Source organism: Podarcis raffonei, chromosome 2 (assembly GCF_027172205.1).
Source record: "Podarcis raffonei isolate rPodRaf1 chromosome 2, rPodRaf1.pri, whole genome shotgun sequence".
NCBI lineage: Eukaryota > Metazoa > Chordata > Lepidosauria > Squamata > Lacertidae > Podarcis > Podarcis raffonei.
Genome location: NC_070603.1, coordinates 56,796,782 through 56,868,870, shown reverse-complemented (window position 1 = coordinate 56,868,870; position 72,089 = coordinate 56,796,782). Strand labels below are relative to the sequence as shown.

The 72,089-nt window shown below is 43.2% G+C and overlaps 1 protein-coding gene across 2 annotated transcripts; it reads right to left on the bottom strand.

Annotated features, from left to right (window-relative positions):
• Positions 1–47,471: 47,471 nt before the first annotated feature.
• On the bottom strand, positions 47,472–60,697 carry IRF1 (interferon regulatory factor 1). 2 transcript variants are annotated; one of them, XM_053376762.1, is made up of 11 exons: positions 60,559–60,697; positions 58,765–58,888; positions 55,175–55,268; positions 54,339–54,438; positions 53,469–53,645; positions 52,848–52,888; positions 51,777–51,906; positions 51,179–51,298; positions 50,809–50,855; positions 49,767–49,902; positions 47,472–48,471 (listed from the first exon to the last, which is right to left on the bottom strand). In XM_053376762.1, the coding sequence occupies exons 3-11, from the start codon at positions 55,259–55,261 to the stop codon at positions 48,386–48,388; spliced, it is 924 nt and encodes a 307-aa protein (XP_053232737.1). In that variant the 5' UTR covers positions 55,262–55,268; positions 58,765–58,888; positions 60,559–60,697; the 3' UTR covers positions 47,472–48,385. The 2 variants fall into 2 exon arrangements, with proteins under 2 accessions (XP_053232737.1, XP_053232736.1); XM_053376761.1 differs by lacking the exon at positions 58,765–58,888.
• Between the last annotated feature and the right edge of the window lie 11,392 nt (positions 60,698–72,089).

Genomic DNA, 72,089 nt, shown 5'->3' with positions numbered 1-72,089 from the left:
CTCTCCACTTTTCTATATAAATATTGTTCCCTTGAGATGCTGCTTTGCTTTCCTCAAACGGCTGCCAGGGCTTTGTTTCCCTATCTGACATTGTATGTTAAAGGTTCTGCTTTGCTCCGTGACCTCTCTCTTGAAGCAAATAAATATTGCTTGAGTCTAAAGAGAAAGCCAAGGCAATCTGCAAACAAGTGAAAGTGGCAGTGGGCACAGTGGCAAGATTACTGGCTCTTTCTAGGGAAATGTCTGGAGTGTGAAGATTTGCTATGTTTTGCCTGAGGATGGATTTGGGACTCTTCCTCTCTTCATCTAATAAGTGTAGCTCTGCTGGCTGGAGTATTGTGTGTGATGTTAATTTGCCAGGTTGTGCTGCACACTAGCACAGCGCAGGGTGTTTTGTGCAGAAAATGTCCGAATAAATCACAATGCCGGCATTCTTTTCTAAACGAAATTACAGTGCTGAGAACTGTGCAGTGTGCTGTGTAAAATTACTACTGTACTGTGTTCTTTCAACTCAAAACACAAGGTGTCAGACATCACAGAGCCCTTCATCTGTTTCCAACAAGCTTTATGATTAGACGTATTTTAGGGGTAGGTTATTTGTTATCAATTTTAGCATTGTTGTTTTTTTTTTCATTTGCAAGGAAGCCTTCAATCCAGAGTAGGTTTCTCAAGCCTGAGTACAGTGCTACCTCGGCTTACAGACACTTCAGGTTACAGACACTTCAGGTTACAGACTCTGCTAACCCAGAAATAGTACCTTGGGTAAAGAACTTTGCTTCAGGATGAGAACAGAAATCGTGCCGCCACAGCGCAGCAGCAGCAGGAGGCTCCATTAGCTCAAGTGGTACCTCAGGTTAAGAACAGTTTCAGGTTAAGAACAGACCTCCGAAACGAATTTTCTTAACCTGAGGTACCACTGTAATGGCTTCATTCTCCATTGGCAATAACGTTTCCAACAGTCTGCTCTTCAGTAAACAGTAGCAAAACATAACAGCTTTAAGTAGTTAGAAAACAATTATTCTCCCTAACATAAACCAATTCTCTAACACACATTATCCAGTGCTTTTGTGCAATGCACTGTGAAACATGTAACAGTTTAGGAGTGACGCCCTTACTTCTTTCGTTATCTAACTCTTTTGAGAATGGAGCATTTGCTTTTTATCAGCACTCTTCTGTTTACTAGAACTAGAGAAAAATACTGGGATTATTTATTTTCTTTGTCTGGCATTCCAAATGGCTTTAGATGAGGGGCAGCCAACATGAGGCTCTCAAAATATCTTGGACTACAGCACCCATCATTCCTGACCATTTCCCATGCCGGCTGGGGCTGATGGGAGTTGTGGATCATTTCCAGACAACCTCCTTCTTGAACATGCATCCTGATTTATTTGCACAAAGTTCTCAAGGTGATGAACATTGGCTGTTTAATGAGCATTCAGTCTGATTTGTTTGCAAGGTGATTATATGCTGTTGCACCAAGAAAATCTTATCCCACACTTTCCAGTGCATTTTCCTGACACTTTCCTTATTGCAAAAAGTCTGTTTTGAATTTGCTGGTATGTGATTGAATCCCACCCTGGTCTGAAAGTGCCTATAGTCCAAAACAATGTTGACTCCCCCTGCTTTCAACCCATTAGCTCAAGTCAGTCATCGCATTACACCACGGTTTGTGCTAACTATACAGTGGTACCTTGGGTTGCAGACGCTTCAGGTTACAGACGCTTCAGGTTACAGACTCCGCTAACCCAGGAATAGTACCTCGGGTTAAGAACTTGGCTTCAGAATGAGAACAGAAATCGCACGGCAGCAGCAGGAGGCCCCATTAGCTAAAGTGGTACCTCAGGTTAAGAACAGACCTCCAGAATGAATGAAGTTCTTAACCCAAGGTACCACTGTAATGATTTGAGTTTGAGACCCATTACAGTGTGAGGGTTGGTTAGAGCATCAGACTAGGACCAGGCTTCAAATCCACAGTTAGCAATGAAGCTCACTGGGTGACCTTAGGCCAGCCACCACTTCTTAGCCTTACCTCCCTCATAGGATTGTTGTGGGGATTAAACGAGAAGGGGGAGACGTGTATATACCACCTTGATCTCCTTGGAGGAATAAACAAAGAAATAAACATGCAATGAGCAAACTGTGCTGTGTGAGTAGGTGTAATGATAAACATGCTTGTCTGCTTGCACCGAGTACCTGAAATCTGCAACGGCACTGCAGTCACCCAGTTTTCTGGGCTTTGTGAAGAACTGCCCACTATCCTCTTTCCATGGAGTGAAATGATAAGACCTCTGCATTCTGTATACAAAAGGAAAAAGTGTACCTGTACTGCACACCAAAGAAACTTCAAGTGAGCTTAAATCGAAGAGTGTGTGGGTTGTACTTGGCACAGGCCCTCCGACTGTTGTTAAACCATCATTCCCATCCTCCCCAAACACTGGCCGTGTTGGCTGGATCTGATCAGATCCACAGGATTCCTTACCCCTGACTTAGCACGATGCTTATTCTGCGCTCAGCAGATGGGCATTCTTCTGTGGGCATGCACTGTGGAACAGGGGCACAGTTTTGCCTCACCTAAAGAATGTTGTTTAGCTGAAGTGGCTAATCAGAGGCAGCTGCTGTTTTCTCCAAGGGTTTCATAACAGTCCTCCTTAGTGTAATCTAAAGTAAACAGGAAGGATCCTCTTGTTGCATTGTCATGCTGGCAGAGGCCACAGCCTGGAGAGGCTGAAGGCTGCTACACACAAACACGCATTTCCTCCACAGATACTGTCGCCTCCATGTAGCAGTAATGCTTTATATATACCATCATGTGTTTGGTTCTGTGGGTGTAGCAGGCACAGCAGGGGAGACGGATGGCTTTTCTGTGATAGTACGGCAAAAGAAGAGAGAGGTACATGGTGGTCTATGGGGAGGTTCTCCCACATGGCAAGGAACTTGGAATCAAAATGCATATGGTGAAAACAGGCCTAACTAGCAAATTGGCAGAATCCAGGCAGGAGTTACATAACCTTTCTGATTAAGAAAAGGTGCTTTACTGGGTGGTCCGGCTAAATCATTCTGCAGATATCAGGCAGCACATTACACAGCCCACAAAAACATAGAGCAGTGTGGGTTCGGAGGAGAATCCCAGTCTGCATAGGGTGGGCCTAAGGCTGGAGGACTTGGAGGTGGAGAAAAGATGCCTTGAAATGACATGTTCTCCCCTCCCCTATTCTGAAGGTAAAGGGAATCGTGGGGTTGGGAAAGAGGGGTTGCTAGATGTTGTGGTTAGACTTCTTTGAGAGAGGTGGAATAAAGACCCCTTAATGGCATTTTGGTGTCTTAAAATATATATATATCCACCAGGCATGCCTCCCTGGAGAGAGCATTCCACAGGCCTGGAACCACTAATGTGAAGGCCTCTCATTAATGGTTTTGCTTTACTGACCCTGTGAATTTTGTTGCAATAGAGCAGTAGACCAACACAGGAACCTGGCTTTTAGCTATGCGCTTGTAATGTATTTGAACCAGCAGGTGGCAGCATCCAACCAGAATTTGTATGTGGTTTGTGCATGTGTGTCAAACGTCTTCTGAATTATGGGTTATTTGAGTGAAACAACCCATAATCCCTTGTTTGGAAATAATGCCAAGGGTCAGTGTTTGCTGCATGCGGAGGACCAAAGCAAGCATTCATGATACTCTATTATTAAACACTGCTTACCTGTAATATGTGAATGAGGCCAGTGTGTGGTGCATGTATGTAACTGAACACAGCATGTCATGCATCTGGACTGCATTCCATGAGATCTTGTGGCCTAGTAAGCCTGTTAGTCTTCAAGGTGCCACAAGACTCATTTTTTTATTTTCCTTCAGTGTCTTGTTCTCGGAGTGATGAACCAGATGCTTGTGGGAAACCCACAAGCAGGACCTGAGTGAAAGAGTGCTCTCCCCTCTTGGGGTTTCCAGCAATTGGTATTGAGAAGCATTACTGCCTCCGACCAAGGAGACAGAGCTTAGCCATCATGTCTAGTAGCCACCGATAGCCTTATCCTCCATGAATTTGTCTAATCCAAATTGGTGGCCTTCACTGCCTCCTGTGGAAGCAACTGTGGAGTTCATACGGAGCCCCTGGTCGTCTCACGGACTGTTGACCCGTACACCACTAATCCACTGCCACCAACCAGGTCCTCCCTGGTAAAATCACTTCAGTCTCAGTCAAGTTCTCAATTAATAAAGAAGAGTGTATTTTATTTCAGACACAAACTTTTACAGCATTCCAAACGCTGTTGCTCTTTACTTTCTTAGTCTTATTTCCCTCTATCTCTTCTACCTCCCCACACTCAAGAACCCACTGCCCTAACTGTCTCTCTATTACCAACTGCCTTTCCCAACCAGCCAACCCACTAAAACCAACCAACAACTCCCAACCAACTCCTCCCAGAACTCCTCCCAGAACTGGTTTTATAGTCCCACTGACTCCACCCCTCCCCGGGGCCTGTCTGTGCAACCTATTTAACTATTTCCCCTCCAGCACTCTCTCATATATGTTAACGTCACAGCAACTTCTGCCGCTTATGTGCTGTGTGAAGAAGTCCTTTATTTTAGAGTTTGTAAGGGACCCTGAGGGTCATCTAGTCTGAGCCCCTGCAATGCAGGAAAATTTTTTGCCCAATCTGGGGCTTGAACCTGCGACCCTGAGATCCTCATGCTCTGCCAAATGAGCTGTCCCAGGTGACTTCCAGTCTCTTAGGTATCCTGGTCCTGAATTGTTTAGAGTTTGAAATGTCAGTAACGAAAGCTTGAATGTTGCTTGATGGCTGGTGCAGATCTTTCAGCCCTGGTGTAATATGTGCAAAGCTGGGTGTTCCACTGAGCACCCTCACAGCGACATTTTATACTAACATCACCTTCTAAACCAACAGGAGCACCCAGGAGCGCCCTGAGTGTGGATCACTGTGGAAATACTATATTGAGTTGTAGCACCAAAACCAAATTCCTAGGATCAGAATGTGATCGGCCTCAGAGGCACCTTGTTCCTTCATTCTCACTATGTATCCCCACTTGGTAGATCTTGCACTTTAAAAAATAACAAGAAGACTCCGCAAGCCTGAAATCTTCCCACCTTTGCTATGAAGGGAGAGGCACAGAAGAAAGGAACTTCCTGTGTGATTTGCACCTTCATCTGCTGATTTTGGTGATATGAGACAGACGTCTGTAAAGTCTGTTTTTATTTCTTAAAATGTCCCTTAAACGTATAGTAGTGTGCAATTTCTTTCCTGCACACCCCCCCACCTATCTTTTGTGCTGAACACAATACTTGGGGAAGCCTGAATTTCTCAACAACTTGTCATTTCTCTCCTTCTGCAAAATCTCCCAGGATGATAGCATTTCCTATTTATAGGCTTCTTTGAACTAAATATGTTGAAATATCCAGTAAGTGTTACATTTGAACAGCACTACTTTTGTGGAGAGGGGTTATAATAAAAACCAAAAACAACATCAGCGATTCATGGAGGGTCACGAAAGCTCTACAATGTGACCTATATTAGGAATATTCTACAGGCTGTGGAAATCAGCAGTAGATAATAAATTGGTCTTAAAGTACTTTATTTTAAAACACGACAGGCTTGGATTGCAAGAGAGTGGTAGGCTCATGGTGACCCAGTGGGTTTCAGGGTTGAGTGGGGATTTGAACCCAGAACTCGCATGTCCAAGTCTGTTGCTGTATTCACTGCAGCTCACTCACTCTTCCTTTGTGGTGTAGTACAGTGGTACCTCAGGTTAAGAACTTAATTCGTTCTGGAGGTCTGTTCTTAACCTGAAACTGTTCTTAACCTGAGGTACCACTTTAGCTAATGGGGCGTCCTGCTGCCGCCACCACGCGATTTCTGTTCTCATCCTGAAGCAAAGTTCTTAACCTGAGGTACTATTTCTGGGTTAGCAGAGTCTGTAACCTGAAGCATCTGTAACCCGAGGTACCACTGTACTTAGTGTTGGACTGGGACCTGGGCAACCAGAGTTCAAATTCAAGGAAGCTCACTGGGTGACCTTGAGCCAGTCACTGTTATGGTTGTTATGAGGGTAAAATTTAGATCCACGAATGCTGCTTTGCACTGGGGTGTGTGTGTAGATATAATATATTATATAAATAATATAATCCCTAAGTGAAGCAGTTTACTACTTAGACCCATCCCCATCTTCCTCAAAGAACTATAGTCCCCTTGCCCTGCCTTCAATGTCCTTCCCCATTTCCTATCCCCAGGATGTCCAAACCACGTAAGACACAGCTAACAAAATTAACCACTGTAGTTCAGTGGGTAGAGCACCTGCATTGCATGCAAAGGTTTCCAGGATCAGTCCCCAGGCAAGGCTTGGCAAGAGCGCTGCTGCCAGCCAGTTTAAACAGTGCTGAACTAGATGAGCCCAATGGTCTGGCTATAAGATATGGTGTAGAATGCACCTTCATGTGCTCAACCAACAATCAAGAGTGGACTTTTCCTGGTTTAAAATCTTGACCCTGTTACAGGAGGGCCATTCTCTGTTTGCCTGGGTAGGCAGGCATGAGCAGGAGTCACCTAGGTGTCTTCTATATTACTCCTTTGATGCTCTAAAAACTGTGCTGAGTTTGTCTTTGTTTATTTATATGTCCTTCTCTGGTCTGCATTGCACAGTGGTCCCTGATTAAGCAAATGGGCATAATGGATTCCCCCCTTCCTATGAATCTTGTGACAGTGGGTGCTTCCCATCTGACACCAGTCCAGTGGGTGACAGAATTGCCCCAAACCTGACAAGGGGAGCCCTGGTTGAGATGTGTATACTTGCCCCACCCCCCCAGAAAGTCTATAGTAAATGTTGTACAATGTGCGACACCAGCTGTGTGGAGAAATCACCACTATAAAAGCCAAGGCTAACTCTCTCTGCCTTCCTTAAACAGCTGCTGTGGTGTAGAGAGCCAGCGTGGAGCAGTGGTAAGTGTGTCAGACTAGGACCCGAGAGACCAGGGTTCAAATCCCCACTTGGCCATGTAGCTCATTGGGTGACTTTGGGCCAGTCACTTGCTCTCAGTCTAACCTGCCTCACACGGTGGTTGTTTTGGAGGGACTTAAATAAGGAGGGGGAGAAACATGTAAGAAGAAAAAGGTGGACTGTAAATGCAATAAATCAGGCATGTCCAAATTCAGGCCCAGGGGCCTAATCCGGCCTGCCGGTTGGGTTAATTCGGCCTCTGCAACAGTTAATTTCAATCCTTAAAGAAGCTCAACAATTTTAATCCTAAAAAAAGCTGAACAACTCTGAGGTAAAATCCTTAAAAAACAACTTTGGTCGACCCTCACGCATGTTCACTTCATCAAATCTAGCCCTCTTTGAAAAAAAGTTTGGACACCCCTACATGAATAAGCTATTTCACTCTTCACAAAGCGCCTTTTCAATAGCTCTGATAATTCAGTGACTTGAAGCTCTCAGCTCCTATGTTAACCATAGTTTGCTGTCCTCAAGAATAACTTCTCCACCCTTTCCTATAATCTGGAGATTATTTATCAGAAGGAACCAAAGCTGCCATGGGTGCTATTTATCGCTTCATACAGGAGGGTTCCTGGCTACAGATGAGGATTCTTTCATTTTTATTCATTAAATATGGTTAAGTATAGCAGGGGTCTTCTGGCCTTTAGCCCTTAGGCATTGTTGGTGTGAGTAAATTTGCTTATGCCAACATAGGTCAAATTCCAAACCTCTTGCTACAAATGGGACCAGGCAGTATCTTCTATATGTCTTCATGGGTGGCATAAGGTCAATTAACTGGAAAGATACAAAACCTGCCTTGCCACTTTATACGAGAAGAGGTAATATACCTTCTGCTTTATATGCCAGCCTTATCAGAGTGGACCTTCTTATCGGCACGAAAGCCTTTGCTCTGCTGCTTTGCGTGTTGTCTCGTTTTCCTTAAGACTGGCAAGCTTTATTATAACTTCATGACTGATTGTGTACACACTTGGAATGCCTGCTTGTTTCTGCATGCAGGTGAGGCTGAAAACAAGGCACCATTTCCCCCTTTGTGAGTTTGCAGATATTTGATTGTGACTAGTTTTGGGCCTTTGCCTAGGAGTCATCCATGCGGAGCTGACTGACCCAGGTCAAAAGCAGACGTTCTCCTCAGGGCAGTAGTAGAGCTGTACAAATATTGTGTTTACTCAGCTGGTTGGACACATACGAAGCAGGAAGGCAAGCAAATGGGCAGGAACTTGATAGAAGTATATACTAATTTTGTGTGGTGTGGAGAATTTAGAATTTGGGGCTACCTGGTGAGGATGAATTGGAAAATTCAGGTCGGAGAAAATAAAGCACTTCTTTGCACAGCACATAAGAGAACTGTGGAACTCACTCCCACAGGACATAGTGATAGGCACCAAATTGGATGGCTTTGAAAGAAAGCTGCTTATGCGAGCTGCACATGTGTAACGTAGCTCTGTTTAAAACAGTCAGAAGGTTTTGAAGATAGACATTAAGAGAAAAAGAAGATTCTTGAACCTTACCTGTGAAGCTGGAAAGAGAGAGGAGGAAAACACTGCAATTTGTGGTCAGAGTAGTGTGATGAGATAGAATTTGATAATTCAGAGTAGGGCTTTCAGTGTGGTTGCCCCCGTTTTGTGAAACAGGATTTCTGTTGAAATATGGCAGGCACTCACCATTTGCACTTCCCATAAACAATTGAATAATTTTTTGTTCTGACAAGCTCCCCCAGCTGAATGAATAGGTTACTTGCCCTCACTTTGTACTGCACTTTTTTTATTATGTTTTGAACGTCACCCTGAGACACATGTGCGGAAGGTGAAATAATAATGATAGAGATGGTGTAGAAGAGGAAATTTCAACTTTTCATTAATACTTCCTACTAAACGTTCTGTCTTCTAAACAACTGTTAATAGCTCACAAATGTTGTACCACAACCTTTTAATGCTATTTGTATATATGAGACAGGATTTTCTGCCTCTGGTTTGGTGACATCCCACAATTACCACACTTTGCCGTGTATAAGACGAGGTTTTTTTACTGTAAAATAATCATCAAAATCGGGGGTCGTCTTATACATGGAGAGTGCAGATGGGGGATTGGCAATTGGTTGCAGCTGCAAGCAGGAGTTTGTCAGTGGTGATTGTGTGTGTGATTGGTGGCTGCAGCAAGGGCTGCTTTGGATTGGACATGTGATTGCTGGCTGCTGGTGGCGAGTGGGCAAATGCTTGTCTGCTTCAGCGATGAGTGATTATCAGCATCTCCCCGCCCCCCCCACAAAGAAGATGAACAACGGGGGCGTGTTATACACGGAAAAATATGGTAATCCACATATTTCCAAACAGAACCTAAAATGTCAAGCATTTATTAAAGTGGCAATTGGTCCATTTGCATGGCACCTATTAGCTTGCATGGAACTCACAAGCACACCAATGATGTGAGATGTCCCTGATATTTGCAGCTTTGTTGTTGTTGTTGTTGTTTAGTTGTGTCCGACTATTCGTGACCCCATGGACCAGAGCACGCCAGGCACTCCTGTTTTCCACTGCCTCCCGCAGTTTGGTCAAACTCATGCTGGTAGATTTCCCAACATCAGAGTCTTTTCCAGGGAGTCTTCTCTTCTCATGAGGTGGCCAAAATATTGGAGCCTCAGCTTCAGGATCTGTCCTTCCAGTGAGCACTCAGGGCTGATTTCCTTCAGAATGGATAGGTTTGATCTTCTTGCAGTCCATGGGACTCTCAAGAGTCTCCTCCAACACCATAATTCAAAAGCATCAATTATTCGGCAATCAGCCTTCTTTATGGTCCAGCTCTCACTTCCATACATCACTACTGGGAAAACCATAGCTTTAACTATACGGACCTTTGTTGGCAAGGTGATGTCTCTGCTTTTTAAGATGCTGTCTAGGTTTGTCATTGCCCTTCTCCCAAGGAGCAGGCGTCTTTTAATTTTGTGGCTGCTGTCACCATCTGCAGTGATCATGGAGACCAAGAAAGTAAAATCTCTCACTGCCTCCATTTCTTCCCCTTCTATTTGCCAGGAGGTGATGGGACCAGTGGCCATGATCTTCGTTTTTTTGATGTTGAGGTTCAAACCATATTTTGCGCTCTCCTCTTTCACCCTCATTATAAGGTTCTTTAATTCCTCCTCACTTTCTGCCATCAGTGTTGTGTCATCTGCATATCTGAGGTTGTTGGTATTTCTTCCAGCATCATATAAACCTTAGGGTGCTATCATATCCCTTTGATATGCATTCCATCCATATGCATGGCAGTTGCTGTACCATTCCCTACCTTCCAGCTAACATTTTCTATCACAATTAGGCTTGTCAGGCCTTGTTTAATAGCACCAAACCTGTTTTTATGTGTAGATTAAAATGGATGTATTCTAAGTTAGGAATTCAAAAGGAAGAGGGCTTGATTGTTTTGACAATAGCATCCATTTGGTAGCAATTAAGGCTGGCAAATGCATCATTTTATATGTGGCACCCGCTAATCTGGGAGTGGGGAACCTGTGTCACCCTCCTGGTGTTGCAAAACAACACCTCCCATAATCCTGGATCAAAGGCCATGCTGGCTTGAGCTGATGGGAATTGTAGTCCAACAACACGGACACAACTATGACTCAAGTCCATATACGTGCAAAAATGCAGCAGGCATTTTGCACCTGAACCTCCTGAAATTTGAACCCTGGCTATTTAGGGATGGCAAGCAATAAAGTAAAATAATTAGCTCTGTGGCACATTAAAAATAGGAAATGTATTGTGGCATCAGCACTTTCATCGATTTGTTGCTATGAATGGTAATAGTTCTGTTAAGAAACATCTCTGATACTGTGGAATGGACTTTCATTTGCAAGTTAATGATTCCCCATACGCAATCAAGATAAAACAGAGACAGTCCCAGGTAAGGTGGTTGACTGCCACATTATCCTCTTTTACTACTGAAAAGCGCTAAGTTCATTCACCCATGTTGGAAAAAGAATTTGAATATACACTGTGAGGAGTTGGGAAGTGGGTCTGATCTGAGAGCATCTCCTCTCTGAGGCAGACAAAGGTACCATACAGACATTATAGCACTCCCTTAACTTTTCCATACATCTTTGCTGTAGATGTAACTGCTGGGAACACTCATGTCACTTGAAAGTAGTAGGAAAAGTGGTCTCAGTTGAAACAGAAACACTTACTATGTCTAATTGAATAGCCACTGAAGAGTATTTTTTTTGCTGCTGAATAACTGCCTAGTTTTGCATCTCTGTGAAAATAAATTGTGGGTTGATTTTAAATTTTGAGTTGCTATTATAGTTGTTGAATTTGCTGAATGTCTTCAATATGTATCTTTAGGATAAATATTGTATTGGCTGGGGTTGTAAACTGATCCTTTTAGGGTGGAGAAAGAATTGTGCATAGGGAAGACTGAAGAGGCCACTTTTGATTTTTCGGTTTCTCTTTCTTCCAGTCTCATGTTCAGTTTTCCAGATCCGTTCGCTTTTTTTTTTTTAATGTCCTCATGAAAATTAGGTAGCATTTTACTGCAAATTTCTCCTAACATACACATTTTGGCAAAGCAGCTATACCTGGCACTATACATTTTTGTTATTTCTAGTAATATATGGGGTTTTTTTAATGCACACTTTACCTTAGTATATGCATTTTGTATGCTTAGAGGGATAATTACAGTGCAAGACTTGGGCAATTGCAAATTTCCAAGGACGCCTGTGAATAAGTTTGCGTATTATTTCAGAAAGTGGAATTTAGGAATCTTTGCCTTCCAATGTGAACAGAATCAAATTCCTCTCTAGTCCCTAGTGTGCACTACACGAGCAGATGTAGCAGTCCTGTACTGAATGATGACACCTTTTAGGGCACAGAATTATGCTGAAGATCCATTGGCATGGTGGTTGTAGGATTTGGTGTTGAAATACCACCACCAAAAAATATGTCATAAAGTACACATCGCGTATCCTGTGATGCAGTGGGTTAGTATGTCTGGCTGTTAACCAGAAGATTGGTGGTTCGAGCCCACCCAGGGATAGCTGTGGGCAGGATTCCTGCATTGCAGGGGGTTGGACTAGATGACCCCTGGGGTCCCTTCCATCTCTCCAGTTCTATGAGTCTACAATTCTATATGCCTGATGGAAGAGCCACTCCATCAGCAAGGATATGTTGGCAGAACAGCTAAAATGGAACAGAACTGTGGGCAGGAGGTATTTGTTTTTCATTAAACATACAGACACCAACCAGAATTGCATGTCTCTTTCAACAGCCTCATTCACCCAAACACAATCCTTACTTTTGATTGAAGGTTTGCTTGCTGTGGTTATTTGGTACTCTCCCAGAGCTGGGATTGACCAATCGATTGGTATTTTCCCAGGGTAGACTTATTTCTTGCTGCATGCAAAGTAAACTATATGGTGCAATATTATGGTGGAAAAACCATCTAAACAGAACTCCACTGACTCATGTGGAGCATGCCTCATTCGCATTCATGCAGGGGGATTCTGACATCTAGCTTTGAATTTTGGTTCTGGCCATGTGGAAGAGCTCAACATCTTCGAGGATGGTTGCTCCAGACAAACCATGATAACCTCTGTTTGTCTTCCTAAATGTGTTATGGCTTCTGTAGCCACATGTTGTGTAGCTCTAGAAGTAAAAGGCTTCTTTAATTAAGGAAACATTCCCGTATCCTTGTCCAAATAGCCAATTCTTGTTTCATAACTACTCACTCCTGTGCTTACGGCGAAAATAAAGCAGTAACTGCAGTTGCATTTGTTTTGCCCCTTAAATTATATTGCTTAAACAAATTGTAATTTTAAAAAAAAACCCTTCTGTTAAGGGAAAGATGTCACAAAGGCTGCACTTGCATTTCATGGTGTTTCAGCTCCACAGTTTACAACCCCAGTTGCACGTCCATGTATATACCAGCAAACTAAGTATAACATTTCATGCATCCAATAAAATAGGACCTAGACCACAAAAACATTTGCCAGCACAATCCTAGAGTGTTTATGTAGAAGAAAGTACCACTGAATTCCGTGAGACTTACTCCCAGCGAAGTGGATACATATTGAAGCAGAGGAGTCCTGTGACGGCCAGGGAGTCTCTCATGGAGGAAATGCCACTTCATAAGAGACCTTTTTTATCTCTTTACTTGTGGGCTGCATTGTTGAAACATTTGGAAGCTGCCTTACTTTGCTGTGCAAAAACACCACAAACCCCTTTTATTGTGTTTGTGAGAGCTTTGTGAGCTTTAATATAGACTCTGCAGGGAAGAAGACAAAGATGAAGAAGAAGCCTTTTAAGAACATAAGACTTGCACTGGGCCAAGAGGTGATGGGGTGGCTTCTCCCCACTTTTATACTTAGTCTTCTTTTTGTTACAAATTTCCCTTCCCTTATTTTCCCTGTGTCTTTTATTTAGGGTGACACAGATTCTGCATTTGTGTGTGTCAGGAGGAGGAGACCGCTAAGCCTTGTGGAATAACTCACTGAGTTTTAAGCATTTTCCTGGAGCTAATGTGAGGTGTATTCTGTTACTTAGATGACAACTTAACTGATTTTTAAATGATCTTATTTACAAATAGTAGGGGGCATGCCAAATGATAAAAGAGAAGGCAGACCTCACCTTAGTTAAAAGTTAAAAGCAATGGGTTACTATCACAAGCAGATGGATATGGTAAGAGATAAGAAAGAAGAGAAGGCCCAATGCAGAAGAAGAAGAAATAAATGAATGTGAGCTTTGCAACTGACTCATTGCTGAGTTTTGAACCTGTGTTTCTCAGCACATATTGCTGTCTAACTGTGGCCACAAGGAGTGATGTAAGCCAGCTTGAGTTGTGAGCTGGCAGTTTGCCTCTGAAAGCAAATCACGTGATTTTGAGGAAAGCTCAGCAGCCTGCTGGGTGTGCTTGTTTGTTTTGCACTAAAGCGGGGGAGGGAAACCCGGTTAGTGTACAGTAGATGCAACAATCTTCTATCTTTCATTTAGTTTTTTGTGTTTCCAGGGTGCAGAGTGTGTAGGTTAAATAGAAATCATGTCCCACAAAGAACCTATGATGTTCACTTTGGATAATTAAAACTGCAAACACGCTTACTAAGCAGTCAACAACATATAACTCAGTGGGACTTATTCCTGGGTAACCTAGCTTAGAACTGGAACTGAGCTAACAATATACAGTGGTACCTCAGGTTACATACGCTTCAGGTTACAGACTCCACTAACCCAGAAATAGTGCTTCGGGTTAAGAACTTTGCTTCAGGGTGAGAACAGAAATCGTGCTCCGGTGGCGTGGCGGCAGCGGGAGGCCCCATTAGCTAAAGTGCTTCAGGTTAAGAACAGTTTCAGGTTAAGAATGGACCTCCGGAACGAATTAAGTACTTAACCTGAGGTACCACTGTATTGTTTCAAAAGTCAGGTGCTTGGCCCTCTCTCTGCCAAGTGGCAGCAAGAGCCCATCGGGACACAGGCAAACACACAGCGTCTGTGTCCCTTTGGAGAATACAGTCATACCTCGGGTTACAGACGCTTCAGGTTGCGGGTTTTTTTGGGTTACGGAACCGCCGAAACCTGGAAGTACCGGAACGGGTTACTTCCGGGTTTGGGGGGTCGCGCATGCGTAGAACACCATATTGCGCTTTGCGCATGTGCAGAACCACCGAATTGAAGCCTGCACGTGTGCAGATGTGCCGCTGCGGGTTGCGAACGCTGGAGGTTGTGAACACTGCAGGTTGCGAACATTCATCCTGCATGGATCACATTCGCAACCCGAGAGTCCGCTGTAGAAGACATATGGCTTATTCACCTATTTACACCTTCAGTCTGCATGGAGGGAGTCCAGATCTTACACCATGGCCCATGGCACTGGTGGCAATCTTCTCTCTGTCCTTCTTCCTCCTCCTTCCCAGGAATCCCTGCTTCAAAACTCCCTTTTCCTGTCTGCTCAAACATATACCCCATCACCATGGTAACATCTCTCACACACCCCAGGCTAAAGGATTCCTCTCCTCAGTGGCCCATCATTGTTCCCTTAATGGCTCTAGTTTGGTCAGGCTGGTTTACATAAGCCAGCCCAGAAATTTCCTGAATTCCCTGTCTGGCACAGTTCTGCACTTTAATCCATATCCCAATTAATCAGAACCCTGGCATTTATTAATTTCTAGGGTTTGCCATATCTATAACAATATCAACATCAAATGCAGTCCTTTCCCCCATGTGACTTAATCATGAGAAATAATCCAATGACTGACTGTAGTCCACCATGGTGAATTCTCTGCTTTAAAAAATGCAGGTTGTTTGGGTGTTATTTTGGGAACACATCGCGGATGCAACGCTGCACACGGTATTTCAAATTTTGTCACACATTGACAGCACTTACACATGGAATAGAAGGGAACCCACAAGGGGGGGGGAGGTTGTAGACCCCATGTTTTCGGAAGGAGGGTTCCTGTGTTAGTATCCTATGAGCTGTAATAAAAATTTTAAGGTCTTACATATATAATAAATGTTCATAAATGTACCAAGCAAACACGTACATAAATATATAAACCACATGTCTGAAGCAGCACAGGAAGACAGTCCTGAAACTATTTTGATTCCCAAAGTGACCAAATGTTTCTCTGAAAGGAGGGAGGGGGTGAGGGAACCTTCCCAATTGTCTCAGGAAGTGGGTAATCACCATCTCAAAGGAATGGCCAGACTACCAGAAAAGGCAATCAGATAAGGCATTATCAGATAACCTGGCAGACAGGAAAAACAACATTAAAATTTCTGCTGTAGACCGCTTTTTCTGTGATGCAGGTATGTTTGTGGGGGGTGGTCTTGGGCTACACCCCTTCTGTGATATACGTATGTATGATATATGGAGGGGTGGTCTTGAGCTCCAGGGCAGGGAAATTCAAAATGTCTATATAAGGGCAAGCACACATGGTTCGGGGTCCTCCTCCTCTCTGCTGCGTGTGGGGGGAGACCCTGTTGCAACAGTTTAATAAAGATCAGGCTTACTAGCTGTTTTGCTTCTCAATATTCTCTGGTTGGCCTCTGTTATTTTCTCCTACCAATGGAGAACCTACAAAGGACTCTATAAGGGCTCTTGTGTACCCCATAATGGAATAAGGGCAGATTTTGTTTACAACAGAGACAAGCTCCTCAAAAGTGATTATTTGCCTTGACCTATAACTAAACAACAACATGCCTTGCTTTGCTTTGCACCTGCAAAGTTCTGGTGTTACCGTAATTGCCCTCTAAGTAGCAAATGACTTAGCCTAGTGGGCCATTATCTGTAGCACTAGTTCCACCCCTCCCTCAGGCTGAATTGCAATTTCCACACAATTTCCACTGCTAAAGGCATTTCTAAGGATGGTCTTCCTCCTCCCTCCATTCTTCAGGCTTGGAACAGGCTTCATTTGAAGGAAAAATGCTACTTCTTTGGCAAGGACCCTAGTATTTTGAAACTGAGGGCTTTTCATTTTATTTCTGCATGTTTATGACTCTACCCTGTAACTTCCTTTTATTTCACTTGTGGGCTGCTTTATTATAAGCTGCTTTACTTTCCTGTGCAAAATAACTCAAACTCCTTTTACTCCCTCTCTGTATCTGTGTGTGTGTGTGTGTGTGTGTGTGTGTGTGTGTGTGAAAGAGAGAGAGAGAGAGAGAGAGAGAGAGAGAGCGCTTTGTGAGCTGTAATTTACTATCTGTAAAAACAAAAACAACGAAACAAATTTAACACCCAAAAGAACACAAGATGAGCCTGTTGGATCAGACCAATTACCCATTTAGTTCAGTGTATATGAAGAAGTGTGTGTGCACATGAAAGCTTATACAGTGGTACCTCAGGTTAAGTACTTAATTTGTTCTGGAGGTACGTTCTTAACCGGAAACTGTTCTTAACCTGAGGTACCACCTTAGCTAATGGGGCCTCCTGCTGCTGCTGCGCTGTGACAGCATGATTTCTGTTCTCATCTTGAAGCAAAGTTCTTTACCCGAGGTACTATTTCTAGGTTAGCGGAGTCTGTAACCTGAAGCGTATGTAACCCGAGGCACCACTGTACCAAGAACAAACTTCGTTGGTCTCTAAGGTGTGACTGGACGAGAGAGAGAGAGAGAGAGAGAGAGAGAGAGAGAGACCACCTTAGAGACTATATATATATATATTTACACACACACAGTGGTACCTCAGGATGCGAACGGGATCCGTTCTGGAGCCCCGTTCACATCCCGAAGTGAACGTAACCCATGTCTGCGTGTGCACGGGTCGTGTTTCGGTGCTTCCGTGCATGTGCATGACGTCATTTTGAGAGTCTGTGCATGCGTGTGCGGCGAAACCCAAAAATATTCATCCCGAAGCGTATTTATCCCGAGGTATGACTGTGTGTGTGTGTGTGTGTGTGTGTGTGTGTGTGTGTGTGTATACACAGTACAGTCCGTCTCTCTCTCTCTCTGTATATATATATATTATATATTGACTGCGTCAGGCCAACACGGCTACCTACTTGAATCTAGAACCATCTAGTCTAGCATCCTGTTCTCACAGTGGCCAACCCAAATCTCCATCTGCCATTGAAAGCTATTTTTTATTGCATAAATTTAGAAGATTGCATAATCTTAGAAGGGGACATGGCTGTGAGGGGGCATGGTGCAGCTACCAGGAAAGGATTCTGTACTTCTGAATTTCCCACTAATCTACTGCTTCAAGCAGAGGTGGAAACATCAGCATTATGTAGCTTGTTACCTGGAGCAACAGTAGCTGCAGGTGAAGAATTCACATTTGCATATGGGGGGTATTTGCCACTTCCAGATGAAAACAGCTTCAAAGTGCATTAGGGTTTTGTGTTTTGTTTATTGATATAGCAGGAAAATTGTGTGGAGCTTTTTATACTTAACATAGAGGTCAATCCTTCTACCAAAACAAAACAAAAATCCTTGTGATTTATTCAGGATGTACGCTTGCATGATATAATTTGGAAGTAAAATATCTGAGTTTTGTTTAGGGGCAAAGACCATTGCTTAGTGATAGAGCAACCTGTCCTTCATGCATAATGTTCTAGATTCAAGCATCTCCCTGTCTGAAACTCTGGAGAGCCACTGCCAGTCAGTGTGGACAATATGGAGGTAGATGGACCCAAGTGTTTGACTCGGTATAAAGCAGCTTCCCATTGTTTATATATCCCCCTGACAAACAACAACAACAACAACAACAACAACCAACCTACTTAGTTCTGTGGAAGAGGTCACTCAGGGTCCATATGTACAGCTAGGCATCCTGGTTTTCCATTTGAGAATCTGAGGTAGTGTTTTGAGGACTGATTTGGCTTGTGTTTCCCTGGAAAATTGTAGAAATTTCTCTCCCTCTAACCTGTTCTCTCTGATGCCAGTGACAAACTGCGGTACTTCCTCACGCTTTTGGAGTGGGCATCCTCATTTCTTTCAGGCAGGAAAGTTCTGAAGTGTGTTAAAGAGACTGAGCATCATCTGCCCTGGACTTTCCTTTTCAGGCTGGGCAGGAGTCAGTTCTTCCCCCAATATAGAAATTCTGTGGGAAGTTAAGTAAAAACTCTGTACCAGCATAGAGGTAACATGTTCTTGAGATGACTTGATGAGTTGAAGGAGGATGAGATGTCAAGATGGTGCTTTAAAAGAGAAAGAAGAGGTACCAGGGTGAAGGCTTAAATTGGAGAATTTGGAAGCCTGTCTTTAATTCTGTGGTAATCATTTGACAAAGGGAAGGAACACTGTGCAAGCACAGAGGCTACTTGCTCTCGATTAAAGAATTAGCTTTTTATTCTTAGAGAAACAGAAGGGACACGGTGGCAGTTAAGAGGGGCAGTGTAGTTAGGTGTGTGGCATAGTACGTTTCCAAGCACAATTCAAAGTTTTGGTGCTGACTTTTAAAGCCCTAAACGGCCTCGGTCCAGTATATCTGAAGGAGCATCTCCACCCCCATCGTTCTACCTGGACATTGAGGTCCAGCACCGAGGGCCTTCTGGCGGTTCCCTCACTGCGAGAAGCCAAGTTACAGAGAACCAGGCAGAGGGCCTTCTCGGTAGTGGCGCCCACCCTGTGGAATGCCCTCCCACCAGTTGTCAAAGAGAACAACACCTACCAGACTTTTAGAAGACATCTGAAGGCAGCCCTGTTTAGGGAAGCCTTTAATGTTTGATGCATTACTGTATTTTAATATTTTGTTGGAAGCCGCCCAGAGTGGCTGGGGAAGCCCAGCCAGATGGGCGGGGTATAAATAATAAATTATTATTATTATTATTATTATTATTATTATTATTATTATTGTGGCTTGAGTGTCAGACTAGGTCCTGCAAGACCAGGGTTCAAATCCCCACTCAGTTATGAAGCTCGCTGCATGACCTTGAGCCCGTCACTCACTCTCAGCCTGACCTACCTCACAGGACTGTTGTGGGGAGGAGGGGGAGAACCATGGACATCACCTGGACCTCCTTGGAGGAAAAGATGGGGTACAAATGCAAAGAATAATTAAAGGACGGTGATACACACCCACACATCTGGGATGGCTTGTATCAGAGATGTCAAATTGCAGCCAATGTTTAAGTAGTTCTCATATTCCAAACAAATGGTTTCAGATCTGCCAGCTTCCCCACAGCCTAGCTGAGTGCCTTTAAGGTTCGATTCTCCTATGTGTGACTATGAAATCCAATAAACCTTGTTTGCAATCTGCTTCATTATCTTTTTTTTTTTTAACATGAAGAGCTACAGGACATTACATTGTTTCTGCTGAGGTTCCAGAGATTATGCTATTGGTAATGAAAGCAATCCGTGCGCAGGGGACGCCTGCTCAAATCAAAACAAAATATGCTGCTGTCCTAGCAACCGTCTGAAGCAATCCACGCGATTCCATTTTATCTGTTAAGGGGGAAACAAAAGGACGACTGACAATGTGAACTGGCAAGATCCTGCATGCCGGGGAGAGAAAACCACACGCAACTGGGCAAAAATTGGGTATAGCAAGAGAAACTGAGATTCCCTAAACACCATTCAGATCCCTTGAGAAATGTTGGCCTTGAAGAAGAGAATAAAGCCGGTGATCCTCTTAAACGCCCTTCCTGCAAACACAGCCTGGCTGTCAGCCACCCTCATCCATTTACCAGCCTCCTTATTCCTATGACCAGTTGGGAAAATGAGTATAAGAGAGGTGTTTCAACAGGAGCTGCTGTCATGGCAAAGTACAGGCCACAGCTATTACATTAGATTGCTCTGTGTGTTGTGTCTGTGTGTTTTCTTTTCTTGCTGCCAGCCTTTCCTGACAGCACTAGAGAAAGTTATAGAAGTAAGGGTGGCTTTTGCCAAATGAGAAGGTTTTCATCGATGAAAAAATCAAGTAACCCGGTCCAAGTCCAGATTTGGCTTTATTTTGTATAAAGATGTTCTACAACTGTAAAAAACCTCTGATGAAGGAGAGCCTTCTGAGGGAGAATGTTCCAATGTCGAACAGCTCTTACTTTAAGAAAGTTCTTCCTGATGTTTAGTCGGAATCTCCTTTCTTATAACTTGAAGCCATTGGTTTGAGTCCTAACCTTCAGAGCATGATGGATGCTTACTTTGCAGGCCATGCTAAGATTAGGCATGTTCACAATAGTTTCAGAATTAAGTCATCTGCTGATTCACTACAGATCTTACTTTAAGCCACTGTGTGGCTTCCTTTGTAAACTTCAAGCCATAATTCATATTCTCTTTCCTAAATTTCTCAACCCCATTATATCTAACAGCAATTAAAACAGTTCACGCATGCCCTGTTGCTTTGTTAGGTAATATTCCTAGGAAATCGAAACCAAGTGTTGAGGAATGTTAAGATTTATCCCTACAGACATCTCCCATAACATGCATAAGCTTTTGGGTTGCGGGGTGCATGTGCTGTTTTTTTTGCCAAAGCCTAATGGTGTGTGGGAAGCTTTCCAAGAGGCTCTTCTTTCATTGGGCATCACATTTACCGTAACTTCTGCAAATAGTTCCTCTAGGTAGGCTTCTCCTGAAGTGATTACCTAATTTATCCTAAACATTTATATTCTGCCTTTCTTCCATCATCAAACTGAAGGTGCTCTGAAGTTTAGCTTCAGCAAAGTCACTGCATTAGATATGATAATGTTATTGTTATAGTTATTATTTATATGCCGCCCATCTGACAGGACTGCCCCACCTTAAGATGCCTTTAGATACCTTTTGTGCCTTGGGACCTTTTGCCACTCTGTATCAGGAGGAGGTCTCAGGTTCATTTGAACTTGGACTGAGCCTCCTGTGTGATGTCATGGAGACTAGGGGCCAAAGCATACATGCCACCATTCGCACAATTAGCAACTGTATGAATGTTTTTTAAAAAAGAAAGTAGCAGGTGCAAGAGGCCTGATCCAGACTGGAACCCTTGGAAGGGGACAGGAGGACTTTAACTCTGGTTTCCCACTGTGCTTGTGATCTGCCTTGGGTCCTCCCTGTGCTTGCTGTTTGATACAGGAAGGAAGCTCCTATTAGTTCTAATGAATCCTACATTGTTCCAACCTCCTGCAGCACTGCCAAAGGATATTTGGAGAGGTTATCTCAGCAGATTGGCTAGCGATTGTGAAATATACTCAGAGTCGAGTGTGGATTTCATGCTCTTTATTCAGCTCGTGGTAGTGAGGAGGAATGGAAGTTCCCCTGAAATGTCTGCTTTATATACATTATTTACACAATGGGCCCCACGTGATTGGCTAATTCCGGGATTTTCCTGTAGGCCAATCAGGTTGTGGATTCACTTCTACCTGGAGTTGGATTGGGTGGCTCCTGCGGATCAATCAGACTGCTGCATTCTGAATCCTATTGTTCTAGGACCAATCAGACTGCTGCATTCTGAATCCTATTCAACTCAGTACATAACAGATGGCTTCAGCTCTGTGTTCCTCATCATTTAGGAAAACGTTCCTTAATTTTGATTTCTGCCTGCCTATTATTGTGGTTGGCATTCAGCTGTCTCAAGAGACATCGGAGTGTGCCTCCAGGGGCAAAGCCGAACCGCTGCATCAGCAGAACTGAAGTGACCTCTCCAGGGCACAAGCCTGGGCAGTGTGTATGGAGGTCTTGGGCTGCCCAGATGACAAGACCAGCCCCTAGGCTGTGCTGATGTGGTCCAAAGGAAAGCAGAGTGATACATTGGCCCCAGGTGGGCAGCAGGAGTTACCGGAAGGAGGTGTACAAGATGTCACCCAACTCTCTTAGGGACTACACTCTGGATTTGTGTAGGGTTTACTCCTTAGCCTCTTCTTTTCCCAAAGATATCCCACAAGGCACTGGAGGTTTAGCATCAGAGTTTTCCTTCTCCGAGATGGGCTTCCTTCTTAGCTTGATGAGCCCCATCTACCCCTCACTTCCCTCTACAGCACAGGCAGAAACCACCTTCTTGACCTTTGGACCCACTGCATTATCACTTCCTTCTGGTAAGAAACTTTACACCAGTTTGGTCTGTCGGAATGGACCCTTATGCTACTTACTGCTCCAGACTTTTTAAAGAATTGGAGGCCATCCACTGGTGACCATGGTTAGTTTTAAAAGTCTTAGGGCACTTCCAGACTGTTGCTATTTTTAGGTGGGATTCAATCACATACCAGCAAATTCTGGTTGCACTATCATAGCTGGTTGGGAGGTTTTGCACAACAAACCCACTTCCTGGAAAGCTCATGCTTTTTGCTATAAGAAGTGTTGAGAAAATGCACTGGAAAGTGTTTCATAACACTTGCTTGACACAAATGGATCAGAATGAATACTCATTAAATAGCCATCTTCTACTAATTTCCTCGCAAACGAATCTGAATGAAGACTCCATAAATAGATCAGTGCCATTAAATACATTTGTCAGTACTTACATGGTTAGTGAAAGATTTAAAAAAGGAACCCTTGAATTTGCCAGGATTTCAAGAAGTGACTGATCCCCAAGACTGTATAAGATGCTTTGTCACTTGAGGATGACATCAGGCAATTAAGCACTTGTTTGTCTGCCCTGTTCATTGCAGAAATTGAAGATCATAGCTCACTGTAAGATTAAGAAAAGGAATCCACATGAAAAATGTATTTGTCTGTAAAACACATCTAATAAATCCTTCCTCATTTCTGGTTTCAATTACTGGCAGCTCTGTCTTCTGCTTGCCTTTCCTTTTTTTGTGCTGTTTCCTTCTGTCTATTACCCATTCACCACTTGTGAACAAACATGCAACCCCACCCATGTGTTCTTTGCAAGCAGGAGAGCTGGTTCAACAAAAATGCCAGCTACATCACTGAGTAGTCTCTCAGAACAGTAAAACCAGCAGGTCTTCTCTGGGGAAGGTGCAAATTATGGGTTGTGTCTGGCACTGCTGTTTCATTTGTGCAACAGACTTTCATCTGTGCAACAAAACTTTCCCCTTCCTCTCTCCTGCAACCCCCTGCACAGATCCAAAATCTGCTCCAGAGGGTTATTGTAGCTCACAGTGGTTTGGAGACAACTCATAGTCTGGGAAGTGAACAATACTGTATATTGTTAATCAAATTTTCACTGCCTATTGCTAAAACATTGGTCCCTCTGATTTCAGTAATGCTTCCATGGTATATTTCATGGTATAATGCTTATTATGGTATATTTCATGGTATAATGCTTCCATGTTATACCATGGTATGGTATAAGGCAAATAGGAAACTGACAACTGAGGGAGATGATACTTACCACATGAGTGTAAATATAAGATTGGTCTCCTCCATGGATGGTTGCCAAGTTCAGAGATCTTCCTAAAGTGTGGCTTATTCCATAGAGCAGGCATGGCCAAAATTGGCCTTCCAGCTATTTTGGGACTACAACTCCCATCATCCCTAGCTAACAGGACCAGTGGTCAGGGATGATGGGAATTGTAGTCCCAAAACAACTGGAGGGCCAAGTTTGGCCATGTTTGCCATAGAGCAAGACCAGATACTTATAGCATTGGAAAAGTATTAATGAAAGGATGGAGGGAGCGGGTGGTGCTGCAGTCTAAACAAAGGAGCCTCTTGGGCTTGCCGATCAGAAGGTTGCCAGTTCGAATCCACATGATGGAGTGAGCTCCCATTGCTCTGTCCCAGCTCCTGCCAACCTAGCAGTTCAAAAGCACACCAGTGCAAGTAGATAAATAGATGCATCTGTGGCGGGAAGGTAAATGGCGTTTCTGTGTGCTCTGGTTTCCGTCACGGTGTCCCGTTGCAGCAGAAGTGGTTTAGTCATGCTGGCCACATGACCCGGAAAGCTGTCTGTGGACAAACGCTGGCTCCCTCGGCCTGAAAGCGAGATGAGCACCACAATCCTATAGTCACCTTTGACTGGACTTAACCGTCCAGGGGTCCTTTACCTTTTTACCTTTACCTAGTGAAAGGATGTATCAGATTTGGAATTTTGCTTTAATATCTAAATGTTCCTGTTTGCGAATGTTCTTTGGAACCCGAATTTCTGACGTGGCTTGTGTGGCTTCCGATTGGCTGCAGGAGTTTCCTGCAGACAATTGGAAGCCGCATTTTGGTTTCTGAACATTTTGGAAGTCGAACGGACTTCTGGAATGGATTCCGTTTGACTTCCAAGGTACCACTGTATGGTAAAAAGAGCCTCTCTCCAAGGATGCATCAGCACCATTTGCCAGACTGCGCTTGGGGGAAACTCTGTTTCTCATTTCTGGTCTTATCAAATCTTTGACTCTGCAAACCACCATTGCAATATTTGTTAGTGGGTACAGAACTACATTAGCTGTATATACATTACAGTTGTACCTTGGTTCTCAAACAGAATTGTTTGAAAACCAAGGTGTGGCTTCCGATTGGCTGCAGGAACTGTGGAAGCCGTGTCAGATGTTCAGCTTCTGAAAATCGTTCGAAAACTGGAAAACTCACTCCTGGTTTTCGATCATTTGGGAGCTGAAATATACAAGTTCCAAGGCGTTCGGCAACCAGGGTATGACTGTACTGGCTTAAATCTCAGCTAGGTTGTTCTTTTACTCAATTTGGACTGCAGCTGACTTGGAGGTAAATGTATAAAAACACAGCATTTCATAAGAATTGGCAGGATGGATGGATGACAGGTGTGGATTGTGGCTAATATTGTGTGCACACCACTTCCCAAGCCATCAGTGGGAGCACACTGGATGCAAAGTAAATAGGAATGTGTACACAATCATCAAATCTCTCTGCTTTGCTTCGTTATAGAAATCTAGTTTCTAGCACTTCACACAGTAACGATGATACTGTGTGGGCACTGCCTTGGGAAATCAGATAACATGGGGCTTCTTTGGGGCTGGGAACAATTGGCACTGCTTTGTCTCCTCCAAATTATTTGGGTGATTTATGCTTTAATTCTGTGCCTGTTTTGTATAAAGGTTTTCTTTGTTAGGCCCTTTGCACCTGGTAACCCTTGTCTCCAATTAAAGATCAACATAACCCAGTTCCCTTGAAGCATTATCTGGTTGCTGCCCTCCCCCCCTTCCGACTCCCATGGCCTTGACATGGAGATGCCTTTCACACAGACCTTGAGTCTACAAGTCTGCCTAATTAAGTGATGAAAAATCAAAACTGCCTGAATATAGTAACAGTTTTACATGCGACGGGAAGAGCCCCCTTCCCGATAGCATAGTGATTTTAAAAAAAATAGTAATATACTAATAAATCATACCGCTCAACGGACCTTGATTCAGATATGACACATTATTAATATATTTTGTTTCAGAAAGACTTGGATTTGTCAAAAAGGACAGGAAACTAAGACAAAATTAATATTGTTGTGTTCTTATAAGAGAGCATTTATTATACGGCGCATAGTTAAACTTAGGAAGTTGCACCCGCAAGAAGTAGCAATAACTAGCAACTTGGAGATGGCTTTAAAAGAGGAGGACTGCTTCTGAATATCAGTTGCTGGAAACCACAGGAGGGACGAATGCTCTTATGCTTGAATCCTGCTTGCAGGTTTCCCACAGGCATTTGGTAGGCCAGTGTGAGAACAGGTTGCTGGAATAGATAGGCCTGTTCCAGCAGGCTCCAGCAGTCTGAGTGACCTTTCAGCTTATGTAGCATCTTCAGGTTGAGTTGTTTATATCTAGCGTACCACATGAAATTACCGTATTTTTCGCTCTATAACACACACCTGACCATAACACGCACGTAGTTTTTAGAGGAGGAAAATCCGTAGGCATGCCACCCGTAGGCATTTCCTCCATAACACGCACAGACATTTCCCCTTACTTTTTAGGAGGAAAAAAGTGAGTGTTATGGTGCAAAAAATACGGTAATTTCCAGCTTTTGCATCTGTAAAGGCTACCATGCTTCTCTTTACCTCCATTCTCTGCCTCACCCTTAAGAGTGTTATAAACTGCAGGTCTTGGGGAAACATTTGACACAATGCTCTTTTCCCCCCTTCTAACATCCAGGCTGATGAAGGAGTTCTAGGCAACTCAAAACTTCACAAAGTGTTGTGACATTTTGGTTGGTCCTAATAAAGGCACCACAATACTGTGGCTTCTGGCTCGACAGGAGGAATTAAAATCTGCAATTCCTATGCTCAAACCCAACATTAAAGCAGCTGCATCTTACCAGCTAGTAAACAGCATTCAGGTGAAGAGTTAGGAAAGCTGGCCTTCCAACTACTACCTCCTTTCCTGCATGGATAATCCAGCTCTTTCTTTTTATGGGAGAAAAACAACATGCCCTCCAGCTTCAATTTGGCTTATATCACAACTTTACCACCTAAAATTAATATCTAGATTTGCTAATATAAGGACTGGCCGCATTTTCTTGATGTTGGTGTGTTCAAACTAATACTAGATATCGATTCAAATAACTCTTATATTTTCCAAGGGAGAGCAACCATTTCTAATTTATTCTAACATGGTTTGTAGCAGCAAGTTGGTGTGTGTGTGTGTGTGTGTGTGTGTGTGTGTGTGTATTTTTCACCCAGCACAATTTAGCCTCCTGAACATTAGAAGCTCTTCCACAGTTGAAGGGAGAAACACTTGTATGTGGCATACTTAACATCCATCCTGAAAAAAACATCCTGAAAAAAAAACATTTGAAATTTGTGTCGTTACTCCTAATAAAGGTGTTGTGCTACTTTTAATGCTTAGAATAAAGGCCAATGGGTGTGGCTGCTTTTCTTTTTCTTTTTGCCCACTTTGTAACTCGTGTGTGCTTTAGTATCATCCTCTTGAGCTAGCTGGTGATTACGTGATTAAAACTGCTCCTCAGAGGAATTGGCAGCAAAAAAAATGGAGTTGAGCTGAACTTGGCATCACCTTTTGACTGAAAAGCTGTACAGGAGGAAGGTAGTTGCGCTAAATAGATAAACTAAATAAACATGTGGGTGGGGTTGCTCCCTCCTCAAAAAAACACAGCAGCACCCCCACCCTCAGACTATGTGACGTAAAGTTTTGTGATGTATGACTGCAGAAACCATGAAAGGCAACTGGTAGAATGCTTAATGCTAGCTCAGACAGGAAACTCTTTTCCTGTCACATTAAGTCATGTTTCCCTGCCGCATCTTGTTGCATTAGCTCCATCTGCTTAAAAGCAAACTTTTTGAGCAGCTGCCTTTGGCTCATTCACAGGAACAACTGTGTGAGCAAGTGCAGAGCTTGCAGGTGAAAAACTTGGGGTTATCCAAAGGTTGCTAAGTTTAACACACATTGAGTATGCATGCATTAGCAGCATAAACACAGTGAGATCATTTCCTACCAACCACTCACTGTGCTTCAAGTCATGTTTTAAGGTTGCTGAATACAGCAAAGATGGGGGGGGTGGAGATCGTCACCTGAAGCACATTACCTGTTTGGTTCCCCTGTTCCTGCAACCACCCAAAAAACCCCTCCTATTCAAGGAAGCTATTGTCTATGTGTGTGCTGTCGTCTGCACATATGCAATAGCTGCCTGAAGTGTACACACTTCAGCTGAATTGTGGCTTGCATTTTCTAATTGGATGGAAACTGGTTTGAGGGAAAACACATCAGACGGGAGTGTTTCTTGAGACGCTACAAGATATCTATGGATAGTGGCTAATGTCATGCATACTTGGCAGGGCTGTCTTAAGCATATGTGGCACCGGGGTGCAAAGATCCACCCGGCGCCCTCCCCGGTTGCCCAGTCCCAGGTGCATAGGAGGGTGGAGCCAGCCAGCTGCCTGAGCATCTCGCTGGCTCAGTCACCCCCGAATTTGCGGTGCAGAGCCACCCGCAGCAGAAGAGCCCATTGCGGCGCTCCAACTGACAGGTGGGCTCTTCCCCAGACTCAACTCTCGGCTCTGGACTCTCAGCCTGGCGCCCCTGAGAGCCCGGTGCCTGGGTGCCCCGCACCCCTAGCGCCTATGGGTAAGACGGCCCTGATACTTGGCTTCAAACACTAGCAATGGGAGCGCACTGAAGCTGGAGTAAATGGTAATGTGTACATAGCCTTAGTTTATTTTGTAATAACTGGTGTGGATACCTTGAGATAATCATCTTGGGAAGCATAGACCCCAGCAGAAGACTCAGAAGAGTATAAGGAAGCACTCCATTGGACCAAACCAAAGGTCTACCTAGACTAGCATACTGTGTGCCCCACAGTGGCCTTCTAGATGCCCATGAGAACCATATGACTGGACTGGGGAAGCAAACATTGAAATATCAGAGATTACAAAGAAGACTAGCCAGAGTCGTCTTCCAGCCAGTTTACAGCAGGGGTAGGAAACCTCAGGCCCTCCTGGTCTCCCTATCTGGACCTGGGACTCTCCCACACTGGCCCTGCCTGCTCCATGCCCTTCTTGAGCCCTTTTGCCTGGCTAGATAGAATGTGTCCTTGAAACGTGTGTGCTTGTGTGTAGAAACCTCTCGTTTTTCTGTGCCTGGAATGCAGCCTACTGTTCTGTTGCTCCTCCTACTTCCGCTTCTGGCTAATCTAGCACATATTTATTTTGAATGAGTAAGTAGATGGTCATCATTAAGTGACAGATTAAGTGGTTATTTGAACCAGCAGACATTTAAAATTAGTTGTTTAATACCAAGTGGCTGGTGCTGTGGTTTTGGCTAATGTCTCTTTGCTATGCACTTCTCATGTAGTTCCTCTAGTCATTTGCAGAAGTTGATTCTTTATCTACTTCTCCTCTAGGGATTTAACAAGTGCCTACAGGGCCCCAAGTCAAGGTTTTATGGGTGTTCTAGAAAGGATAGTTTCTTCAGTGGAGGAATGACTACAATCAGCTGCTGTTGCTTTGGCCGAAAGTGAGAGATCTCAATAAGAACACACATTTCTTTGTCTTGCGGAAGAATCACCCCTACTTTCTTGGATCAAAAGCCATAGGCATATGTTATAAATTGTAGCAGTTTGCATTCCTACCTTCATTCCATTCTGCCGTGTCATTGGTTCACCAACTATCACATCAGGCTATTAATTGTTTTAAAGCCGCAACAGAAGGAACTTGACAGGAGAGGCGAGAGGCACTGAAGTGTTTCTGATATGGTTGTGTGGCTTTAAAAACAGACACCCACACAAATTGGACTATGAGGAAATAGATATTTATGTTTCGTGTAATTATCCTTACTAAGTAGCACGAAGAAAACAGTTTTACTGCAAAAGGTTGGGAGGGATAGTTTGTTACAAGTGACTGACAGAGCAGCCCTGTACATACATATTACAGCTGGCTGAGTTCAGCCGGACTTAACTGCCCTCTGTACACACACAAACACACACACGTGGAGGGGGGTTGCTAACTTGGTAAGTGTATATACTAGGATTGCAGCCTGAGCTGCAAAACTCTCTAGATTTTGAATAGATATCAGTCTGAAGCAACACTCATTTTTATCCATAGTTTGCAGGGCTAAACAAATGGTTAAAAATGGGGAGGGGGAGAGAGAAATGGTGATATTGGTGGAAGGTGTCAGGGCACTAATAGTGGTACCTCAGGTTACATACGCTTCAGGTTACAGACTCCGCTAACCCAGAAATAGTACCTCGGGTTAAGTACTTTGCTTCAGGATGAGAACAGAAATCGCGCACTGGCGGCAGCGGGCGGCCCCATTAGCTAAAGTGGTACCTCAGGTTAAGAACAGTTTCAGGTCAAGAACGGACCTCCAGAACGAATTAAGTTCTTAACCTAAGGTAACACTTTATAAATATGGTGATGGATACACCCTTTCTCTCCCCCCCCAAACTTAGTAAATATTAGGCTAAACAGGATGCTTATACAGGGTGAGTCTTTTAAAAGAGGTGCCGTGGAACATGTGTACTCTGTATCAATGGGGCCTCTGTATCTGGCTATTTATAAGTGTATAGATTATACCACACTTTTCTCCACTGCCCATCTGTCATATTATTATTTTCCTTAGGCTAATCCCTGTGTTCATATTTAAAGATCTCTGGAACCAGTAGCTCCCTGCCCCACAAAGTCGTACAATGCTTGACAGTGAAGGGCCACACTGCTTTTTTTATGAAAAAAAAATCTCAGGGTCTCTCCAGATGAGGCTTTATTGCAGGCCACATGTACTCGACAAAATAATTGTGTGTTAGTGGTGCATTTATTCTACTTTCTTTGTTGTTCTGTGATGAGGTCTGTTTAGGGAAGTTTTTAATGTTTGAAGTTTTATTCTGTTTTTAATGCTCTGTTGAAAGCTGCCCAGAGTGGCTGGGGAAACCCAGCCAGATGGGCGGGGTAGAAATAAATTATTATTATTATTATTATTATTATTATTATTATTATTATTATTATTATTATTCCATAGTTTGCAGGGCTAAACAAATGGTTAAAAATGGGGGGGATGGTGGTATTGGTGGAAAGTGCAACAAAAGTGGGACCAACAAAAGTGGGACCCGCACACCCCAAACATTTGTGGTATGAATAGTTATGGGATTTCAGCAAGAGTTTACAAGATTTGCATGGACTGGAAGTGAAGCAACAGAATTGCCCCAAAACGTTTGCAGGTCCAGATAGCATTGAAATCTGGGATTGCATATGGCCATCCTGATAGCACCCAAGCACAAATCATCATGACTACACAATAAAAAGGATATCTGGAGGGGCCCACATTTCCTTTAAGTATTAACAGAATCATAGAGTTGGAAGAGACCGGTAAGAGTCCTTTAGTCCAACACCCTGCAATGCAGGAATCTCAACTAAGGCATCTGTGACAGATGGCCATCCAGCCTCTGCTTAAAAACCTTCAAGGAAGAAGAGTCCACCACCTTATGACTCGGGAGTTGCATAATTCACACATGGATTTTACCTAGAGGGCTCCCAGTCATATCATTGAGATTCCTGGTCTCATGAAGAGCAAGATCAACCTAAGGAGAGACCTGCTCAATCAGATTGAAGGTCCATCTAGTCCAGGCATAGGCAGACTTGGCCCTCCAGATGTTTTGGGACTACAATTCCCATCATCCCTGACCACTGGTCCTGTTTAGCTAGAGATGATGGGAGTTGTAGTCCCAAAACATCTGGAGGGCCAAGTTTGCCTATGCCTAATCTAGTCTAGCATCCCCAGCCAGATGCCTATGGGAAGCCCATGAGCAGGACCAGAGTGCAATAGCACTGTCTCGCTCATTTCCCTAAGCATCTGGTATTCAGAGAAACCACGTCTGATTCTAGCCCCCTCAAAGCACCCACTCAAAGTGTCAGGAGGAGACCACTGTAGCCCCCTTTGACTGCTTGCCCTGTGACCATTAGAGCTGAGCTGTTTTGTTTATTTGAATAAAGAGTTAAGCTCACTGACATCAACTGCTTAATAGTTTTATGGCTGACCTACGCCTGACTCCAGTTGCTCCATTTAATAAACATGCTAAAGAAATGTTAGGAAACTACTGAAAGATTTACAATAAAAATCAAGCAAAGCTTGAATTTCAAAAGCACAGTGGTGTTACATCTGTACTCGGCACCCTGCAGAAGATAACCTCAGTCCTGAGTCGAGGTTCCAGGATTCTAAATTTAAGGCTATAAAGCAGCTTGTTACATTGTTGTGACAGATTCCTCTCTACTACCTTAGCTGAACTTCTGATAATACCCAAACATAGCATGAGATCATGCTGCTTCCTTCCTGAAGCTGTGGGAAAGAGGCACTTAAGGCCCGAGTTGCAACAGACTTCCTAAGGCCCAAACACTTAGCATTTTGAAATCATCTGGGTTTCTTTTTATTTATATTTATACTAAGATATCTCAAGTCTTCTGTAAATGTTATAATCAGTGCAGAACTTTGTATGTCCAATTTTCTCTTTAAGGTTACATATTCCTCCCAATTATTTTACGCAATCAATTAGTTCAGTTGTGTGTGGCAGAAGTGAGTGGGGGCAATTTTCAGAATTCTCACTGAGGAAACCCCACAGTATTGCTGCCTCTGGTTCTTTTGGGAGGAAGAGTGAGATATACATTTAATCAATTAATAATTTGTTAATGTATTAATAAAGAGCTTGTATGAGTTTTAATGATTTAATTTATTCTACTGTGGTTTTAACTTTCTGGATGTTTTCATAGAATCGGTGTGTTGAAAGGAACCCTGAGGGTCATCTAGTCCAACCCCCAGAAATGCAAGAATTTCAACATGTGGTTCCCTCATCTAATTTGAAGCCCCACTGGACTCTGCTTAGCTTTGCAAATGTGCTAGCAGGTTTTTTTGGGGGGAGGATATTTTATTTTAAATTTGTAAACCGCTTTGAGGTTTTCTTCTACAACCAAGCGGTATATAAGTTTTAGTAAACAAACAAACAAATAATTGCAGGGCCTCACTTAGAGCTCACCTAGTTCAGACCAATGGCCATACTGAAAAGTAAAGTGTGGTTTGCCATGATGGGAATGAGCTGCAAACCTCAGGCTTGCATGCTCCGTCCCTATTCCGGCATCGCAGAAGTGTGGCGTTCAGAAAGTTTCACTTCTGTTTTGATTAACCACAGCTCATCATTTTGCCTGAACTTGAAGAACTGTGCTTGGTTTTAATTATGTTTCATGTGAAACAAGCCAGCATCAAACCATGGGTTAAGAAGCCGCCTTGTTTGCAGAAACCATCACTAAAATTAACCACAGTTTAGGATTCAGACATAATACAAAACTGCAATCAATCAAAAGGAGAATGGAAAGATCCTGGTCTCATAATGGCTCCATCAGAAGGGGGGTGGGGGCGAACATGCGACCCAGAAACTCTGCAACTTTTCCCCATTGTGATAAACTTTAGTTTATTACGACACCTGAATGCAGGAAATACGTTACACTGTCTCTGACATTTGTTCTCAGCATCTTAATAACTCATAAACATTATGTTCTTTGAGACCCATTTGAGACTGGCTGAAATGATGAATGTAAACCAGAAGCCAAGCCTTGTCCTGATACTCATCCTACTACTTTCTATTACTGAGGTTGAAAATGAAAAGATGCTTCTTGGCTTTTTGATGCTGTTCTGTTTCTAAGCATTCATTTGTGCATTTGTTTAACTTGTTACAAGCATCCTCTTTGCGGCAGGTCTCTTTTTAAATGGCCTACTTTGGATTAAGATGGTAGTGTGTGCTTTTCGATGCTATATGGACTTTCACAGTTCCATCTATTACCTCTGTCTAGCAGTGATAATTGTCTGAGGGCAAGTTCATGCATGCCTGTTTGTCACTGAGTGAGTCAGCGGAACAGATCAAGCTCTATTGAAAGCCACTGAGAGTCTAAGGTAGTATGAAAGTTCTCTCTACACTATTCGGTCTGTGGTAAGGTACAGCTGTGTGCATGAGGTCTCTTGACATTCTCCACCGTATTTGCGGACAGAGAAATGGTGGGGAGAACATTAAACTGAAATTATCCAGGGGGAGGAGAAATTATCCAACTTTTTCTTGAAGGTGGGCTCAGTAAGTGGCAGTAGCATGACTCCTTCCCTTCCAAGAATTTGGGGTGTAGGCAGGGCTGGATTTAGGTGTGGTGAGGCCCTAAGCTACTGAAGGTAATGGGGCCCTTTATATGTCCAGCTGTCCTTTGTCAACAACAAATTGCCACAGTTTTTTGTGTTGTATATATGCTATATGGTAATTTATGGACCTAATAGGTATCTAAAGCCATTTGCACCTGCAGAATGTAGGCATCCTATATATAGAAATGAGCAAACCAGTGACATTTTAGGGAGCAGGCTAGCAGGCAGGGCCCATTACTTACATCATAGGAGCCTACACAACACAAAACACTGTTGCTGTATGTAGGTTTTATTTTATTTGTTTTTTATCTTATATTTTGGAAATGTACATCCAGGTGTTTTTTTCTTGTAAATTTTTTGGTGGCCCCCAAGAGAGTGGGGCCCTAAGCTATAGCTTGTTGGGCTTATATGTAAATCTGGCACTGGGTGTAGGTTTGTGGTCTTCATCAGCAATTACATTGGCAGCATTTACATGCCTCACATTGCCTGCGATCTTTGACTATTCTGAAGCCTTTTTTGAGGGAAATGACAGCTGCCACACCCACATGAAATGGGGAGTATTCAGAGGAATGATCTCCCTCAAATTGAGAAGGAAAGATCTCAGAAATATTCTCAGAAGAAATGTTTTCTGGGAAATTTCAGTTCAGCTGAATGTGCCTATTCACACATTCACACATTCATGTCATCAAATGATGTGAACTATGTGAACAAGGCAAAATAGGTTTTCCAGGCTTCCCTAATATCTATTAATTCAATATAATTATTCACTACCATTCTATGGGAATTGACTAGTGTTAGTGCAAACTGATGTATGTCCGTTTGACCTGAATTAGAAATATCACTTAGAAGTGGTAAAAAATATCTATAGTAATCCATTCTCCTTGGGGCCCTAAATTTACTAAATTTTATTAATTAAAGCCTGATGGTGCTATGTTAGCTATGATCACTGGCATTTCCTCACAGGAGGAACAGCAATAAAATCAAATGCAACTTTAATCAAACTTTCAATAATGAATCTGAAGGGATTTTTCCCCCATTTTGTGGCTTGAAATGTGATAGCAGCATCTTGTGGTACGAATAAAGCATTAACATATCTATCAAAATGCCTTAGGTAAGCATGAAAATAGTTGACCGTCATGCTTTATTATTCTGGAAATGGTTGATGACTCACATTAACTACTGAAATATATCCAGATGTTTTGAAATCAAGTAAACCATATCATTAATCTGAAAGGAACGCAACAAAATTATGGGTCAGAAATGCTGGCAGCAAAGTGTCCAAGTTTACTCATAAGTAAAGTAATGACTTGAGGTTCTTGCTGATCACAAAAACACAGAACTGTGATCTTTTGACAATCTTAGTTACTGGGACGAAGGAGGGTATATATAAGACTGCAATCAGGAAGAGTAGAAAATATGGATGTTAACAAATCAGGTGCAAGAAAGAAAACCCAAGTGAGACCCTCACCCACTATGGGGCTTGGGACCACAATACACAGAGGACCACATTACTCCATGTGAAATTGCTTGGACCTACAATGGCCACCAGAGGCTTTCTGCATGCCACCTGCAAGGGAGGTCCAGAGGACAGTGACAAAAGAACAGGCCTTCTCTGTGGTAGCCCCACATTTGTGGGACACTGTTGCCAGGGAGGTCCGCCTGGTACCAGCCTTGCCGTCATTTCTGCACCAGTTGAAAATGCTTTTGTTTCCCAATGGGGCACCAATGATGTAATACTATATTGTTAAATCTACTTTGGTAGTTTTATTATTGCATTTTTATTTGCTTTTAAATCACTTCAGGACTTTTTAGTGGGAAGCAATTTACAAATTGAAATTAAGCTAACCCTGAGCCTAAGCCATAGGCATATATACAACAAGAGCCATCCTTGGGAAGGCACTGTTTACCATTCCTAAATGCTTGCCAGCTTGTGGTGTGTGTGTGGTTTTTTTAACCACTGGGTCAGTGGACAGAGGCTGTGTCGGTCAGCTATGTGGATACCTGGCAGATGGAGATTAGCCTGGCTTTTTATTTCTCTCACTTTCTGTGAAAGAAAGGAATGGGAGGTAAGCATCAGTAGCACATTTCAGCTGGCTTTGTACTGACTCTGGCTCTGCTTGCTTTTTTGTCTCAGGAAATTGTGGTTTCTCAGCAGAGGAGGCAAGGGCTGTTAATGTTCACCCTCCTTTATTTCCCTTGACTCATCTTGTACTTTGGTTGAATCTTCAAAAGCAGAGCTGTGCTTAAGAGACAAGAGAGCGAATTATATATTCTTCACACCAGCCTTTCCCAATCTGGTGGCCATCAAATGTTTTGGAGTAAAAACTACCATGTTGAGGAAGGCTTTTCTAAACAGAGAACATTTTAAGATTTGAGAACCAATAACATAGGGGAAAGTAAGAGGCATGCGGGCAGCCTAATAGCTGCCTTATGCCCAATTCAGGAATGATTATGAGGCTCATCATCCTTTATTTGATTAATCATTGATCATAATAAACCAGTGTAATATTACCCTTGGGAGTATAAACCTTGGCAGGAGCTGCTTGTGATGTGTGAGTCAGCTAGACCACAACAAATTCAATGTGAAACTATTTTGCAAATATAATTTGACTGCAAGTGTGACTAATATAAAAGGTGGAGCCCAAACAAACCTCTGAAGATAAACGAAACCCAAGGGACTGGATACAGCTTTCAGAGGTATTTTATACAACTGCTGGGCTCAATTTATAGGAAACAGGATCATGACTCAAGGAAATCTCATTGCAGTTGAATTTCTGGATAGTAAAACCTTGTGTCGTTTAGTAGCTTCTACAGTTAAAGGCAGATAAATGATCTACTTTGTATATTTTTAACACATAAAGAAACTTGCTGGTGGCTGAAATGGTTTACAAACTGAATTTGGATAAGCTATTCAGGGTATTCCTTTCCCACCTTAATTTTGATACTTGGGACATACACATATTGTTTTAGGTTTCAGATGTATATATTTCAGGAGAGAGGTATAGTCATGTTAGTTTATTGCAGAAACTTGTGGCACCTTAAAGATTAACTAATGTATTATGGCATAAGCTTTCATCTGTGTCCACTTCATCAAATACATGAAATGTTATCCTCAGTTGGAGGCGTGTGTGTGTGTACACACACACACACACACACACACACACACACACACACACGACTTGGTGGAAGGGTTGTAAACTGAGGTTAGAGGGAAATGAAATGCAGAAAGTACAGTGACAGTTGTGTTATCAGCAGTACTTAACAGCTGTCATTGATAAAACAGTTTTGATGGTACAAATATTCAGGCATTCCTAAGACAATTAACACATACAATGTGCTTTAATACAAAATCCTTTGTCTGGGTTCAGTTCACAACCAATGGCAATGGTACTCTTGATGGATTGTAATTCATGACTCCCTTTAAAGTTCCTTTGCTCCAGGATGCTCACTTCAAGGTCATTGACAGGGTGTCCTGGGAAGTTGAAATGACCCCCTACTTGTGTTTGAATATTGCCATTTCGGATTTATATATGCAATCCTAAAGGGCAGACTATACAGATACACACACACACACACAGAGAGAGAGAGAGAGAGAGAGAGAGAGAGAGAGAGAGAGTGCGCTCATAAAGGCCAGAAGTTCAGTTTATTATGGTAAATCCAAACATCCATTACAATAAAGTCAGAGAAAAATGGACTATATGGTGTTGCTCTGTGTGGGCTGCTGTTGAATTCCTCCCCACTTCCCTCTTTCTAAGGCATCATACATAGGATTACCAAACTGGTTGATCTATCTATCTATCTATCTATCTATCTATCTATCATCTATCTAGAGAGGGTGTGTGTGTGTGTTACAGTTAATCAGAAACATAGTAACATACAGTCATACCTTGGCTTGAATGTGCTTCAGGTTGAGCGCTTTCAGGTTGCGCACCGTGGCAACCCGGAAGTAACGGAGCATGTTACTTCCAGGTTTCGCTGCTCGCACATGCGCAGACGTTCAAAATGACATCACGCGCATGCGCAGAAGCGGCAATACACGACACGCACAGATATGCTGTCGCATCTTACGTTCCATTCAGGATGTGAACGGGGCTCCGGAACGGATCCCGTTCGCATCCCAAGGTACCACTGTACTGCCTTATACTAATTCAGACCATTGGGGTATGTGGCTCAGTACTGCCCCCACCGTCTGGCAGTGGCAGTCCAGGATTTCAGACTCCTTCCCAGGCCTTCTAGGAGATGCCAGGGGTTCAACCAGGCAAAGCAGATGCTCCACTGCTGCCCTATGGCCCCTCCCCAAATCACTTGATAAGTTTTGGGGTTTCTTAAAGTATTATTCTTCATCTTGGTGAAATCTTTAGCAGTGCTGTAAAAGCCAATTTTTATATCACAGTAGGGAATGTCTATGGCTGCCAAACGTTTTCAATAAAGCTGTGTGTCCTATAATATTCAGTGACGTCTTGAGCTTTGTTGCTGCTTTCTAAACAAACCCACAAAACTATCTCTGGAGCCTTGTGGTTTATCTTCTCAGATATTATCAGGCGGCGTGACCTCCTCCCCAAACCTTGGAATCCTTCTACATTCAGGGTCTCCTTCTTTCCTCCTTCTCTCAATGAGGTTATCACTTTGAGCCATTCAGAGCTGAGGGAGGAATCTTCACTCACTGAAACAGGCCCAGCTGAAACGGAGAAACTTGCCATTAGTCATCCTCCTCCTGACAGGGTCCACTTACTAAGAAGTAGGAATGGGAAGCGTCTTAGGGAAAAACTATGCAGCCTACAGAATAAGTAGAGGCAGAACATGCCCTGACCTTGTTCCAAACTGTGATTTATTGCAGCATGTGTCAAGTGCTCAGCAGCATTCTGTCTTCTTCTTCTTCTTTTCAATTCTGATGAATTGGTTAGCAGACACAAGCATTTGGGGTCCCATCCAACCAGCACTTTTAAGTCACATTGATTCCAATGGAAGAGTAAACCTGGTCCATGGGAGAGTAGACATATATAGGATTGCACTGTTAATCACTCCCACTGAAATCCACATGCCTTAGAAGGTTTAGATTTGGTTATGTTGTACTAAGGATCTGAATTTGCACCGGTCTCATCTTGTCCCACCCTCACTCCATGAAAATGTGAAATGCCTAAAATGTAAAAAAGAGGGCTTGGGAAATCAAAAACAGATTGGTTTCAAGCCTTCTGGATAGCATAGTGTTACAAAGGTGCCACACACACACACACACACACACGCCTGCCAAGTGACGCACAAGATTCCAAGGGGTTCCACGCACTTGCTGAGGGTCATGTTCCCATTGAGAAGCAAGACATGGTGGCAGAGGCTGTAGTGTCTTTGGGAAATAGTTTAATTACCCATATTTACACCGGAGTTTAGATGAAGAGAGTGTGGATCTTGCAGCACTGTCACCTCAAGAGCAGCTTGCTCTTCACAGCAGCCCAGCATTGCAGACAGAGTCATCCTAAGCACCACCCCTTTGTTGCTGTTTCCCAGCAAGCTCTAAAGGCACCTGCCTAGTGTTCTCCCTTTCTTTTCCTGCTTGCCAGAACCTCTCCAAGCGCAACACCTCCCATTCAGTCTGCTCGCCCCCCACCTTCTCTAAGCTTCAAGTAAAAGGGGCATCTTGTATGGCATCCTTCTTCTTCTTCTTCTTCTTCTTCTTCTTCTTCTTCTTCTTCTTCTTCTTCTTCTTCCTTGGCGATCACTCGTAGCCAAGTAAGATTGTCTTCCATAAACATGGTTTTAACAATGAGTCTGTAGGTGACTGTGGAGGCCAATTCTGGATCCACAGTGGGGACATTGGTTTCCGGGTGGGAGTTGATCACGGTGTGGATTTGCCAAGCGTGCCTTCCAATAATAATAATAATAATAATAATAATAATAATAAATTTATTATTTATACTCCGCCCATCTGGCTGGGTTTCACCAGCCACTCTGGGTGGCTTCCAACTGAATATTAAAAACAGTACAGCACGTTTCTCCCTTGCATCCTGAATTCGAGTGTCTTCAAAACCCATGACACCTTTGGTGAAGGCTGTTCTCCAACTGGAGCACTCGCAGACCAGTGTTTCCCGGTTGTCAGTATTTATACTACATTTTTAAAAATTTGCCTTGAGACAGTCTTTAAACCACTTTTGTTGACCACCAGCATTACGCTTTCTATTTTTAAGTTCGGAATAGAGTAGTTGCTTTGGAAGATGATCATCAGGCAACCCCAGCACAGACCGAAACACCTCCTCTGATGTGTAGATGCCTGGCCATTGTTTCATAACAGCCTACATTCAAGCAGCCCAGCCAGGCTACTTTGCATAGGCTAAACCAGGAATTTCCATGTTTGGCACAGTTCAGGGGAACTGCTCCAGCCTGTATCTTCCCTTCAATGTCCCAAATATTATCTAAATCTTACCATTTATTAATTCCTAACATCCACTAACAGACTCTGGTACCCTGGCTGTAACAATAGGTATTAGCATGAACTTCACATTTACTTCTTTCTTTTCTGTACATTTTCTTAAAGATAATTTATGTGATTCATCACAAGCTCAAAGGTCTACTACCATTTTTGCCAACCTGGTACCTTACAGAAGCTCTGGACCACAACTGCCATTAGTACCAGTCAGTTCAGATCTGATGGCTGTGAATGATGGGAGTTGTAGTTCAAAGTGTCTGAAGACCCTTAGTTTTAGTTTTACAACTAAGCTTTACTTAGAGAAAACTTCTTGAAATTAATGGGTCAAGCTCATGGCTTTTTTTCACAGGAGCTCAGCTCCAGCACCTCTCAGGTGGGCGCCACTGCCATTCTAAGAGAACAAGGGAGAAGTTCGTGGTGAGATCTGACACCTCCTTTTATAGAAAAATAGCACGGGTCATGCTCATTAATTTCAGTGGATCTACTTTGAGCAGAAGACACACACACACACCCCCGCCCAGGCTGGCAAAGGCTGATCTACTAGCAGTGCACTGTTAATAGGTAGCTTTTTGTGCAGGATGTTCTTGCTAGCAGTTCCACATTTGCAGAATTGCCGGCGCAAGTTTGGGCAAAAGCTCCATGACGTTTGCGTCCGGATTTTCACTTTTTGAAATATGGCATCCCCAATATGACACACAGTCTGAAAAAAGTCCCCACCCTGCAGTGTTTAGTGTATGTGCCAGCCAGCATGACTTCTGAATAAAGTGTAAATCAGATGTCTTAAAACATAAATGTAAGAAGCAAAAAATGCTTTTTCTAACTCTTAATAGACCACTTCATACACCAACGAAATAGGATCTCACTCCAGAGGTTTCCTTCTTGAATGTTGTGAAAATAAACGCTTGATGTGCAGAGCTACAACATGCATCAGCAAATGCACAAGGAATAGCAAAGCACAATAAAGATTGGATAGGTATGTGTCACTGTGCATTTACAAAAAGACAGAACAAGAAAACTCTAATTTTTTAAATGTATTTTTTATTAAAGATTTCTTGGTTTACAAAAGTATGTGCAATGTCTCTTTTTTCAAGTTACATTTTCTACAGGTCAGTTTCATTTGTTGAGACATTAGTGTTACATTAGGAAGAAGAGGGGGAGAGAGGTGGAGGGGACCATGGTGTGTGGGGGGGGAGTCAGGTGGCAATGTTTCAGTTTTACTTAATGTAAGGTTACTAGATTTTTTTCAATGAATCTGAGGACACTTGTTGTTTGCTATGTACATGTGAATGCTGAGAAAGCTGTAAATCTGGGGATGAACCCGGGAAACGGGGACAACTGGTAACCTTAACTTAATGTATGTGTGGGGTTTTGTGTCAGCGTCGCTTGTGCAGGTTATCTTTGTTTTTCGCTTGTGTTCCTTTATTGGTGAGAGAAGTTGGGGTTGGCCTAGGGTGTGGTTGCTTGTTTGTGATTGGCTGTGGTGGGGTGGGTGGGTGTTTTTAAATCAGGTTAGCCATATTGATTCGTATGTTGTTGGTGGATTCTTGTCGTTGCCTTGTTGGGCTGTGTATGTGATAAAGTGGAGCCATACCGGGGTGAAGGCATCTTCTTCTATTTGCCCCCATGTCAGTTTCAGTTTATTGGTTAATTTTTCTAGTAGGCCTGTTTCCCATACTATTTGGTACCATTGGTCCATGCTTACTCCTGACAGGTCTCTCCAGTGTCTGGTTATGATGTTTCTGGCTGCTGAAAGGTGGGTTATGAGTTCTTTGTGATGTAAATGGGCGTTATTGTCTTGGAAGGTAGCTCTCTATTCTGTGCAAACAGCAGCACACTGTCTATATTTTCAAAGTCTCTATTCATCTTGTTTATTAATTAATGAAGTACCTACTACCAAAATGGCATGGCTTAAACAATGAAAAAACGGAAGCAATACCCGAGAGATCATTATAGAAAAAACATTAAACATTTGAACAGAAAGCCTGGCACACTTTTCAAATGAAACCAATGGGTTTTGTTTCAGTGCACCAAACTCTGCACTCGACTGTCATCACATAATTCCATTAATTTTTGCCTTAAGGCATCTTGTAGCAGTGTAAGGAAAATCACTAACCTTCCCTGAATCACGGCCAGTGAGGCAACTTACTATCTTGGCATCTCTTTCAGATGACATCAAAACTCACCAAAATATCGTAAATTAATCTTGAACCTGATGGCTCCAGCCAGGTTGAGGTTTTTTCCAGACTGTCAGAGGTCCTACTGAATGTGGCGAGCTGTGTAATAGAGAGCTGCAGGGGAGGAATCCAGAATTGGATAGGGGAACCCCCCCAAAAAGAAACAAGTTCTACATTGTCAAAGTGCCATGGACAGATCAGGGATGGGGAACATGTAGTCCTCCAGATATTCCAACCCTGGCCATTGGGCAGGGATGATGAGAGCCATAGTCCAGCCACATCTGGAGGACCACAGGTTCCTCACCCCCCTGGCACAGATGACATCAGTCAACCAATCAACTTTTAAAAGGGTTGATTAATTCTGATTACTCATTATAACACAGTCATTTGATTCATTTAAAGCTATATTTCTAAAAATTTGATACAAAATAACTGTTGGCCTGTAGATAATGTTTTGGACTTATTGGCACTTCAAAATTAATTACCACATACTGAAGCAGGGGGAATAACTACTGTTACACAAACAATAAGGGTTACAAAACAGGCTGCCGATGGCTATTTCTCTACCATCAGTTGCATTTGGTCATTTTGGGAAAACTTTGTGCTGATGGCAAGGCTGAACTTGGTGGTTAACCATTTGACCCACAAGCTATTTCATGGGGCTACTGAGAATAAGGAAGTGTGCAACAACCTCAGCAACAGAAGGGGGGAAATTCCTCTAATAAAAGTTATGAAAATACACCTGGAGTTCCCCTATATCATGTTTCATTTACCAAGATCCAGGTGACCTCTACTTATGTCACATATGCCATTAATTGTATGGAGGACCTTATTTATTTGACATGACAGGGGTGGCCTTATGTTTTCAAAACAAGGGTTGGCAGGTGTTCAGCACCCCAAGCCTGATACTCAAGACACTAAATCTGTACGCACTGTGCATTTAAAGAATCCCGGGGCTGCCATTTGTTAGGAGTGCTGGAAATTATAGTTCAGGGAGGAGCAAACTATAGTTCCCAGGAGTGTTGGGTGTGCGGGTGCTTTAAATGTATGGTGTACACACAGCCACTGCAACCTGGTGGTGCCAGAAGCTGAAAGTGTTGATGTCACTCAGCTGCCAACTCTTGAAAGTCAAAAATCCAGTGCATGGGTAAGGCCTTTGAGGGTGGCCCAGTGGTAAAGGGATGGACCTGGAGCTGTGAACATCAAGGAAAACCAGTTGTCCTGGTGGGGAGGAGGGGAGCTAATGAGTAGCACAGTAGTGTTGGTTCATTCATTCAGCCTTTATTGACTGAATCAGAGGCTTACCAGAGCTTCTGGGCCTTTAGCCAGTGCCTGACCAGGATCATTACCAGGTTTGGAGGGCTCCCTGTTCCAGCTTTTTCTCTGGACTTCCACTGCCCTTCTTTCCCCACCTTGAGGGGCATGTTATGCCCTCCCCAGTTTCCCTACCCTTCATTCTGGCTGGGGCCCTGTAGCTGTCCTCCTTCCCTCCCTTCAGAAAGGTGAATGAGGAGGCTCCACCCTGCTCCTTCCAGCAGAAGGGGAGTCTCCAGGCCACGTCCAAACATGGTCTCCTCTGGAATCCTACAGTTGCTACTTGGTGGTAGGCATGGGGACCTCCTTAAAGGGTAAGGTGCTGGCAAAGGAAGGGCAAACAAACACAGGTGCATAAGGGTTTCTGCTGAACTCTGGTTTTAACAGGCAATCATAGTGTGAAATAATCTTGGCAAAAGGCGTTAGCACAAAGCAAAAGTGTTTTCACTGATCCTGCTGTGTTAAGGGAAATTGCCCTTCCCTTTGACAAGATAGTCTCTGACCCTTTCAACATCTGGAACTTTCTCCAGATGCAGATTAGTCTGGCATGCAAATCTGAATATTGAAATGGTCCTGACTTGACTGTTATTGTTGTTGTTAATGTGAGTTAACTGCAGATGGTTCCACATGTCTTGATTAGGCACAACTTAAACAGGAATACTGCAAATCATCACAGCATGTACTGTGCCAGTTTGGAGAACCATATCTTGGCTTATGAACAGGCCACCCCTCTCCCTCCACATGAAACCCCTTTGTCCCTTCCTTATTGCAGTTAAACCAGGAAGCTTCTGGGTAACCCAAGGGCACCCTTCCATTCGCCCCATTGCTTTTCCCCAGTAAAATGGCAGTCAGATTTTCTGTGGATTGCCATTTGTTCTGATTTAGCTCTAAAGAGAAGGGTTTCCTGTGGGAAAAGTGGTAGGGCAAAGGCAAAACTGCTCAGACTCCTTCCTAGGGAATCTAGAGCCACCCAGACCCATGCTTTCTAGGCAAGGATAAGCAGAAGCATGGACGAGCCCATAGTGCCCTCATCTGAACTAGGAAACGATGGTTGCTAGCTTCAGAAGGAGGCAGGGTATTAAAACAAGTTCAATGCTTTAATAGGCTGCCTTGTTATTTTATATTCCTTACTGTGTGTGTGTTAGGAGTGCCTCTCATGTTAGGAAGCACAGAAATGTCAAAAAGCGATATAAAAGTTTGGCGAAAAGCAAATTCTTATTCTCACAATCTACCCAAGACGACTTCATAGCGAAATGTTGCTGAATAAAAGGCTCATCACATCAGGGCAATCTGCCTTCTGATGCCAAATCTCTTGTAAAACATGGACAAACATTCAGTCTGGTGCAGCCTTTGTTGCCCGCCAAGTCTAGTAGCTATCAAAATATCATGAAGAAATGTCTGCTTGTTACTTTGAGGTCACAAGAATAAACAAAAGTGGGTGGAAAGACAAAGTAGAAAAACATTGTTCCATACTTTTTAAAGAGAAAAAACTCCACTCTTGCTAACTCTTCATTTTTCTTAACACTGGTTTTAAAATTGGACAACTGGACATTCTAAAACAGAAATGACTTTAGTTGCCAATAGTTCACAAAGGAAGCTTGATTCCAATATTAAGAAGAGCAGTTTAAGCGTTCTGGCTTGCTGCCATCAGTGCAATAGGTCGCAAAACATGTAGATGTTACAGCTGGTTGGAAGAGATACAGTGATCAGTAGACACTGCATCACATTCGGAAAATTTATTGGGGAGCCAGATGATCCTACTCTGGGCATATGCTCAATGTATGGGGAGAGGATTGGACATAGCACGCAGATATTCACCCCACATGATCAGGAATGCTCCTCGGGGGATCTCGGTTAGGCAGGGGGTCTGCTCAGCACAGCTAAGCTGTATGTGCAGAGTCCCTTTTCGAAAGCCACACTGACAAATTTGCAAAGGCAGACCAAGGAGGTGTGCAAACCTCGTGTGGGGCAGCAAGAATAGTCCAAATTTCCCCACCAGCATGTTTGCTGTATGTGGGAGATTTTCATTCCAACACCCCTTCTGTACTAATTGTTTTTGGCAGTAACTAAAGTCTAGGGAACAGTGGGATTCCTCACAAGCTGCACAGGAAATTTATCAGTTTGAAATTTGTTGAGTCATGGCATATAAACCTCCCTGAAAAGTAGCTGTTTCTACATTCACAATCTCCCCCTGCAATGTGGAGCCACAGGAGAATGTGAGGTTGTAGGCACATGAGTTGGCAGCCAATCATACATGCCAATAGCTCCCTGCACGCAGATACTTCAAAAACCACTGGGTTATATTTCCAAATGAGAGGCAGCGTCATGGACTGGTTGGATGCAGAAGAATGCTGGGGAGGAACCAGCTGGGGAACCCACAAGGGAAGAAGGCTCAGAGCCCAGGGATTGGTGGTGGGACAATGATGAGCAGTCAGAGGGAGAAGACTGGGAAGAGGACATGTCGGAAGCTGAAGAAGTCACAGGGTTTAGTGATCAGGGAGAGTCCATGGCAGAGAGAGAAGCAGGGGAGGGAGGCCAAGTGGCAGAGATGAGTCCAGCTGGTGAAGAAGCCAGGATGTCTCCCAGAACCAGAAGAGGCATGAAGTGGGAAGGGGCAAAGGCTGACACTTAGGTACACTCTCAGGCTGCTTGGGAAAAACCCAGGAGGGATAAACATTGAGAAGGGGGAAAGTGGTTATTACAGTGGTACCTCAGGTTAAGTACTTAGTTCGTTCCGGAGGTCTGTTCTTAACCTGAAACTGTACTTAACCTGAAGCACCACTTTAGCTAATGGGGTCTCCTGCTGCGCCGCCGGAGCCTGATTTCTGTTCTTATCCTGAAGCAAAGTTCTTAACCTGAAGCACTATTTCTGGGTTAGTGGAGTCTGTAACCTGAAGCGTATGTAACCTGAGGTACCACTGTATAAACAATGACAGAGGTTTGAGTAAGCAGGGAGGTTACACGAAGGGGGGCAGTGGCAGTTTAAAACAAGGTTTGACTACAGCAAGAAGATAATTTGGAAAGGCTGTGTTAGCTTTTTGGTGTTAAGTGTCTGCGTTGTACGCATCTCTGCTATTTCTCCTGGTTAAAGGTGGCTTGTTAGTTGGTGTTTTTTAAACACTTAGTGTCCATCCAAGCTTTACTCGAACCTCTGCTGTTGTTTAAAACTGCCATTAAAACCACACGATGGGGACAGATCTGGGGTGGGGAATTAAGCTGGATCCTAAACCTGTTCAGTTCAGCCACGTACTTTGGCAATCTGGCATGAATTAAGCTGGCAAAAGGGGTGGTGTAACTCCAATGCTATTTTAGAGGCTTGTTTTCCTTCTGCCAGGCTTACTTGAACATGTTTAACTGAAAGGAAGTCACAGTGAAATAAAAGAGGCTTATGGTACTTTCTTGCAAGACTGCATGCCTCCCTCTCCTCCCCTGCACCCTGACCACCCTGTATTTTAGATAGCCTTGGGTCACTTTTGGGTGGTCCAACCCAACCCAGAACGGTCTCGGCCCAATTAAGCCAAAGCCAAGATCCATGCAAATTTACCCAATTTAGTTTCACATTCAGTTGAATCTGGTGTACAGCCCTAATCAAGGCAAACCAAAAAATATGTTTGTTTGTGTTGTAATATGTTGTAATAATTCAATAAAAATAATAAATATATTTTTAAAAACTGTTCCCCATTTGGGCACCTCCAACATGAAATAAAACAAGAAACAATATATACATTTTTTTAATTAAAATAATTGTAAACCTTTTATATACAAAAACTATGTACAGGGACAAAGCTACTAAGGCTGCAACTTAGTGATTTGATGATTTGTGGAGACCAACACTTTATCTTGTAGCTCCATAAGTATACACTTTACTGAAACTTCTGTTGACTCTTAACAATAGCCATTCAGATGATTCTTGATAATGGCACCATATAAATAAACAGAATATTAGATATTTCAGAGTGGAACATAGTGCCCATCTGAAAAACTGATGACAATAAACTGAAATATGTTGTCAGGAAACCACTAAAATGTCCTATGAGTAAAATTCAGAAATGCCTAGTACACAGAACTACATGTGTATCTGATTTTCACATATTATTGAGTGAAACATATTTACAAAACTGCGGCCCAGATCTGAGACTTCAGATCACAAAAAAGGACATCCCCATGGAAATGTTTGGTTGAATGCAAAAGCACAAACTTGTACTAAACGTCTTCGGTCAGTAATTGCCTCACCAGTCTTCCAGATGTATGCAGTGATGACAAGTATAAGCTATGGGTGCGATGAAAATACCTGCCATTTTGTTAAAGGTGCAAAGCACCTTTTCATGTATATTGCATGTTAAAATACTTTGAGCCCTGATCATATTAAACGTAGGAACAAATTAAGGTGGGAAAGCAGCAATAATGACTTAATTGGCTCATGATACAGTCAAGCAACGGAGTAGGACGCAGTTCTACCACAAAGATATTTTTGCTCATTCGCAGATGCTGTAATCTTGAATATGACTTTCGGGTCTAAACATTGAAAAGAGTATTAGCAACGCTTCCCATTAGGTTCAGTTTCACAGATGACAAAAGAAATAAAACTGCGCAGCCTTAGTGGTTAAAAAACAAAAACAAAAAACAGCTTTACATGCTACAAGGTATGGTGGGCAAACTTGGTCTAATGGACTCAAATGTGAAATCCAAGCTGGTTTTCATGTCCAATGTAATTTCTGCAGAAACAAGGAAAAATTGTACACAATTTAATTGGGGAGAGTGAGTGCAAAGCATTATTATTATTATTTCATTAATTTTATCCCAAGAGCTATAGTCTCCACCTCCCCACCCTCACAAACCTAACATAGGTCTATAATTAATCACTGCTCACTAATAAACCCAGAGGTCATATCAAGGGAGGTCATATCAAGGGAGCTAGTGCAGCGCAAGCTCTCTATGCTAGTTCAAGAGATTTACTACAAGGACTGCAGTATAGGACTGCAGCATGATTTTAGGCAAAGCCATCATTAAAATAAATCAACAGAATAGCTCAATTGAATGTGCTTATGCATCTTAGGTCCAGAACATGATATGATAATGTGAAGATGGGCAATTTATATGACCCATATGTACTCTGAAAAAGCAGATTTTTGCAGAGCTCTGGTGGTTTTGAAAATTAGAGGTTCCAATTAGGAACCTCCAGAATCAATGGTGTGGTATCCCCACATTCTTTCATTACCCTGAGCATCACTTAACAGCACCAAGATGCCATATCTTGAGTATACAAAGGCTGCCCCGGATAGCCCTTGAGAGAAGAGAACAGCCCGCGGATTGAAGGCTTCTGTACTGTATAGGTTCACACACACATATTCATCACTGGGCGACTGGATCACATGCATACACAAATGCTCAAAAAGCACAAACCGAGCATAGTGCCATTAATGTCTAGAGACCTGCGCATGTGGACTGAACTCACTGCTTAGCCTCAAAACTGCTGACTAATCACTCTCTTTCCTGAAGGTTGTTTGGAGGATTAAAGTCATAGAGGTGCTTGTGGTGGGGTGGAGTTGCACCCTCCCGACACCGGCACCATGGCTGCGCTTCCTTGAACGGGGTTGGGGCAGGGCAGCCAGCAACCTAGTCAGGGCTGTGCAGCTGTGCCAGAGGTTCCACTGACTTGGCAGCCGTGGTCCCGCTGCTGAAACTACATGGCCTGACCCTGCTGCCACCTTGCCTCAGCCCTGTCTAGTATGCAGCAGTGATGCCCCAGTGTCTGGATGGCAGCTTCACAATTCTGCGCCACCATCCATGCCTAACATAAAACAGCATACATGGCTGTATGTGCCACCTGTCCTTAGGACAAGATAGGAAAGAAATGTATATGAATAAATGTCACAGTTTGGACCTAGCATCCTCACTGTTGAAGCATAAGGGCATTCACTGGGTGCACACTTGGTGAGTTGAGCTGTTAACTAGATTATTTTTCCTGCCTTTGGCTGTATTCTGAATGTAAAACGGAAAGCATTTATACCTGCATTTGTTGTATCAATGGCAGCATCTTGTTCCTGAAAGCTGAAGTCAAAGAATAAACTTGACATGCCAGTCTCATTGATCAGGAAACCTTTCCCACCAACACTGGTTGGCTGCCAAGTGGATGACAGTAGCTCCTAGGAGACAAATGGGGGGAATACTTTAAATCACCTGTCCATATCGGTATTCGGTCAAGTTCAACAGCCACTGTCGTCCGTTTTTCAAATCTATTAAGTTATACAGTAACTAGTAATTCAGCAAATTTTTGTTGGCGTGAACGTTTATGACCTCCGTTTGGTCAGGCCAAATGGAAAAGGGCAATGGACGCAAACGCATTTCTTATCCTGCATCTCTAATTCAATGAATGGAATGATGCACTGACGGCTTGTGCCAAGTTCAGACACGTTACATTACAAAAACCCCAGGAAGCATGCTCTCTTTTTACTCATCTGTAATGCCAGCTCATTCCCCCTAACAGAGAAGCAGCTTCAGAGCCTCTCTTGGGATATGGGAATGTTCCTGCTCATGCAGCCTCTCTTTCATCCCACAAAGGACTTTCAGCTCCCTGGTCTGCAGGAGCAGCAATGGGATGCTCACCTATGGCAGCTGAACTCCCCACAAGCATGCTTGACTCAGGGCTCAGAGAGTAGGTCCAAGCTTTCTGTGGTCACAGCTTAATGATGGTTTAGCCCAATCAAGAGTAAAGCCCTTAGAAGCATAGGAAGCTGCCTTATACTGGGTCACACCATTGATCCATCTAGTTCCTTATTGTTTGCCCTGACTGAACGCAGCTCTCTGGGATTTCAAGCAGGGCTTTCTTCCAGCCTTACCTGGAGATGCTAGGGATTAAGCCTGAGACCTTCTGCATGCAAAGCTATGGCTCTTCACCTCAGGGCCTTCATATGACCCTCTGAAGGTGCCTTATGTCAACTCAGCTACTCTGACAAGCAACACCTCCTCTGGGGGCTTCAGCAGGAAGGGGTCCTGACTGCAAAACACCTTACTCCAGTGTGCGCCTTTCAGAAAAGGAAAGATCGTCTTACCTGATACAAGTTACCCGATGCAAATTTATCTTCATCCTCATCGGTTCCTGTAGGAAGAAGAGGGAGGAAAAAAGGGCACTCAATGAAACTCAATAGTTTTTGCAGACTAATTTTTTATTACAAGTGTTTTCCTATCTTCTACCGCCAACCATAACTTCTAGTTGCATGACCCAAACAATATAAAACTGACCATTTATTTACACAAGCAACTTTACTGGCTTCTGTAGGGTTTACACTATTGTAGCTAGCACAAGAATCATTCCCTTTCCAGGTTACATAAATCCTGCCATCCTGTTATTTTGGGTTCTTTCTGTTAGCACAGTTCTGATCAATCTGCTGCCCCAACACTTATGAACAATGAAACACCAACCATCAGAGGAGGATGTGATGGGCGACACTTGAAATGTATACAAGTCGTTTGTGCTGTCCGGCAGCTGATGCTCCAGCGAACATCCCCAGTCAGCAGGGTTTAAGTTACATGAGGAGAGATCTGAAAAAAAATCATACAAACTATGTCAGAATCCTTATGAAGGAGGTTCTTTCCTAAGATTGCACCAAATAGTTGAAAACAGTTTCATTCCAAGCAAACTGGGGGGGGGGGGGGGAGAGGATATAAATAAATAAATAATCCCACTTTATCCATGTCCTTTTCTTTTGAGACACTTTGGTAAGTCACAATGAGAACCTCTCTTGGGGATATTAAAGCAGGATATAGGCACTCTAAATAAATAAATAGATGATAGATAGATAGATAGATAGATAGATAGATAGATAGATAGATAGATGATAGATGATAGATAGATAGATAGATAGCAGGAAACTTGACCACCCATGACCCATCCTCTCTGGCAAATAGCAACCATTTGGGAGTATGTTGGGTGTGTTTTAAGGCTTCATCTTGTTTCATTTGGGGTAATAGGAACACCATGTGCAAACCACAGAAACAGATGACTCAAGTTGTAGCTCACCTCCTAATGTGCTCCCCACTTCCATTTTCTCTGGTTGGCAGTTGGGAAGCACATAGCTACTGTGGTCATCCGGCAGCTGAATGCTGTTTGTTGCACTGACTGTCTCTTCTGTCTTGAAATCGTCCACTGACTGCAGAAAACAAAGACCTCTTTTATCAAGATGTGTGTGTGTGTATTTATATATGTGTGTGTGTGTATGTGTGTGTGTGCTGAAAGCATCACTTAAACCAATCTGGGGTATCCATATCTCAAGTACAGATGACCCATGAATTTTTTAAAATCTAATTTTAGCCATAAGCATCCCTTTAAAATGGTTCTTCCATGCAGAAGACTTTGGCACAAGCAACCTGCCAGTGCTTCACTTCTGAGACTAGTTTTGGCTGGTTTCATGGAATTATCCATCTCATTTTGTGGAAGCTTCTAGGTCAAAAGGCTCTTCCTCCATTCCCAGGCTTCTCTTACACCTACCAGGCTCCTAAATTGGAAATTACTTGATAGCCTCCTGTGCCTTTTTACAACCCAATCCACACTCAGGCCCCCAGCTGTGCCAGAGTCTGTAAATCAGATAACATCTCATCCTGCATAGAGTCAAGATGTAATTGACTCACACTTCTAGAGACAGGGAGTTTTACATTTAAAGAGACCAAATACCCACTCCCCTGAAGGCCACAATTTTATCTCTCCCACAATGCCTCACATCTGTGTGAACCAGCGTTTAACATACCAAGATTTCCCAACTTCACTACGCATGCAAAAGCAACCTGTCAGTGCTTCTCTTCTAAGACTAGTTTTGGTTGGTTTCATGGAATTATCCATTTCATTTTGTGGAAGCTTCTAGGTTTTGGTTCATGGAATTATCTGTTTTATTTTGTGGAAGCTCCAGGGTTGCAATCCTAGAAAGCCAAAGCTTGAGTGGTGATGGCAGAAGGAAGGTGTGAACTCTGTCAGAAGTATTTTGGAAGTTCCCTGAATATGAACTCTGTCCCATTCTAGGTTAGGATCAAGTCACCCACAGGCTTTGAGTTCCATGTGAATGTTTCACTTGCTTGACGATAAAGGGTAAATACATACCTTTCTTGCATTCTTGATTTTCAGGGACTTTGATTTCTTCTCTGTCAACGAAAAACAAAAGTGTACAGATTTAATACAATGAAATGCATTTATGAGAAAGAAAGAGAAGCTGCAGAGAACATGGACAGTACCAACAAATTCAGGTGTCATCAATTTTATGGTACAAAGTAACTTAAAATACTTGAATCATTTGTGGTATTCTCATGTATGCTTTGTAGGCTCTATCCCTAACAAAGATTCCCCATTATTTTTGTAGAATTTCACAGACCATAAAAGCAAACATGTAATGACCTTGTCATGGAGGCCACAAGACTTTGCCTGGTAAACACCTTCTGTACTGAGTTCCCTTCTTTTGCCAAGAGTGAGTTTTTATGGCATTCGGAAAACCAACTTTAAGAACATAGGAAGTGCCTTGATAAATCAGATCAAATTATCTTCTAGTTCAGCATCTTTTGTCTACAGTGGTCAATCAGATACCTGTGGGGAAACCCACAAGCCCTTTCCCATGGTGGGTATTCAGAGCCAAGCAGTCTGTGATACTAAAGACAAGACATAGCCTTATTCTCAGTGAATATGTATTCCGTTTTGGAAATGGTCCCTCTCAATGACTTGCAAACATACCTTTCTTTGGTGACTTTGCTGAGGGTTCCAACATCCTGTAGACCCGGACAGCACTGGAACCTTTGCTGATGCTTTTGTCCTTCACCTCTTCAATATCAGGCAATGAATTCATGGCGCAACGGAAATTTGCCTTCCAGGTTTTAGGGTCAGGTTCTTTATCGCCTGGTTTGTACCTCCCTATATAATGACAACATAAATCTGCATTGAGTAACCTAATCCAGATATAGCCACTAAGGCCCCAATCCAGGCACTCACAGCCTAAAAACTCAACCATCATATGCAGGTGCTCAATACTGACTCATCTAAAAAATAAGTAAATACGGATACATTTCAGCCTGTGTGACTCAAAGTAACTCAAACACAAGCAAATGTTATTGTACATACTTCTTTTTGTTTGTGGATAGCTGGAGAGTCTGCCCATATCTTTACAACTGTGATTTTTACTTTGTTTTTACATTGTCCTTTGCCCAAAGAGCTCTTGTTTATCGGGCAGCTGATAAAACTTTAATAAAAATATTGTTTGTCGCTTTCTACCAAAAAAAGCCTCAAGGCCATTTGCAACAGTGAAATATACATGAATGCGGTTGGTAACGATAATCATAACTACATCCTAAAAAGAAACAAACCAAACAACAATGTCAGGCACACTTGGCTAATGTGTCTGGCGCTTGTCCCTCTTTTAGGAGGCTTCTAGCCTACCAAGGGGCTGCAAGCATTCATGTGACCCGGTGGGAAAGAGGCAGGGTTTAAAGTAGTTACCTCTTTTGCTGATGTAAATACACTCTCCCCAGAAATGTAATGGTACTGGCCTCACTTGTGCCTACGCGAATGACACTGTAGAAAACAAATTGCCCTGACAATGGCCCATACCAGTATGAATGGCCCAGTTTCTGAAAAGGCAGGCATCCTTTTCCAGCTCCCAGCCATGCTTGGCCGCGTGTTTCCATGGGATCTGGAACAACTTTTCATCCTACAATTCAACAGTACAGATTTTAGTGGGCGTGCCTGAATTACATATGGAAAACAGTATCAAGAACAACCCAAGAAGTCAAAGGAACTGAAAGTATTGCAATTTGATTGGTATTTCTCTGTCTGCCTGTGCAGTTTCTCTACAATACGACATAACAGCAACCTGTACAACAGACTCTGACATATGATTTTGTTCCATACAGTATTCTGGGGATGCTAACCACAGAGAACCCTATCAGCTTCGTGATCTTACACATCTCAGAGGGTTTAGCATTTATTTTCTTTTATTAATAAGTATGAAAGTAAGAAGCAGCATTAAATCTCAGCTACAGCAACTCATTCACTGAGGTGAGGTTTATACAGTATCACTTTTAATTAGGTTTGCATGCCACGTTCCTCCCAACTTTTTAGCCTTGATACCATTAAATTGTTAGGGTTGTATCTGACTTAGACTCACTGTAGAGCTATAGAAGTCTATGGACTTACATTAGTCTACTCTAAGTATAACTTAGTGGGATAGAACTCTTAGGATAACTTGTGTCATTTGAACATTGGATAATTTCATTTTCCTAGATATGGAATTGTCAGCAACATTTACTACTGTCAAAGACAATCAGCTGCTGAGATCTCTATTTTTCTGAAATTTGCTTCTGGACTTAAAAGCAAAAAAAGAAAAAAGGGAAAAAAAGAGCCTAATATTTTTAAAGTTAGAGGAAAAATGAAAAAGAAACCCATACCTTATTGATCCATTGGAGCCCAGGAATTTTATTGGAATTAATCTGCAATTCCATCCAAGGCCTCATGCGCATTCTTGTTTGTGGCATATTGGATCTGAAGGAAAAATAATTTGAGCTTAGAAGAGGAAGAAGACTCAAAATTCTGAAGGGCCAAATGCCTGCTATTCATAGAATTTTACTAGAATTGATATGTTTTCACAGAATTCAGAACAGACTTATAAGAGATCTGTGTTTTATACAGATTGGTCTTTTATAGAATGCAAGAAGACATGATATAGACCCCTGCCCCTGGGAACCTCTAAAGAGTTACTTAAAAAATAAGTGGTGCAATCTGAATTCAGTAGCAACTTTTGAATAAGCTCTGCAAATAAAGGTTATATATATATATACATATATATATATATATATATATATATATATATATATACACACACATACACAGAGAGAGAGAGAGATGCATATTAATATTTTATCATGATTTTGCTGATAAGTTTAGGTAATAGGTTTATTAGAGTGAAAAGATGTTGAGAAGAACGGGAAGTTAAATTTATGAAGATATATACTTCTTTGTTGGAATTTTTATTTTGATGAGTTTGATCTACAGACTATATATAGTCTTTGATGTACAGATGTAACAACGGTTAATTAAGAAGAAGAAGAAGAAGAAGAAGAAGAAGAAGAAGAAGAAGAAGAAGATAGACCCCCTGCCCCTAGGAATTTACAATTTAAAACATAGGGCTAACAACAGAGGAAAAGCAAAGTGGAATCAGGAATAATAATGCTTTAAATGTATTCTTAGTTATAGCATAGGAACTAGGGGTTATATTATTTTATTCCCCTTAATGAATAGGTTCAGTGACTGGTCAAAGGCAACCCAGACATCTTCATGGCTGAGAGGAGGGATTTCAACCTGAATTTTCTCTTTCTAAACCCAACACCCCTGTCATTAAAACCACATGGGTTTTCAGTTCCCCAGTGTTCCAGAATCATTCCTCCAACCCCCAACCCCCATCTTGTAAGACACTAACTAAAATGCTCATCTTGACTTTGCTAGCTGAACCCATGCAGAATGCCAGTTGCATATTGACCGAAGGTGGTATGTAAGGACATACCAGAGTAATTTAGAAATAGGTAGAGAGGCTGCCTTCAGGTAGTATTGCCATCTCAGAGGCAGTAAAGCTTTCACTTCAGGGTTGGATTTGTCCAAAATGCTGTTGTTAAATGATTGGAAACCGCTGGAATTAACGGAGCTCGCTTGTTATCTGCAATGGCTCCACTCTGAGCAAAACTCTGTTGAATACCACCCACTTTGCTGCCTGTGTCAAATTAAGTGAAGGTCATAACGTGCTGCATATTATCTGCTGGCGTCTGGCAACTCTGAAGGAATGGTTTTCAAACTTCTCTCCTATCAACATCTCTGCTATAGAATTCCCAAGCCGCTGTCTGCAGCAGATCCCCAATGCACTGCCAAGGATGTTAGGGCATGTCTAGGCTGCACACTTTGTTCACAGAAGGCACCAGTCAGGCCTGTTGCCGGGGTTATCATTTCCCGGCTAGAACTGAAAGGGTGGCCTCCATCTCCGTAAGGAAGATTGGAAGCAGTGGACAATCTCCCATTACTGCTCTTCTCACTGTGGGACCCTGGATAAGACCCAGGTTCCTTGGAACCATGGCCCTAATAAATTTAAGTATGCTTTTATTCAACACAACTTCTTACAATCATATGGGTGTTCTATCCTGTGGTCACAACCACCTCAAATATTCATTGCGGAACTGTAGCCACTGTAGCCTTCCAAGAATTGTTTCCCTGTTCAGGCAAATTGGTTTTGTTAACTGTGCCATGCTTCAGACAAATTAGCAAGAGATTATTATTTTTCTGCAGTTAAAACTGAATGCTGGCAGCTAATGTGTAATGTGACTTAAGATGACCATATTGCTTGCTGTTTCTTGGTCCTTTCAAACCAAGTAATCATTGCACACTCAAGGAATCATTACTCTATTTTGAGCAAACATTTGTTACTGTAAGAAAATCCTTTTGTGCTCTGAAGGACGGAAAATTTATCCATGGCACTGTTAACTGAAAGGACTGGATATGCTCATTAGCACATCTGATCGATAGATTCTACATACATTGGGCAAAGAAGAAATTCTGGAGAACCTGAAGCCTTTTTGTGCAGAAAAAGCTGACTAAGGAAGGTGGGGTACATGGAGAAGACTAACCCGTTCCATGTACAGAAAGAAATTTCCCCTCATTCTTTCCCTACCTCTCAAAACACTGAAACCATTAAAACTTGTATTTCTTCACTATCTACACAACCAACTTTCACATGTCACTGCCACTGCTGCAGATGGCTGTGTGTGTGTGTGTGTGTGTGTGTGTGTGTGTGCGTGCATGTGCAAAGGCTAGACAAATTGTGAAGGTTGGCTCTGTCGATATTAATAAGCTACAAAAGCTAGGAATGCAACCTTCGTGGTCGCAGGCAACATGCCTCCAATTCCTAGATGCTGTGGACAAACAGCGGAAAATAGCTTTAACCACATACCCTTCCAAGAGTTTTCAAGCTTTCTAACTTCAGAGAATGCTTTTCCACATCACGTTTCCGCCACAAGACTCCTGTGCGCAGCAGAGAATTGTGGAGTATGTTCTTGTACATACACATGCAGTTCAGTCATGAAATACACGGATCAGGCCTCTTGGGCCTCATTGCTGCTCTGCGTAAATGCAGCTGTGACTACACAAGAACCTTACAAAGAGCAAAGGAAGACTGGTAGTTGTGGGCAAACTGAGTCACATGGAGGCTTCTCCGCCATTACTGATCTTTTCTTTGAAGAATCCCATGGTAGGTTTCCTAGGGGGATCTAGTATCCCCTGCAATACAATTTAAAAACACTGTCGTCTGTTCATCGCCACTGGTGCATCTGACAGCACGCCGTACACTCTCTAGTTTGTGAACTGCCCTGTCCATTCCACAGTTGTGAAAATTGGCAGTGTGGGTTACTTTAACCAAACTGCGTCCGTATTGTGTAGACTGCGTGATTCTATGAGTCAGTGTTGTCTTTTGGTTAAAAGCTGTTTAAGAAAATCAGCAGAAACCACCTCCAGAGGCGACAGCCACCAGTTACCTCAACATAATCCTAACACAGTAGTACTAGAAAGGGCAAGACATATTTGGAAACAACCAAAGGGCTAAGGCACTGCATATAATGGGCGTTCCACCATAATAAAGTAAAATAAGCTGCAGCAACCTTCCCCATAGACGTACTGTGGGAAAGGGATGAAGAACTGTAAAGCATTTTGCACACAAACAGATTTGGAATCAAATCCCATTCAATTCAATGGAGCTTACGTTCAGATTAAAGATTCAGAAAGATGGGATGAGCACAATTAACTGCTTTAGTTCCATTGATGGGACTTAACTGCAGCTATTAAGGAGAAGGAAAGGCTGTTTCACATATTATAAACTCAGGGGAATGTTTATAAGGCAGCAGGAGATACATTGGGGAGAGTTGCCACTTGGCACCAGTCAACACAAGCCTTGCCAATTTCCTACATGTACTCCTCTGGATTGGGGCCAGAGGGACCAACAGACCTTGTAACAATGTAGAGTTTCTAAGGAAGTTCCAGATTTCACTGTTTCCGTCCTTCATCGGAAAGGTCTATAAAGAGTCCCAGAATGTCTCCTGCTCCCTAGAGATGGCCTGCTGCTCCAATAGCTAGTTCAAGAGGAACAAGCTTCTGTATTCAACATAGCGATTACAGCCCTTCAAAATTAAGACAAAAGGCCCAAGAAGAGCTGCCCTGTGCTCCACAGAGCTAAGTGCCAATTCCACATATCCTACAAGCGGATATCATTCTTATTCAGAGGAATTTTGTTCTGGCTGCCTTCCTGATTGCTCACTGCCAAGTATAATACATGTGTTACACTAACCTCCATGGCTCCTGTATTCCACCAAGTGAAGTAAGGACACACACACACATATATATATTTATGAAGGAAGCAAAAAATGTATCCTCACTGCATTGGGTTTGTTTTGCCATTCATTTGTTGTTGTTTTAGAGTTTCCGGAACACATTTGGGCTGTAAATCTTACATAAGCTTTCTTGTACAAGGAACTCCCCTGAGTTTACCAGCAAACATGCCTAGGAGTGAGCAGTGCGTTTCTTCTTTTAAAGTTTGGGATATGATGTTGCCCTTCCTTTGCTCCGAACTTGATAATAATTAATATTTAGAGGAGAATTTCAAACTTTTTTTTGTTAAAATCAGAAAAATTAAGTTCCACTTCCTTCAGCAGATTTTCTTCAGAGACGGAGAAAATTTTCTGTACCTGTTGCTTCCTAGTCCTGAAGACCTGCAGCCCGTCCCAAAATTCCTTCTAAGGCTCGGGTTATCTTTTCTGCCGATCCCTCTTCACATTGAGGGAGGGTGTCAAAGCAGCTAAATACTGTTTTGTTCTTTCCCCTCCCTTCTCTCTCTCTTTTTTACAAACTTTACTTCCTGGTATAACAACAAAATAACTAACACCACCCAGTACTATCCCTCATGTTGCTAGCAAATTTCCCCTGGGAAACACTACATAAAAAAAAAAGCTGGCCTATTAACTTTTTGCACCCTAGCTAAAGAAACGATTATTGATGCAGTTAAAAACAACATTTCACTACAGCCAGAATCATCCTAGTCAGGAAGGAGCCACGCCCACGTGGCCTGGATCTTGCGGGCACTGGACTAGATTCCGTGCGCGCTCTGCATCCGGATTTTCTCTCCTGCCTTCCGTTGATTGCCTTGTTTCACCATGAGATCTGGCTGACCTCAAGGCGCCTCCAGATGCGTTGCTGGTTTTGCAGGTAGAAGCCTAGCGGGCGCCCCGCTGTTACCCCACCCCGCGTTTACCCCATCAGCCTGCAAAGGCAGCTAAACTACTGGCTCTGAATGAAAACAGCAGCACTTGACTTTTGCAGGATCATTCACACAGGATGGTAAAAAAAAAAAAAGTTACTCATTAAACTCCCCGCTTGCTCTGCTAAACTTAGCCCGGCTGCTGCCTGCAGCCTTCCGCCTTTGATCTCCAGGAAACTGAGGACACGCTTGTCTGAGAAAGCGGCTTGCAGCGATCTCAGCGGTACTAGAGGCGCCCCATCCGCCCGCTTCCTCGATCCCCACGCGGCGCGCCCGCTCCCCGATAGAAGACGAGAAAGTTTTTCCCGTGCAGCCGACCGATCTCGTGCGGAGAGCGGGGAAGCACGGTCGGTGCAGAAGTCCTGCCTCTGGGCTTCCCAAGCTAGTGTGCAGCCGTAGGACTGCAACCTGGAGCGCGGTCCTGTGCACCCTTAACTAAGCGAGCCAGTCCCCTGAGGTCTCTCTGATAGGAGCTGAGCTGCAACCCACCTTCCTGCTCTTGTCCCGGGAGGATCTGGCGAGCGCTCCTCTGCTGCGCGAACGAGCTCCTTCCTTGGCGAGAGAACCGCGGCTTCTGCAGCCGCTGGACCAGGAGCGCCTGTATGTATGCGTCCAGCCCTCGGGAATCCCCGGGCAAGGGACAGGAGCGCGCACCGCGCCGCGCCCAATCAGCGGCGGGGAGCCCGCGCCGCGCCCAATCAGAGCGCGGAAGGGAGTATGCTGCCGGCGGAGCATCATTTCGGGGAAATCAGCCGCTTGTAATGCTAGAGCGAGGGGAAGTCCTGGTTCCATTCCTCCCCCCACGCCCCGTTCCCCGGCCGGCAGCCGCCAGCTATTTTGCTGGGACGGACACGCGCACACATCACACACACACACACACACACACACGCTGCTTAAGAATCTTTTGACCACTTTTGGGACTCTGGAAAAGCCCTGCCAGCCCCAAACCCCAGCCTGACACATTGCCCAACAGGTGACAACGGAAGGAACAGGACTCTTACGGATTACATATTATATTATATTATATTATATTATATTATATTATATTATATTATATTATATTATATTATATTATATTATGGGACACGGGTGGCACTGTGGGTTAAACCACAGAGCCTAGGACTTGCTGATCAGAAGGTTGCGGTTCGAATCCCCGTGACGGGGTGAGCTCCCGTTGCTCGGTCCCTGCTCCTGCCCACCTAGCAGTTTGAAAGCACCTCAAAGTGCAAGTAGATAAATAGGCACTGCTCCGGGCGGGAAGATAAACGGCATTTCTGTGCGCTGCTCTGGTTTGCCAGAAGCGGCTTCGTCATGCTGGCCACATGACCCGGAAGCTGTACGCCGGCTCCCTCGGCCAATAAAGTGAGATGAGCGCCGCAACCCCAGAGTCGGCCACGACTGGACCTAATGGCCAGGGGTCCCTTTACCTTATATTATACTATAATTTTGCAGTCTAATGGCCCACCTAGTCCAGCATCCTGTTCTCACAGTAACAGAGGAATCAACCTGAATATAATATTGGGGGGGGCATCAGGTAAGCCCCGCCCTGCATAATCGATCACAGCACACAGACACCCTTTGAATAGCAATGCCCATCAACTTCGTGGGGACTTAAGCCAGCTTAGCCCAGCAGTTCCATCAACCAATGCGTTGCTTGGATCCCCCAATTGCCTCCCGCGGTTTCAGGCCCGTGGGCGCTGCCTCACTTTTTTTTAAATAAAAAAAACTTTGTGGGGAACTGACCCCAAAGGGAGTTGGCTCCTATGCATGGTGGCCGAACAGATGCCCATGGAAAACCCACAAGCAGGACCCAAGCACAAGAGCACTCTCCCCTCCTGGGGTCTCAAGCAACTGGTACTTTAGAAGTGTCACTGGTCTCCAGCTATGGAGATAGCCAGCATGTCCAGTAGCCACTGAAAGCCTTATGGTCAATGGTCCCTCTAGGGAGCTGACTGGCACTGCCTCCTGTGGGAGCAACAAGAACCCTCTTCAGGCATTTTGAGCGGGAGTTAGCTCAGCAGCCAACGAGGGGCTGCAAGAATTACTACGCTTGGACCCCAAATCCAGAGATGGTTTTAGGGTGCTGCAACTGGTGTGGTTGCACTGGACACTGCACTACAAAAGCCCCCAAAACAATGCTGTAGAACGGAACGAGGGGGGGCACGGAATTTTAGCATTGCACAGGGCGCTGCTGAAATTTGAAAGCCCCACTCCTAAAATGCACAAGACCTCTCCATGAGTGCAGGAGGCTCCCTGCTTCACAAGTTTGGTCTCTCAGCTCCCAGTCCTGTGAGAAAGGTAAAAGGAACTGGGCACATTAGCTTAGAGAAGAGACTACAATGATCTGATGTATAGCCATGTTCAAATGTGTGAGGGGCTGTCACATATGGAAGAATTCAATGTTGTGCTAAGGTGACTATGCAAGCCAAGGGCTCTCCCAATTGCCCCCAGCCTGAACCAAATGGGGGGGGGCGTGGGGGGAGGAAATTGGGAAAAACCCCATTGCACAAAGGAAAGTGCTGGGCTTCCACTAACAGAGCCAGGTGAATCTGGCCCAACATTTCTTTCTCCCCCCCCCTTTTTTGAGCACATTTTTTATGAATTTAAAGACTACCAGCTTTTAGTACAGTTCCATGCAGTAGCTTCAATACAGGTGTACAGCAACAGACAATATCATAAAGAACAAAGGTTAGTCAGTTAAAGGGATAGATTGCAGTGGAGGGTTGTGGTTTTTTATCAAGAGTAAGAAGAAATCAAGATGAACTAGGCAATGTATCAAGTTTTGTTTAAATCACAGGTCTCCACAGCTTTTGCTTTAGTTTAAACAAAACTTATGCAACCATACATTGTGACATTATGTTAGGGAAAATAGGGGGAAACACTATGGAAAACACTTGTTGAGAATTCTGACTGGAACGGCCCAACTTTTCTATTATTCTACTTCCGAAAAAATGTGGAGATGTAGCTCAGATATTCATTTCTGAGCCAACCTGAATTCACCTCCCCGTTTGTGTCCCCAAATCACCCTCCCTCCAACATTTTCTGGATTTCTCCACTCCTCTTACCCTCCCAAATGTCTAAGTGCAAAATATGGGGGGGGGGTAGAGGTAAATAGAAGAATTTGGGTTTCACAATAAGTTAATCCATAGTTATAGGAAGCATTACAAGCCATCAGAAACTTGACCCTGTTGACATAACCAGTCTCTGCATGGAGAGGGACTAACTGGATCAGAGGATGGTTCACGATGCACAGATGGCTCAGCATTGAGTTGCCCAACTCCAGCAGAGGCTGATGGCAAGGATGAAAGGCCAGCGTATGAATCATGCAGAACGTATTCATACGGAGCATACTCTTTGGGCTACTATGAGCCTTTTGGTATTTGCTTTATTAATTTTAATGTCACATTAGCTGTTCTGCAGTGGCACGCATTTTATGAATTGCAGCCATACAAGTGGATATCTTACACTGAATAATCATTTTAAAAGTGTGCGAGCCTGTGGGTGGTGCCGTGGGTTAAACCACAACCGATCAGAAGGTTGGTGGTTCAAAACCATGAGGCTTGGTGAGGCAGTCACTTCAGGTGGCAAGCCAGAGATACCTGAGGCGTGCAATGCTCATCACCTCCTGCACTTGTCAGCCACTTCTTCCTCTGTTGCCACCACCACCATGCCCCCCCCACGTGCCAGCTCCTCTCCGGCCTCATTTTTCTCCCCTTCCACCTTTAGCATGCTGGGCCAGGGTTTCCCCAGGCTGCCGCAGTTGCCTCAAGCAGCAGCGGAGGAGATAGGTGAGGGGCAGTGGAAACAGTTGGGGGTGGTAACTGGCAACAATGACAGACAGACTAAGAGAAAAAGACAACAGCGACTTAGAAAAAGAATGGGAATCATTTATATTATACTTGCAGAAACAGAGAAAGTCGATAGACTTGATGGCAGGATTTAAATAAACATTCACACTATTAGTAAATGAGAAAATGTTCAGAAGATAGAGAAATATTATGGTGTATTTACTTTCACTTTTATGTTTTTAGGTTTTATGTTATGTTATTAATAACTTTTTCTGTTAGGAGGTAGCAAAGTGGGTGAAAGGACAAAGAAACCAGAAGCGGAAGTTGGGGGAAGCCTAGGAGGGGAAGGAGGGAGGAATACATAGTAAATGTTAAGAATTTGAGATGTATGTAATGAATGAAAATGAAAAATGAATAAAGTTTTTATAAAAAAGAAAAGAAAAGAAACAGTTGGGGGGGTGACAGAAGAGGCAGGGGTGACGGCAGAAGGGGTGCCATTTTTTTTGCTTTACCTCGAGAGGCAAAATGTCCTGGGCCAGCCCTTGGCTGTGTACACATTATGACCCTTCACTTTGGTCTTCAGTGCACTCCCACTGCTGATGCCTGAAGCTGTGTATACACGACATTAGCCACAAATCTGTATCTATCATGTAGTTTCTTGAGAAATACTGCTGTTTGATGCACTCCTACTCAAACCAGCTCCCTTCCAATCAGTGGCGTCACAACAGGGGACCGTTCGCCCCGGGTGCCATGTCTGCGGGGGGATGACAAGAAGGCACCCCACGGGGGCTTGCGGCATGAGCAGCCATCGCACTGCCACAGTCGCATGTGGAGGATCCTCCATTCTTGGCTGCAGCTGTGAGCAGAGGATCCCAGCACCGGTGGCAAACCGCTATGTACAGCGCATGTGCGGCATCACACACATGTGTCATATGTAGCTACACTGCGCATGTGCTGTATATAGCGGTTTGCTGGTGCCGCCGCTCCAGCGCCGTACAGACGGTGCCAGGATCCCTCTGTCGCCGCTACAGATGTGAGCAGAGGATCCCAGCACTATCCGTATGGTGCTGGAGCGCCGCCGCCGGCAAACCACTATGTACAGTGCATGTGTGGCGTCGCTATGTACAGCACATGCTTCGTACGTAGTGATGCTGCACATGCGCCCTACGTAGCGACACCCCGCCCCAGGTGTCATGACGCCTTCGTTCGCCCCTGCTTCCAATCTCAAAACATAAGCCCCATTCACTTCACAGTTAGTTAAGCTGAGGTGTCTTGAGATAGCTGTTGTACATGTGCAGATGACCGTGCAAGTGCAGCTTCAGGAAAGGAACAGGAAATGTGCATTGGGTGGAGGCACCCCTGCCCATTCGCTGGTGTGTGCAGTAATGTGCAAATGCAACTTAAAAAGCAGGAGGGAAAAGCAAACCTGTGTTTTAAGCTACTAATATTTACAGAGCCCCAGACACTGTATTTAATCTGCTTTTTGTTTGAGACCCGGTTATCTTCTTCATAGTCAGAAAACCTTGTCAGAAAACAAATGGCAAGACCAGGGTTTTCTAGTCTGCTTCCAAGGCCCAAATCCAGCCTAACCATCCATCTCCCCAAACCCCACCATCTCTGAATATCAAAAGAAACAGCCCCAAAGGCTTCAGAATGTACTTGAATGCCTTCTACTCTACCATTTCCCCACTATGTCATTTAGCTGAACTGTGAAGAGTAGAAAAAGCCTCTGGTGATGAATGAGGATTGATCCAATCTCCTTTGAGTTCAGGGAGAGAGAAAATGCATGCCTCAAGTCTGTATATTATCTCACCCAGGGTGGGAGCATATTTAATGCAACCCTGAGTCAACAAAGGAGGAAGGAAAACACTGATTTTGAGAGGTTTGGGTATCCTTCAGTAAACACTTCCATTGCTGACTTGTTATGTCCCAGTGCAAAATTCATCCATACAGAAGTACTGTAGTATGAATATAGCCGCCTCTCCACAGCAAACAGAAAGATAGAATGGGATACATTTACATATTAATTACAGCTGATTAATTAGGTGGTTGAGTTTTCATTGTGTCACCTGCCCTACATGGTAAAGACTGTGTGGATGAAAGCAAACAAACCTTTAAATTGCAAATGAATCTATGCATCACTTTTTTAAAATGATGTGATTTTGTGAGTAAACAGTTGGGCCTCTCTCTCTTTCTCTTGAAAAAACCCCTGTGCACACCTCTATAAAACCAGACCCTCCAAGTGTCCCTATTTCCCAGGGACGTCCCTGATTTAGAGAAGCCATCCCAGTCTCTGATTTGATCCTGGAATGTTCCACTTTTTGTTGGGATGGTCCTATTTTCATTGGCTAAATGTTGGAGGGTATGGAGTTATCCAACCCCCAAGTCATCTGAAGGCAATCCTGTATAGGGAAGCTTCTTAAAAAGTACAGTCATACCTCTTGCTACGTTTGGTTCAGGTTAAGTCTTTTCAGGTTGCATCCCGTGGCGACCTGGAAGTAACGGAACGGGTTACTTCTGGGTTTCGCCGCTCGCGCATGTGCAGATGCTCAGAATGACGTCATGCACAGGAGCGGTGAATCACAACCCGCGCACGCACAGACACGGGTTGCATTCTGCTCATGATGCAAACGGGGCTCCAGAACGGATCCCATTCACAACCAGAGGTACCACTGTATTTAATGTTTCATTATGTTTTTTTATATATACATTGGAAGCTGCCCAGAGTGGCAGGGGCAACCCAATAAGATGTGGGGGGGGGGATAAATAGTAAAATTATAATTATGGAATGGGACACCCTTATTTTCATTGGAGAAATGTTGGAGGGTATGCCAAACAGATTAATTTATATTTTAGATCTATATTGCAATCTGACTGCACAGAAGAGAAGTGTGATTCTAAAGTGCATTTGTCGCCCTACTAACACTGTTGAATTAAATCATATGGTATTTATGTACAGAAAGAGCGTAGGGAAATTACAAAAGAAACTACAACAATAACAGGGTGTGTAATGAACAGCATGACTGCCAGGCGACCTCACCCAACCCCCTCTTCAGGCGTGACTGTTGAAAGACAGGCCATACACTGATAATTTCAACAGGTTAGCTCAATTGGGAGCTTGTATCACCTGACATTTCATGTGGGGTGAACAGGAAGGAAGTTGGTTTTGTTCCTGCTTTGCTTTTTCGTCTTATTTTCTCAGAGGCATTAGCGATCTTCTGTTGAGTGCAGTGAACTGATGCCAATCTGTTAAGACAATTGTTTTTTTCTGGAGCAGGGACACCTGATAAAGGGATTTGGTGCACCGTTAATGTCAAGGGTCCCATGTGCTTAAACATCAGTAGTCCAATTAAACAATATAAGTGTTTTTGGGTTGTGTGAATGTAGTTATTGTCATAGTTATTACTGTTTGTATACCAACGGAAATAGCAGCAACATGGGTATTACTGCGCAAATTATATGCCATCAGGATTTTAGTTTTTGATTGTGCACACAGTATCAACAAGAATTTGGGTCAGTATCGACAAGAATTTGTGAACCACTCTGGAATTTTCTAAATAAAAGAGCAGCCTATATTTGTTGTTTAGTCGTTTAGTCGTCTCCGACTCTTCGTGACCCCATGGACCAGAGCACGCCAGGCACTCCTGTCTTCCACTGCCTCCCGCAGTTTGGTCAAAGTCATGCTGGTAGCTTTGAGAACACTGTCCAACCATCTCGTCTTCTGTCGTCCCCTTCTCCTTGTGCCCTCCATCTTTCCCAACATCAGGGTCTTTTCCAGGGAGTCTTCTCTTCTCATGAGGTGGCCAAAGTATTGGAGCCTCAGCTTCAGGATCTGTCCTTCCAGTGAGCGCTTAGGGCTGATTTCCTTCAGAATGGAGAGGTTTGATCTTCTTGCAGTCCGTGGGACTCTCAAGAGTCTCCTCCAGCATCATAATTCAAAAAGCAGCCTATATAAATAACCAAATAAATAAATGATAAAATAAATAAAGGAGGACATTTATTCAGACCCCAGCTTCTAAGGATGTTACACAGCAATTCCTTCATGGTATGGTGCTGGGGGACTGTCAGGACAGATAAATAAAGATGGCTAGAAAATCCAGGCAGATCCAGACTATAGACACTGTGACTGTGTCTGCTATATGTGGTGTAGAATATTTGCGCCTAGTTGGCTCTCCTTTTGTTTCATCTTCTTATTATTTTAAATTCCGCAACACTTATAACATTTTAATAGTTTTCCTTAAACTGCTTTGAAAGCGGGTGAGATAAGTGACTTTATGATGTCACAGGTTGTCAGCCAATCAGCATTACGCACTGCCGGCTACAGCTGCAAATTGGAAGAATGGGTTTCCCCTCAATATAACCCTTAGAGAAGATTGTGATGTCTGAACAAAACATCCCTCACCCTTCAAATTATGTATGTCTCTAACCACACTGGTACATCTCTGGGGAGCGTAACCAATTTCCTCTATTCTGGGGCTGCTGAAAATGACAGAGTCACAAAGAAAGAACAGGAAGGATGGAGAAAGGAAGCACTTGTGCTGAAGTAGGGTGGGAAAAGCAATAGGGGAACTTGTGTGTGCTCAGCGGGGATAGAAATGGCATTTGGTGTGCAGTTAAAGTGCAAAAGTGCCCAGCCCCTTAAGATCAAAGTCATGATCCCTTGCCAGGTGGCGCCACCACATTTTGTCTCCTTGACTATCTGATTTGGGGGAGAAAAGTAGCTTAAAACATTGAAAAGGGCATTTGCATGGGCAAAATGACAGGCCCAGCATTAAGCATCTGTTCCTGCTTACCAGTTCTCCCTTGCAGGTGCCCTCTATCCCTGCATTAGAGTTATGAAACTCTAATATATATACATAAAGGGGGGGGGGAGGCAAAAAAAGAGCAGAGACATCACCTTGCCAACAAAGGTCCGTATAGTTAAAGCTATGGTTTCCCCAGTAGTGATGTATGGAAGTGAGAGCTGGACCATGAAGAAGGCTGATCGCCAAAGAATTGATGCTTTTGAATTATGGTGCTGGAGGAGACTCTTGAGAGTCCCATGGACTGCAAGAAGATCAAACCTATCCATTCTGAAGGAAATCAGCCCTGAGTGCTCACTGGAAGGACAGATCCTGAAGCTGAGGCTCCAGTACTTTGGCCACCTCATGAGCAGAGAAGACTCCCTGGAGAAGACACTGATGCTGGGAAAGATGGAGGGCACAAGGAGAAGGGGGCGACAGAGGACGAGATGGTTGGATAGTGTTCTCGAAGCTACCAGCATGAGTTTGACCAAACTGCGGGAGGCAGTGGAAGACAGGAGTGCCTGGCGTGCTCTGGTCCATGGGGTCACGAAGAGTCGGACATGACTAAACGACTAAACAACAACACAATGTATATACACGTGCAAAGGAACCCCAACTTGGATAGCATAAACACTAGTATGTTTTTACCACAAAAATATTGTTTTTCTTAATCCAAAATTGCTCATGTTTATCCATGACATGCTTCTTTCAATCTAGATTGATTGCAGATTCTACAGTCCACAAGGGTGACTGTGGTTACTTTCTCCTTGACTGGGTTAGCCACACCTCTTCCTTCCTGCACATGTCCCGGGGGAATGAAGAAGAAAATGATGGTAGTGCTCTTGGTATATGCCACCAACAGCACCACTGGGCAGATGTGGATACACACCCACCCCTTTGCCAGGACTGCTTACATCTGTTTTCAAATGGACACACTGTGGGTTAATGCAGAACCAACCTGCAATGAACTTTTATTTTCAGAATGGAAACCGTTTCTCAGGAAGTGCTTCTCAGGGGCAAAAAAAAAAAAAAAAGAAAAGAAATCTAGAGAGTGTGTGCAGATGGAAAGCAAGTATTCCATCTCTATTGATTCTAGAATAATAATAATAATATAATAATAATATGGGATGCGGGTGGCGCTGTGGGTTAAACCACAGAGCCTAGGACTTGCCGATCAGAAGGTTGGCGGTTCGAATCCCCGTGACGGGGTGAGCTCCCGTTGCTCGGTCCCTGCTCCTGCCAACCTAGCAGTTCAAAAGCACGTCAAAGTGCAAGTACATAAATAGGTACCGCTCTGGTGGGAAGGTAAACGGCGTTTCCAAGCACTGCTCTGGTTTGCCAGAAGCGGCTTAGTCATGCTGGCCACATGACCCGGAAGCTGTATGCCGGCTCCCTCGGCCAATAAAGCGAGATGAGCGCCGCAACCCCAGAGTCGGTCACGACTGGACCTAATGGTCAGGGGTCCCTTTACCTTTAATAATAATAATAATAACAACAACAATAATTTATTTATACCCCGCCCATCTGTGTACACAGCCGAAGTTTCAAAAGTGTTAGTCTGCCCTGAGAATTTATGCTGCAGAGGGCCTTCTCGGTAGTGGTACCCTCCCTGTGGAACAGCTTCACTTCAGATGTCAAGGAAATAAAGAACCACCTGACTTTTAGAAGACCTCTGAAGGCAGCCCTGTTTAGGGAAGTTTTTAATGTTTGATGTTTTATCGTGCTTTTACTATTCTGCTGGGAGCCACACAGAGTGGCTGGGAAAACCCAGCCAACTGGGCAGGATATAAATAAACAAATTATTATTATTATTATTATTATTATTATTATTATTATTATCTTCTTTTTAAAATTTTAATGCAAATATGTACAAATCAAAACTTACAAACTTGAAAAAGAAATAAGAAATTAAGAAAGGTTACAAAGAAAGCAGAAAAGAGAAAATGAAAAGAAAAAAGAAAAACAGAAACATAAATAAATAACATACACTGATACAGTTAAATCTTAATAAAGAAAAAAGAAGATCATAAATTAAATGACATTAAGTCATTCATTATTAAACTACAGTAATACTTTACAGATCAAACACATATATTTTAAACAATTACCCCTTCCATATAATCCATTTTCCAAATAAACAGACGTTTCTTAAATATTTCATTTTTTCATGTTTTTTGTTCTTTCGTTCTTTGGGCTTCCGTCAGTCTCACAACAGTTCATTATTGCTAATTGAAACTACCGGTAACTTATCTGTATTTCAGTGCATCCCTCATCTTGGTATTAGGGAGTGTTTTTACTTTTGCAGTTATTCTAGACACAACCAGGTCTTCACTTCTGAACCTTGACTTATCAAATATTTATTTAGGTACTCCCATTCTTTCTTAACTGTCTTATTTGACTTGTCTCTTATTATATCTGTCAGCTTCACGAGTTCCAAGTACTCCCACAGCTTGCACTACTATTACTCTTTGGTGGGTATGTGCTCTTCCTTCCAATATTTAGCCACCAATATTCTTGCTGCTGACGTAGCATAGAGAAAAAGTCTTATTTTTCCTTTGGGGAGATTGTCTGTCAGAATTCCCAGAAGAAATGCTTCGGGTTTTTTACAAAATGTAGTTTTTAATAGTTTCTTTAATTCCTTTTTAAATCTCTGGGCATGCCCACCACATGTGGTAGAAGGTTCCAACTTGGTTTTTACACCTCCAACACTTATTATTATGGGTTTTATTAATGTTTGCCAGTTTTACAGGAGTCATATACCACCTGTATTGCATTTTCATAAGGTTTTCTCTTATTAAATAGCAAGCTGTAAATTTTATATTTTTTGTCCATAGTTCTTTCCATTTATCGAGTTTGATCACTTGACCTAAGTCCTGGTCCCATTTTCTCATCACGTCCTTAATTTCTTCATCTTTCAATTGCCAATTTATCAATAACCTATATATTTTGGATAAAGTTTTTTGATTATTATATAAGATATATTTCTTCAGATCTGATATTTTGTTATCAAAACCCTTCGATCTTTTATCTTTTTCAAAGACGGCCTTCAGCTGATGAAATTCTAACCAAGTTAATCCCAGCTTTTTAATTTCTTCAAAATTCTTAAATTTTGGGCAATTGCTTATTCCCTCTACCAAATCCCTATAGGTTGGCCAGTCATTACTCATGTTTTTCTTGTGGGCTGCTATCGATTCCATGGGTGAGAGCCACCAAGGTGATCTTGTAACCATTAAAGTTTTGTTTCTCTCCCAAACATCATATAATGCTTTTGACCATACAATTTAGGAATCCCTTATGTGATTTTACTTTATCATGTCCTAAGTACCCATGCCAATTGAAAACATTATCCCAACCCTCTAAATCCAATATTTCTGTTGTTGTTGTTATACTATTTTCCAAGCTTTTCTCTCCATACATGCAGAGACCTCCACTGTTCTTGATGGAGGGG

Coding starts and splice junctions, on each gene's coding strand:
- IRF1 (XM_053376762.1), bottom strand. CDS start 55,261: ATGCCACAAACAAGAATGCGCATGAGGCCTTGGATGGAATTGCAGATT. Junction 54,439..55,174: donor GGCTCCAATGGATCAATAAG/GTATGGGTTTCT, acceptor GTTGAATTGTAG/GATGAAAAGTTGTTCCAGAT. Junction 51,299..51,776: donor AGTGGGGAGCACATTAGGAG/GTGAGCTACAAC, acceptor ATTTTTTTTCAG/ATCTCTCCTCATGTAACTTA.